General features: G+C 44.7%; 2 protein-coding genes across 2 annotated transcripts; both read right to left on the minus strand.

The window, feature by feature from the left end:
- Nucleotides 1-2,036: 2,036 nt before the first annotated feature.
- On the minus strand, nt 2,037-42,890 carry LOC139412764 (leucine-rich repeat flightless-interacting protein 2-like). The gene is made up of 19 exons (XM_071159452.1): nt 42,202-42,890; nt 27,198-27,284; nt 27,025-27,042; nt 26,645-26,692; nt 22,208-22,255; nt 20,108-20,158; nt 18,246-18,326; nt 16,213-16,257; nt 15,657-15,722; nt 13,880-13,957; nt 11,739-11,774; nt 11,499-11,624; nt 10,983-11,246; nt 10,178-10,273; nt 9,874-10,012; nt 4,238-4,402; nt 4,002-4,081; nt 3,655-3,759; nt 2,037-3,474 (listed from the first exon to the last, which is right to left on the minus strand). Exons 1-19 carry the CDS (start codon nt 42,295-42,297, stop codon nt 3,364-3,366), a joined length of 1,740 nt encoding a protein of 579 aa, XP_071015553.1. The 5' UTR covers nt 42,298-42,890; the 3' UTR covers nt 2,037-3,363.
- Nucleotides 42,891-47,818: 4,928 nt separating this feature from the next.
- On the minus strand, nt 47,819-71,086 carry LOC139414046 (melanophilin-like). The gene is made up of 15 exons (XM_071161923.1): nt 70,994-71,086; nt 70,297-70,443; nt 63,052-63,273; nt 60,830-60,942; nt 58,821-58,865; nt 58,565-58,626; nt 58,356-58,466; nt 58,138-58,258; nt 57,784-57,980; nt 53,944-54,030; nt 51,161-51,379; nt 49,121-49,282; nt 48,818-48,871; nt 48,662-48,710; nt 47,819-48,566 (listed from the first exon to the last, which is right to left on the minus strand). The coding sequence occupies exons 2-15, from the start codon at nt 70,392-70,394 to the stop codon at nt 48,520-48,522; spliced, it is 1,587 nt and encodes a 528-aa protein (XP_071018024.1). The 5' UTR covers nt 70,395-70,443; nt 70,994-71,086; the 3' UTR covers nt 47,819-48,519.
- Between the last annotated feature and the right edge of the window lie 1,003 nt (nt 71,087-72,089).

A 72,089-nucleotide genomic window follows, 5' to 3' on the forward strand; every position in this document is an offset into this window, starting at 1 on the left:
GAAAACAAAACAAATACGAGTCCCGCCGAGTGTTTTCTTAAATGGAGGAAAACAAAACAAATACGAGTCCCGCCGAGTGTTTTCTTAAATGGAGGAAAACAAAACAAATACGAGTCCCGCCGAGTGTTTTCTTAAATGGAGGAAAACAAAACAAATACGAGTCCCGCCGAGTGTTTTCTTAAATGGAGGAAAACAAAACAAATACGAGTCCCGCCGAGTGTTTTCTTAAATGGAGGAAAACAAAACAAATACGAGTCCCGCCGAGTGTTTTCTTAAATGGAGGAAAACAAAACAAATACGAGTCCCGCCGAGTGTTTTCTTAAATGGAGGAAAACAAAACAAATACGAGTCCCGCCGAGTATTCTCTTAAATGGAGGAAAACAAAACAAATACGAGTCCCGCCGAGTGTTTTCTTAAATGGAGGAAAACAAAACAAATACGAGTCCCGCCGAGTATTCTCTTAAATGGAGGAAAACAAAACAAATACGAGTCCCGCCGAGTGTTTTTTTAAATGGAGGAAAACAAAACAAATACGAGTCCCGCCGAGTGTTTTCTTAAATGGAGGAAAACAAAACAAATACGAGTCCCGCCGAGTGTTTTCTTAAATGGAGGAAAACAAAACAAATACGAGTCCCGCCGAGTGTTTTCTTAAATGGAGGAAAACAAAACAAATACGAGTCCCGCCGAGTATTCTCTTAAATGGAGGAAAACAAAACAAATACGAGTCCCGCCGAGTGTTTTCTTAAATGGAGGAAAACAAAACAAATACGAGTCCCGCCGAGTGTTTTCTTAAATGGAGAAAAACAAAACAAATACGAGTCCCGCCGAGTATTCTCTTAAATGGAGGAAAACAAAACAAATACGAGTCCCGCCGAGTGTTTTCTTAAATGGAGGAAAACAAAACAAATACGAGTCCCGCCGAGTATTCTCTTAAATGGAGGAAAACAAAACAAATACGAGTCCCGCCGAGTGTTTTCTTAAATGGAGGAAAACAAAACAAATACGAGTCCCGCCGAGTGTTTTCTTAAATGGAGGAAAACAAAACAAATACGAGTCCCGCCGAGTATTCTCTTAAATGGAGGAAAACAAAACAAATACGAGTCCCGCCGAGTATTCTCTTAAATGGAGGAAAACAAAACAAATACGAGTCCCGCCGAGTATTCTCTTAAATGGAGGAAAACAAAACAAATACGAGTCCCGCCGAGTATTCTCTTAAATGGAGGAAAACAAAACAAATACGAGTCCCGCCGAGTATTCTCTTAAATGGAGGAAAACGAAACTGATGGACCTACCTGAATTAACCCAACAGAATTAACGCAGCAGTTGAGAATAAGGTTTGGATAAGAAAATGGTAGTTTTCAATAACTGTGGTCCCCGACGCTGCCACTCGTTGGAGCTGAACCGTTCTAGGCACTACTTTAGAAACTATCAGTCCGAACAAACCATCAGTATTATAACACCGGTACTCAGTTCCGGTAAGCTCCTGCCGAAGTCATGCTCAGCACCACAACGGAGAAAGACCTGGCAGTGTAAACACTTTCCCCTGTCAAGTTCTGAATGTCCAAAGTGAAGGAAATTCTGCCTTACACGGACCGTGTTTCTCTTCAGCATCCCATAATGTGACACGGCATCAGGCTTCTTCCCTCTGCTGGTTGTCATAAATCATGAATGCGTTTGGCATCTTTTACCAAACTATTCACATATGGACAAATAACGTTTTAGCAGAGAGTTTGCATTAGTTTAATGTGGTGCTTGTCAATGCTACCTCAAACATAATTTACATTTCTCAAGGAAAGCAAGGACCATACAGCCTCACCTTCCCAAAGACATTTTCAATATTGCACAATGTTTACAATTAGCTTCATTCATGGACAAATAATAGTTTTAAAGCATGTAAACAGCTGGAACTTCCCCAAAAAGTAGATGTCCGAGCTTAACTAATGTATAGGGGTTAGGAAGGGAAACGTTATGTCCAAAGCACAAGTGAACAACAATGCTATACCCCCCCCCCCCCCCCCCCCCCCCCCCTCAATAAGGCATGACATGCTTGAGACTGAGGAACAGGATAATAAGGGAACCATTCCCGTTATGTCAGAATATAACTGATGTTTTGTTTTATCTGCATGAGATCTGGTTTGTCAGATTGTCGAACATTTACAGCAAGTGTTACTGCGACAGCCGATTTGAATGGTTCCAAAACTGTTGCAGTAGAAGTACATTATTCAACTGATTGTTCGAGTTGTCCTTCCCCAATGAGTCGTTTAAATTGCTCAAGGGAGGACATAGTATTTCAGACGTTAAGACCTGGTGATATTTTTCCTCAAGTACCATTATACTGTTCATCACGTGGCACAAACAATGAGATGTATAGGACAATCCTGATTATAACTGGTTGGTTCGAGCCCTGAAAGCTGATTGGCTGACAGCCGTTGTATATCACGGTTATGACAAAACATGTATTTTTACTGCTCTAATTACATTGGTAACCCGTTAATAATAACAATAAGGCACCTCGGGGGTTTGTGATATATGGCCAACAAATAGCTCTTAGCCGTGGTATGTTGGCCATATACCACACCTCCTCGGGCCTTATTGCTTAATTAATGTTGTGCCACGTGTATTTCCACCCATCTGATGTACTTGACATATACCTATGGAGACATGCACAACTAAAAATAAACATCACCTTACACATTAACATCAGAGTTTGGCTTGGGGGACAGGAGGGAGCAGATTGCATTTTCACTTCAAAATATATTGACAATAAAATAATATATATGAAACACACTCCTTTTGAGTCTTTCTTCCTCTCCGTGGATGGATAAACTCCGTGGATGGATAAACTCCGTGGATGGATAAACTTACTGGAGCAGACATGGAGCCCAAGTAGCACAGAGAGATAGTGCCATGTGTTACAGAGAACAGAGAGAGATGAATGATTGGGAAGAAATGCTTTAGGGGTAATCATGGCACAGGGCGACGTAAGAGCTATAGGAGGATAGGTCATCTTAAGAGCTATAGGAGGAGATAGGTCCTCTTTGCTGTTCGTTTGTGCAGAATATTCCCCCTTCACCAGTTAGTTGAGAAGTCCAGCCTCGGTCACAGTCAGTGAGGAGTGTTCTCAGGGTCAGTAACACGTTCCCTCTGTGTCTCTTGGTGAATCACTGGATATACTGTACAGATGGGCACAACACTGAATGAATCTGTGATTACAATATGTGTGGACATGTTTCATTGAAGCTTTTGCTCCAGCAAGTCCTCGCTTGGTTTGAATTTTATGGGTGTGTTTTAATAGAGTGCCTGATAGATCAAAGGTCATAGGGAGGTCATGGATGCAAATTGCCATGACAACCAATAAGTACATCACTGCTGGGCCAATAGGGCGCTCCGATTAGCCTTCATCTTCTCCAGGCGCTTGGCCAGGTGGCTGTTACTGGCCTCCAGCTCATCAATCCTGTCCAGGGCAGACCTCAGCTAGAGAGAACGGAGAGAAAAGGTTTAGAGTTTGAGACGGGAGAAGCAACCTGAAGGCAACAACGTATACCTGGTGTAGACTTGATACCAAAACATGTGGGCTTGACATACTAGATATGACCCAATGACTTGTGGGTTCTGTGATTCTGTTTTTGTAAACCTGACATTATAGTAGCCTACCTCTCTCTGTAGCTTGCGTTTCTCCACTTTGAGCTCGTCCTCTACTTTCTCTGCGCTCTCAGAGGCCGACTTGTAACGAGTCACCTGACCCTCCAACCGGATGATCTGGCCAAGAGAGAAATGAAGGGATGAATAAATGGATTGATGGATGAAATGTGATGTGCCTCATACTAGACTGAACACATTACTTACTTAATATTCCATGGAGCTCCTAGTGGAGAAAATGGTCAAAAGTCTCCAACCCAGACTGTACAAGATACTACTTATTATCTCACGTGATTGGTCAGGTGTTTCATGGATATAGTCATACATGTCTTCCTCTGTCTAGGAACTAAAACGGTACTTACATTCTGTTCCAGGGCTGTGACTTCCTGTTCTGATTTCACCAGTTTAAACTTGAGGTCACTGATTTGCCGGTTGGCATCCCCTGTAGAAGAAGAAATAAAGATAGAAGGATGTGAGTCAAATATTGTTGTATAGGTTTGCATAATGTATACTCCACTTACACACTTGACAAAGTACACTAGGGAGACAGCCAGGTAAAAGGCTAGATCTGTCTTAGTAAAGGTGAAATGTGACTCACTCTGTAAGTCGAGGATGTGGGGGTCCATGCCGTTCTCAAGTCTGTCCTCCTCAGGACTCAAACCCTCTGTCCCGTTCCTCTGTTTCCCCTCCAGCTGAGACTTCAGCCTCTTCACCTGATCAGCTAAACTCTCCCTCTCATCAACTATTTTCCTCAGTCTGACTTCTGCAATACAAACAGACAGCTGACTTTGAATCAACAGCATGAAATTCTAATAGTTGGTTAGTAAAAGGGTAGTTTGAGTAGTCGAGATCAGCAATAGAGTAGTTTGAGTAGTCGAGATCAGTAATAGGGTAGTTTGAGTAGTCGAGATCAGTAATAGAGTAGTTTGAGTAGTCGAGATCAGTAATAGAGTAGTTTGAGTAGTCGAGATCAGTAATAGAGTAGTTTGAGTAGTCGAGATCAGTAATAGAGTAGTTTGAGTAGTCGAGATCAGTAATAGAGTAGTTTGAGTAGTCGAGATCAGTAATAGGGTAGTTTGAGTAGTTGAGATCAGTAATAGAGTAGTTTGAGTAGTCGAGATCAGTAATAGGGTAGTTTGAGTAGTCGAGATCAGTAATAGGGTAGTTTGAGTAGTCGAGATCAGTAATAGGGTAGTTTGAGTAGTCGAGATCAGTAATAGGGTAGTTTGAGTAGTCGAGATCAGTAATAGAGTAGTTTGAGTAGTCGAGATCAGTAATAGAGTAGTTTTGTACGTCAACATTTACCACACAGTTCAATTAACAGCCTTGTTTTTCTAGTTTCTAATCTGTATAATTTTTTTATACATACAACACATTGTACTTAATTACTCAGATGTTTTTTATATATATATACACAGTACTAGTCAAACGTTTGGACACACCTACTCATTCAGGGGGTTTTCTTTATTTTTACTATTTTCTACACTGTAGAATAATAGTGAAGACATAAAAACTATGAAATAACACATATGGAATCATGTAGTGACCAAAAAAGTGTTAAACAAATCAAAATAGATTTTAGATTCTTCAAAGTAGCCACCCTTTGCCTTGATGAGAGCTTTGCACACTCTTGGCATTCTCTCAACCAGCTTCATGAGGAATGCTTTTCCAGCAGCCTTGAAGGAGTTCCCACATATGCTGGGCACTTGTTGCTGCTTTTCCTTCACTGCGGTCCAACTCATCCCAAACCATTTCAATTGAGTTGAGGTCGGGTGATGGTGGAGGCTAGGTCATCTGATGCACACTCCATCACTCTCCTTTGTAAAATAGCCCTTACACAGCCTGGAGGTGTGTATTAGGTCATTGTCCTTTTGAAAAACAAATGATAGTCCCACTAAGCGCAAGCCAGATGGGACGGCATATCGCTGCAGAATGCTGTGGTAGCCATGCTGGTTAAGTGTGCCTTTAATTATAAATAATTCACTGACAGTGTCACCAGCAAAGCACCATCACACCCCCTCTTCCATGCTTCATGGTGGGAACCACACATACGGAGATCATCCATTCACCTACTCTGTGTCTCACAAAGACACTGCTGTTGGAACAACAACAAAAAAAAATCACAAATTTGGACTCATCAGACCAAAGGACAGATTTCCACTGGTCTAATGTCCATTGCTCTTTTTTCTTGGCAGGTCTCTTCTTATTATTGGTGTCCTTTAGTAGTGGTTTCTTTGCAGCAATTCAACCATGAAGGCCTGATTCACGCAGTCTCCTCTGAACATTTGATGTTGAGGTGTGTCTGTTACTTGAAATCTGTGAAGAATCTATTTGGGCTGCAATTTCTGAGTCTGGTAACTCTAATGAGCTTACTCTTGGGGTGGCAGATAGCCTAGTGGTTAGAGTGTTGGACTTGTAACCAAAAGGTTGCAAGATCAAATCCCTGAGCTGACAAGGTAAAAATCTGTCATTCTGCCCCTGAACAAGGCAGTTAACCCACTATTCCTAGGCTGTCGTTGAAAATAAGAATTTGTTCATAGTTAGTTAAAGAAAGGTCAAATAAAAAAAATCCTCTGCGTCTGCCTTTCCTGTGGTGGTCCTCATGAGAGCCAGTTTCATCATAGAGCTTGATGGTTTTTGTGACTGCACTTGAGTAAATGTAAAACCTTCTTGAAATGTTATGGATTGACTGACCTTCATGTCCTAAAGTAATGATGGACTGTCATTTCTCTTTGCTTATTTGAACTGTTCTTGCCATAATATCGATTTGGTCTTTAACCAAATAGGACTATCTTCTGTACACCACCCCTACCTTGTCAAAACACAACTGATTAACTCAAACGCATTAAGAAGGAACGAAATTCCACAAATTAACTTTTAACAAGGCACACCTGTTCATTTAAATGCATTCCAGGTGACAACCTCATGAAGCTGGTTGAGAGAATGCCAAGAGTGTGCAAACCCGTCATCAATTCAAAGAGTGGCTACTTTGAAGAATCTCAAATATAAACAATATGTTGATTTGTTGAACACTTTTTTACGACACGATTCATACACGTGTTATTTCATAGTTGTGATGTCTTCACTATTATTTAAAAATGTAGGAAATAGTAGAAAGAAAACCCCTGGAATGAGTAGGTGTGTCCAAACTTTTGACTGGGACTGTATAAATAGACACTATATACTTCATTGCAATAATAAAACATTTCACCCAAATGATCACAATCTGCAGTTCATTGAAAACCTGAGAATATGGACACAGTCGCTTACCGCTGAAATACTGTACAGTGTGTTGGAGGGACTGTGAGTATGGATGAAAAGAGTTTTAAACAGCTGACACATACAAATGAGTGGAGATAACATGTCATGGGATTGATATATTCTCCCACTTATTACCTATTTAATCATGTAATTGTTATCTAGTATGTTGCATGTAAAAACCTGACAGATGAACAATACAGAATTGTTGTTGTGTAATATAATCCTACCCGCTGTGCATGAATGGAAGCTTGGTGAGGTTTTATGGAAGCCAGAAATCAGTATGCAATAGTGCAAAATAAAACAAAACCAATCGCTCTTCAACATGGTCCATTTATTCAAGGCACTAAATAAGTCATTAAATAAAACATGTAATTCCTTTGAGTAAAACAAAGAACCCCACAGAGACTGGCTGCAACCCCAGTCAGTGGTCTATTACACATCAAATAACACTTTGAGACTAGAGTGATCATCAACTAGTTTACTTTGCAAGGATCTTTGCCCTTGCCCTTCCTATTGCCCCTTTGTCCCTTTCTTACACCGCTCTCCTGTTTCTGGGCTTCTTCCACTGGGGGGCGCTCTCTCCCCTCCTCCACCGCCTCGGGTAATGGCTGTATCTCTTGGCCAAGTGCCGAGGGTCCGGGTGAGGAGCTGATGTGCTCTTCTTCTACAGGTAGATAGGTTTCCTCCTCTTTCACAAGTAGAACGGCTTCTTCACAACTGTCTATATGTCCAGCGGAGGCCCCATCGTTTAACTCATTGTCTCCCCCTGCTGGTGAACTTGTTGAAGCCTCCCCCTGTTCTGTCTGTTGCTCCTCCTGAATGGCTTCCTGCTGGAGATTCTCCTCATAGATGTTCTCCTCAATGATGCACCATTCTTCTCTCTCTACACGACTGGGTGGTTCTGATTGGATCCTGTCTGGGCTGGGCTCTACCTCCTCTGTCCTGTCTGAGATAACCTCTCCACTAGAGTCGCTGATCCTCTGAGTTAGAGCTACATCCAGTGAGTTCTCCGTCAGTACTTGATCACTCTGGGATTGTTTACATGTACATTTACAGGTACATCCTTGTTTCTCCCTTGATTCTGCTACATCCATCTTCTGATCACCTCGAACTCCTGGTAAGGTATTTTCTAAGCTGGTCTCTAGCCTCTCTGGTAAATCAGGGATCACCTGTTGGTCTAGTCTAGTCTTCCCCTCATCTGTTATGATAGGTGTAACCGTTTTGTAAAAGATAGTGGATGGGGGCTTCTTTGCCTGAAGCTCTTTAGTATTTGGTTCATCTTCCTTCATGCCACATGCAGATTCCTGCCAAATCTGATCTGGCTTGCTCTCCGCTGAACTCGACTCCAGCTCTTCAACCCTCTCAGATAATTTCTGTCCGTCAGAGTCTGTGATCTTTGGCACAGTTTCCACAGAGCTTTCTGTACTGAAATGATCATTCTTATGTTGCTGAAGTTCTAGATAATTCTGTGTATCTTTCTCAAATTCACTTAAAGTGTTTATTATGAGTGGATCTGTCTTGATTCCAACCTCGTCAGGACATTCAGAGATAAACAGTTCAATAGAGACTGTAGATGAGATAGCAGATGTTCCAGTAGATGTTACTTGGCCAGTCTCTGCCTGATGCTCTGCAGGATGCCCTGGATTATTCTTCATCTCCATCCCTATTGTTTCTGTTTTCTTTAATGATCCCTGAGAGATCTGATTTGGGCTGGTCTTTGCCTCCCCTAGACATACAGAAATCTTTAGAATCATCTTAATCATCTCAGATTCCGTGATCCTTGAGTTTTCTGGAATGACTTGACCTTTAGTCCCAGGATCATACTCCTGGGTGTTCTCTCCTTGCAGGTCACTTTGAGATTCACTTTGGATTTGACTAAGAGTTGCCTCTGTCTCATCGCAGAGAGTTGGACCAGAGATGTCCTGTTCTTCAGTAGACACAGCTGTGAGAAGCTCTGTGTTTTCCCGTCCTTTCTCAAGGTTTGTGATTTCCTCACATTGTCCGTCAGTGCCACCGCTTACTGGTACAGCTTCCTGGTTACTTTCTCCACTGTTTTCCTCATTCTCTGCCTGTTCCTGGGATTCTGGTTCAAATCCTCTTTGATTCAACCCCTCTCCATTGTCACTGCCACCATCTGTATATTCCTTTTGAACCAAAATGGCTCCTTCAAGTTCAGCAGGTTCCACCAGAGTTTCTGTGTCGCAGTATTGGGGTTTCTCTACTTCATATTCAATCTGAGTCTCTTTGTCACCAAAATGCACCAAAATGGCTTCTTCAGGTACAGCAACATCCACCTGGGTCTCTTGGTCACAGTACTTGGACTGCTCTGCTTCAGTGTCTGTTTGTTGCTGCAGGCTGTCACTCAACTTGTCTTGGTTCAACTTGTCCGAAGATTCTATCTCCAGTAGTGCCCTCTCCTGGTCATGTGAGTAGTTGTCAGCCTCATGTAGAAGTCTGCCTCCCCCTGGTGTCCTCACCTCGCCATGGTCCAACTGCATCTCTGGTGCTTTGCCTGGAAGATCACAGGGAATAGATTGGAGGGCCAGACACAGGTCATTCTTCAACGTCTGACAGTGCAAGCACGGAAATTCAATGATCGCTGGAGGGGAATTAATTTGGAGACATTTGTAGAGAATAGAATCAAGGCCTTGATCCCGGCTGAATTAGAATGCAGAATCAGCAACTGACTCAACAGGATGAATTAACATTATGATGATACTCCCACGGAGGACAATAGTACAAAACAATGACGTCAGAAAAAAAGAAAAAGAAAGTCAACCATTATCGTTTTGTATCCCATCATGCAACACAAACATAGCCCTGACATTTCTAACGGTGGTTCATCCGAATGACAGAAGACAAGTGAAATAAAACACATGACTGCACAATATCATTCAACATGATTCGAGTAGGATGGTGGTAAATAAGCAGAGATCAGATATGAGCAACTGCAACGGTGGGTTATTTTCTTACCAAGCATGCTCTCCCCACCATGAGATGGCTGGGACTCCTGAGCCAATCGGGAGGTAGAGTCTGCACTGCAAGGCTCATCAATCATCTGTCCTGCATCCCCATTGGTGGTTACTTCAGGTGACAGCACTATCCCATGTTTCTGATTTAGGAGAGAACGAGTCAAATAAAGCTGAATAATCTTTCAGAAAGTATTTTTCCCATTAGAACTTCCTATTGTTCTAGTGTTTGCTGACATGTGCACGGAGGCCCTCTTGGAAGTCATGATGAGGAAACCTTCCCTCGGCAGGACTTCAAGGTGCTGTACCTTCAGAGTGTCTTTGAGGTGGACCACCTGATCCCTGAGCTTATCCCGCTCATCCCGCACGCCGGCGTCTGAGAATTCCCTCTGCCTCTCTAAGGCCTGAGCCATACCCAAGCAGCAGCAGCAGGGGGAGGAGGAGGAGGAGGAAGAGGAGGAGGAGGAGTGGGAGGAGGAGGAGGAGGAATAGTGGGTAAAGAAGGGAAGGATAAACACAGTAAAGGAAGAGAGAAGCATTGAGGGGAAAAAAGAGATACAGTGAAAATGTCTTGGTTAGTTTGGAGCGTTAAACTTGAGTAGCTGACAGAGGAATGGAAGCGTTTTCTGTAGAACGTCCTGGAACAATGATCCGGCTAGCGGTTTGGGGTTCACCCCCTATTCCGCGAGCGTACCCCAATCTTTTTCTCCTTCCATCCGAGGGTCTCCTGCAGGTCGGAGATCTCCCTAACACAGCTGTCCCGTTTGAGACGGAGCTGGCCCACCTCCTGGCCACGGGACGAAAGCAAGATGGAGGAGAAGAAGGGACAGAGGAGAAGGGACAGAGGAGAAGGGACAGAGGAGAAGGGACAGAGGAGAAGGGAGGGACAATCAGCATGCAGAGAGTTTGCAGCAGGAAAAGAGACTACAGCAAGTTTAGCAAGAGACCTAAGTTAGATCTATGTTAGTGTGATGTTCTGAGTGGAAGTACTGTTTTTAGTTTAGCAAGAGACCTAAGTTAGATCTATGTTAGTGTGATGTTCTGAGTGGAAGTACTGTTTTTGTTACCGTATTGTTGTTAGCAGGAAGTCTTTGCGATGACCTGAGTACTCACGGTTAACAGTTCTTCACTCTGTTTCAGCGTCTCTCTCATCTCGTTAAACTGGCGCTGCAGAACACTGTGGGCGTGCCTCTCCCTCTCAAACTCCTTGGCCTTGTCATTGTACTCTCGTTTAGACTCGTACAGCTGCTCCTCCAGCTCAATGAGCGAGTCCTTCAGCGTGTCCACCTGGTACATGAGGTTGGACTTCTCGTTGTGTAGCTGGGCGTTGGACACCATGGCCTTACGGTACTTCTCCTCAGACTCCACCAGGGAGTCCTGTTGAGAGACAAAATGGAGGACAGTGGAGGGGTGAGAGGTCAGGGGAGAAACAAAGCAAAACAGTTAAGCAGTTAATATCTCAAAAACAACTACGCAGACGTTGTTCGTCTTCAACCGTGGAATAGTTACTGTAATAATCAGAAGTGTTTCTGGAGTCAACAAATGAATTGTAAAAACATGGACGTTAGACCATCTCTTTCCCAGATATACTGTATGGTCCTACTCACAGAAGTCTCTCTATGGTCCTACCTTTATCTCTCGAATGGAGGCCTCTGTCTCTACTGAGATAGAGGTGTCACAGCTGCCTCTGCGAGAGGAGGGACCTCCCAGCGATGCTAGAGTGGCTGCTGAGAGGGTAGAGGCAGTCCTGGAACCCTGGGAGGAAACAGGACAGGGCCGTCTTGAAGGCTGTTTCACAACAGTCATATTCCCTACTTCATCTTTAATAGATTAAAAGCTAGAGTTTCAGATCAGGTGTGTGACCCGTACCTTTTCCAGGAAGTCCCTGTCTGATCTCTCCTCCACCTGTAGAGGGTAAAACAACTTGGTTACTCTTAGGAGAGGATAAGGAGAGGAGATACACATATTTACAATGTCACAAATGTAGTTGATTGACACACCGTAAATCCAGGCCATGCCCATACTGTATCCGTCTGTCACGCCCTGGTCTTAGTATTTTGTGTTTTCTTTATTATTTTGGTCAGGCCAGGGTGTGACATGGGTATTTATGTGGTGTGGTTTGTCTAGGTTTTTTTTGTAGGTTATGGGATTGTGGTTTAGTGAAGTAGTCTAGGTAAGTCTATGGCTGCCTAAATATGGTTCCCAATCAGAGACAACGATAAACACCTGCCTCTGCTTGAGAACCACTCTAGGCAACCATATTCTTTGAGTGTTTCATGGGTGATTGTTCCTGTCTTTGTGTTTGTTGCACCAGATAGGGCTGTTTCGGTTTTTCACGTTTCTTGTTTTGTGTATTGTTCATTTTTCATCTTTTATTAAAGATGTATAAAGATAACAACGCTGCATTTTGGTCCTCCTCTCTTTCAACAGAAGAAAACCGTAACAGAATCACCCACCACAACAGGACCAAGCAGCGTGGTGACAGTGGCGGCAGCAGGAACAGTGAAGTCAGGACTATACGACTTGGGAGGAAATAGACAGGTGGGCGGTCGACCCAGGGAGAGTGCCATAAACTTACCTAGACTACTTCACTAAACCACAATCCCATTACCTACAACAAACCCATAGACAAAACACACCACATAAATACCCATGTCACACTCTGGCCTGACCAAAATAATAAAGAAAATACTAAGGCCAGGGCGTGACACCGTCTCTGTATATCCACACACTGCATCACAACAAGCATCATAGAGTCATGCTTAACCCTCTCTGGATCACCATCTGATTCTGAGCCACGGAACCACTGGACACTACAGACTTACTCATATTATATCTACTGGACACTACAGACTTAATCATATTATATCCACTGGACACTACAGACTTACTCATATTATATCTACTGGACACTACAGACTTACTCATATTATATCCACTGGACACTACAGACTTACTCATATTATATCCACTGGACACTACAGAGTTACTCATATTATATCTACTGGACACTACAGACTTAATCATATTATATCCACTGGACACTACAGACTTAATCATATTATATCCACTGGACACTACAGAGTTAGTCATATTATATCTACTGGACACTACAGACTTACTCATATTATATCTACTGGACACTACAGACTTAATCATATTATATCCACTGGACACTACAGACTTAATCATATTATATCTACTGGACACTACAGAGTTACTCATATCACTGGACACTACAGAGTTAGTCATATCATATCCACTGGACACTACAGAGTTAATCATATCACTGGACACTACAGTTAATCATATCACTGGACACTACAGTTAATCATATCACTGGACACTACAGAGTTAATCATATCACTGGACACTACAGTTAATCATATCACTGGACACTACAGAGTTAATCATATCACTGGACACTACAGAGTTAATCTTATCATATCACTGGACACTACAGAGTTAGTCATATCATATCCACTGGACACTACAGAGTTAGTCATATCACTGGACACTACAGTTAATCATATCACTGGACACTACAGAGTTAGTCATATCATATCCACTGGACACTACAGAGTTAGTCATATCACTGGACACTACAGTTAATCATATCACTGGACACTACAGAGTTAGTCATATCATATCCAGTCCAGGCTGCATGTTAGTTGTCAGTGTCACCCACACATCAATGCGTCCACACAGAGGCCCACCTCACATTGACCAGGTCGGGACCATATATTCTTTGCTTGTACCAAAGCTGCAGTCTTTGTAATGTCCACCAGGGGGCATAAGGGACCTGAGCACTGTCAGCTGTCTATGAGCATTACCTTGGTGCAGAGGACACACAGGACAGGACCATAGAGTTCAGTTCTCTGGACAATGCACTCTTCATTGGGATGATAATAAGTGGGCATTTAACAGAATAGAGAACAGAGAAAAGGATGTAAGGACTAGGCCTAAAGAAGGCTGCGCGTTAGAGGGAGTGACCAATGAAGAGAGCTCACCACTGGGCTGGCACGGGCAGAGCTGGCCCTGGACGAGGCCCGAGAGTTGGAGCCCAGAAAACCACTGTAGTCTGAAGGCTGGCACAAAAAGAAGATGGATAAAATAGGAAAAGAGAAGGAAATGAAAAAGAGAGAGAGAGATGTTAGTCACAGAGTTTGTCAGTCAGCAAGCAGGGACAGACAGAGCTGAAGCAGGGAGAGACAGAGCTGAAGCAGGGACAGACAGAGCTGAAGCAGGGACAGACAGAGCTGAAACAGGGACAGACAGAGCTGAAACAGGGACAGACAGAGCTGAAGCAGGGACAGACAGAGCTGAAGCAGGGACAGACAGAGCTGAAGCAGGGACAGACAGAGCTGAAGCAGGGACAGACAGAGCTGAAACAGGGACAGACAGAGCTGAAGCAGGGACAGACAGAGCTGAAGCAGGGACAGACAGAGCTGAAACAGGGACAGACAGAGCTGAAACAGGGACAGACAGAGCTGAAGCAGGGACAGAGCTGAAGCAGGGACAGACAGAGCTGAAGCAGGGACAGACAGAGCTGAAGCAGGGACAGACAGAGCTGAAACAGGGACAGACAGAGCTGAAACAGGGACAGACAGAGCTGAAGCAGGGACAGACAGAGCTGAAGCAGGGACAGAGCTGAAGCAGGGACAGACAGAGCTGAAGAGACAAGGGAATACATTGATAGACAAGTCAACCAGGCCCTGTTAGACCAAAGACAACCCTCCCACACATCAAAACCCAGACACATACAATTCCACGTGTACGCTACACTCTAGACTCCACCATTCTAGACATACTGCAAACCCCACGCAACAAAGTCACAATTAAACTGTGACTTGGCACAGTGTTTGTAAAGGTCATCGACACACAAGACGCACTGTAAGATAATTCAGGATGGTTATTGGTGGAATACAGCTAACTGAAAACATGGATTCCTTCTTCTGGAAGTCTGAAATCCACATGTGGGAAAGACACAAGAAACCTCAATAGAAAGAAGTAGTGGGGTGACGACACTGTCATGCAGACTTCTCCTGGGGTGGCCAACCCTCCCACTGGAGAGAATCAGGTGTGTTCGAGCAGGGCTGGAATAAAAGCCTGCACAACCAGCCTGCCGCTAGTATCGCTTCAAGAGGAGGGTGGGTCGACCCCACAATGCAATTCCACGTTGGCACATGGGGCTGGCCAAGCAAGTCCCCTCATCAGGGTAACACAGTGATACATTCCATGCATGCTGTCTATTCAAGCCTCTCTTTGGATTTGAAAATCGTCACAACAACCACAATTCTAGACATACTTGAAAACCCCACACAATCTCACTAGGACTTTGCACTGTGTTTCCAAAAGTCATCAACACACAAGACAGGGTGGGAATGAGTGGAATACAACAAATTAAAGAAGGGTTCCTTGTTTGGTGAGTCTGATAAAAACAGAAGACACCACTGACCCTGATAGAAGTAGAGACTGACAACACTGTCATGCAGACAGACTATGGCCAGGGGTGGCCGACTGTCTTCCCAGAAACCTATTGGATGTGCAGGCTTTTGCTCCAGACCTGCTCCAATACAACTGATTCTACTAATCAGCTGCTCACCTGGGTGTTGATTAGCTGAATCGTGTTAGAGCAGGGCTGGAATAAAAGCCTGCATACCCAGTAGCTCGTATCTCTCCAGGAGGAGGGTTGACCACCGCTGAACTATGCAATCCCATGTTGCCACAGGGGGCATGCCAAGCAACCTCTCTCAGGGTGAGAGAGGGGGCGTCAGGGCTTCTTACACCGCGAGAGATGGAGCCACTAAAGCGCCGTGTGCTACTCTGCATAGCCTCGTCACACACAGAGCCCTGTAGATAGGAGAGAGACACACACACACACGGCATCAGACTTCACCTCACACACACATACACAGTCTGGCTCAGACTTCAACTCACAATCACACACACACACACACACACACACACACACACACACTGCATCAGACTTCACCTCAGGAACGTATACAGACACATCTCAGTAATCATGCAGGAAAAGGAGCAGAAGGATCAGCTGTACATCCCAGAATGTCTTACAGCATGCCACCTTGAAGATACCACTGGGTTTCTGCAACTCAGCTTACTGTCTCACGTTCTCCTTAACACATCAAAGTGTTTTGGAAATGTAACTTTTAGGGCCAGGACTGTATGTGGGTCTTGACAACATCTAGCCCCTCTGCCAAATCATTCTCACATGCCTTATAATGACACTAGTAGTGACACATCACAGATCTATCTATCTATGTATCTACTGTCTAAACAAGCGGTGAAGGGTCAGAGGTCATAGGAAAGAGGAACCAACCCTGTGACTCTGGGTGCGTGGGCCATCAATAAAGAGCATGGAGGGCTGAAGATGGACAGAGAGGGAAACAATCCAACATTGCACTGTAAGTGATAAACAACAGTGATTCTATCTAGTATGTACAACTGGAAAAAGCTCTCTGTTTTGAGAATCTCATGTTCTGTCATTCTAAGAAACCAACAGGAGGGTGAAGTTGAGTGGGTAGGGAAGGGAAGGAGAGGGTGAGTGGATAGGGAAGGAGGGAGAAGTTGAGTGGGTAGTGAAGAAAGGAGAGTTTGAGTGGGTAGGGAAGGAGGGAAGGAGAGGGTGAGTGGGTAGGGAAGGAGGGAGAAGTTGAGTGGGTAGGGAAGAAAGGAGAGTTTGAGTGGGTAGGGAAGGAGGGAAGGAGAGGGTGAGTGGGTAGGGAAGGAGGGAGAGGTTGATTGGGAAGGGAAGGAGAGGGTGAGTGGGTAGGGAAGGAGGGAGAAGTTGAGTGGGTAGGGAGGGAAGGAGAGGGTGAGTGGGTAGGGAAGGAGGGAGAGGTTGAGTGGGTAGGGAAGGAGGGAGAAGTTGAGTGGGTAGGGAAGGAGAGGGTGAGTGGATAGGGAAGGAGGGAGAGGTTGAGTGGGTAGGGAAGGAAGGAGAGGGTGAGTGGGTAGGGAAGGAGGGAGAAGTTGAGTGGGTAGGGAAGGAGAGGGTGAGTGGATAGGGAAGGAGGGAGAGGTTGAGTGGGTAGGGAAGGAGGGGGTGAGTGGATAGGGAAGGAGGGAGAGGTTGAGTGGGTAGGGAAGGAGAGGGTGAGTGGATAGGGAAGGAGGGAGAGGTTGAGTGGGTATGGAAGGAGGGGGAGGTTGAGTGGGTAGGGAAGGAGAGGGTGAGTGGGTAGGGAAGGAGGGAGAAGTTGAGTGGGTAGGGAAGGAGAGGGTGAGTGGATAGGGAAGAAGGGAGAGGTTGAGTGGGTAGGGAAGGAGGGAAGGAGAGGTTGAGTGGGTAGGGAAGTAGAGTGAGGTTGAGTGGGTAAGGAAGGAGAGGGTGAGTGGGTAGGGAAGGAGGGAGAAATTGAGTGGGTAGGGAAGCAGAGGGAGAGTGGATAGGGAAGGAGGGAGAGGTTGAGTGGGTAGGGAAGAAAGGAGAGGGTGAGGGGGTAGGGAAGGAGGGAGAAGTTGAGTGGGTAGGGAAGGAGAGGGTGAGTGGATAGGGAAGGAGGGAGAGGTTGAGTGGGTAGGGAAGGAGGGAGAGGTTGAGTGGGTAGGGAAGGAGAGGGTGAGTGGGTAGGGAAGGAGGGAGAAGTTGAGTGGGTAGGGAAGGAGAGGGTGAGTGGATAGGGAAGGAGGGAGAGGTTGAGTGGGTAGGGAAGAAAGGAGAGGTTGAGTGGGTAGGGAAGGAGGGAGAGGTTGAGTGGGTAGGGAAGGAGGGAGAGGTTGAGTGGGTAGGGAAGGAGGGAGAGATTGAGTGGGTAGGGAAGAAAGGAGAGGTTGAGTGGGTAGGGAAGGAGGGAAGGAGAGGGTGAGTGGGTAGGGAAGGAGGGAAGGAGAGGTTGAATGGGTAGGGAAGGAGGGAAGGAGAGGGTGAGTGGGTAGGGAAGGAGGGAGAGGTTGAGTGGGTAGGGAAGGAGAGGGTGAGTGGATAGGGAAGAAAGGAGAGGTTGAGTGGGTAGGGAAGGAGGGAGAGGTTGAGTGGGTAGGGAAGGAGGGAGAGATTGAGTGGGTAGGGAAGAAAGGAGAGGTTGAGTGGGTAGGGAAGGAGGGAAGGAGAGGTTGAGTGGGTAGGGAAGGAGGGAAGGAGAGGGTGAGTGGGTAGGGAAGGAGGGAGAGGTTGAGTGGGTAGGGAAGGAGAGAGAGGTTGATTGGGTAGGGAAGGAGGGGGAGGCTGAGTGGGTAGGGAAGGAGGGAGAGGTTGAGTGGGTAGGGAAGGAGGGAGAGGTTGAGTGGGAAGGGAAGGAGGGAGAGGTTGAGTGGGTAGGGAAGGACGGGGGGGGAAAGGTGGAGCAGCATTGGGAAATGGAAAGAGGGATGAGACGTGAAGGAGAGAGGAATAAATGAGTGGGGACAGACCCGGCCATTTTGAGTGGAATTTTGATGTCTGAGTGAGGGGAGACTGTTGGAGCTGCAGTACAGATCAGATGAGAAGTTTCTCTACAATGCCACACCACAAAGAGAGAGAGAGAGAGAGAGAGAGAGAGACACACAAAGATGAGGGGAGAGTGAAAGAGAGAGAAACAAAATAAGAATAGAGAAACAGAGAGAGATAAAAATTTGGTCCCTTGTCAACTCCTTTGACAACGGACCAAAACAAAAAGGCATGTTGTTATGTCTAGAGGCATTTCAGACATTCATTAGTGACAGTTATTATGACAAGGGAAGTGCGGTGACAATACAGCCGACAACCAGACCGTCCTGTTAAACCACGTTCACTGTCTGGGGTGTGCTGATAACTAGTTGGGTTGTGAGCCATTTCAACCACGCATGCCTTCCCGGCCAAAAGACTACAGTATCATTACCATAACAACTGTCTGTGTACCAGTGTTAACTTAGTCCCACTAGCCTAGCTTAAAACCATGTCGTCTTGTGTGTTTGATAATGCCACATCTCTCAGTGTGTGAACCTTGTGTGTCTTCAAAACCCCTTTTGAATAGAACACCTTCACCGTCAGTGATTCCATCATCATCACCTCAGATTTAAATAGAGGTGTTTTTCACACGACAGGTGGTGTTCTCACATCAGGCGGGGGGTCCCATCGCCATGTTGGGACTGGGCATGGAGGAGAGCCTTTAAAAAGGTAGAGAACATCACCATGTTGGGACTGGGCATGGAGGAGTTCCTTTAAAAAGGTAGAGAACATCACCATGTTGGGACGAGGCATGGAGGAGTTCCTTTAAAAAGGTAGAGAACATCACCATGTTGGTACTGGGCATGGAGGAGTTCCTTTAAAAAGGTAGAGAACATCACCATGTTGGGACTGGGCATGGAGGAGTTCCTTTAAAAAGGTAGAGAACATCACCATGTTGGGACCGGGCATGGAGGAGTTCCTTTAAAAAGGTAGAGAACATCACCATGTTGGGACGAGGCATGGAGGAGTTCCTTTAAAAAGGTAGAGAACATCACCATGTTGGGACGGGGCATGGAGGAGTTCCTTTAAAAAGGTAGAGAACATCACCATGTTGGGACGGGGCATGGAGGAGTTCCTTTAAAAAGGTAGAGAACATCACCATGTTGGGACGGGGCATGGAGGAGTTCCTTTAAAAAGGTAGAGAACATCACCATGTTGGGACGGGGCATGGAGGAGTTCCTTTAAAAAGGTAGAGAACATCACCATGTTGGGACGGGGCATGGAGGAGTTCCTTTAAAAAGGTAGAGAACATCACCATGTTGGGACTGGGCATGGAGGAGTTCCTTTAAAAAGGTAGAGAACATCACCATGTTGGGACGGGGCATGGAGGAGTTCCTTTAAAAAGGTAGAGAACATCGCCCAGACTTTTGCAACGGTTAAACCAAGGCCCCATTCCAACTCTGATACCGGATACATGTACCGGAATGTTACCTCAGTCATGTGTAGTATCTCTGAGACGTCACGACACATGGAGGAAGAGACTTTTACATTGCTGACATTCTTGATGTCATATATGAACAGTGGGAGTTCAATGAGCTGTGTGTTAAGTCAGGGCTCCATTCAGCCTGGAGAGCTGAAGCGTTACAGATTGCGTGATGGAAATGTGTTGAGCTGACATATGCAGTGCTTACGGTGAATACAGTCTTCGCTAACGTGGGAACATTGCCTTTACTGCAGCGATACAGATTGAATGGAGCTCTTAGTCTGTCCTATATACAGTAGGCCTTATACTATGAGATGTTAGACAAGCAGGAAGTAGATATCATAGAACTAGTTATTTAATAGGATCTCTATGGTATATACTAACCCTAAGGCTTCCTCGGCTCCCCACCGACATCCGTTCCTCATCGTCTGAGATCTGGGAGGGAAAGGGACACATAAACACACAACATTCAATCAATAACACATCATTGTGTATCAGTGTGGGTTGTTCAGCTGTAGCAGTGGATTGAAGCTGCCCCTAGACACTGACCTAAGGACCAAAAGATCCCATTTGAATCCTAATCCATTTCTGGTTTGGATTTGGAGAGGGTGAGCTGATCCTAGAGCTGTGTATAGAGGCAGCCTCTACCTCGCGTTCCAGAATCATTAGTTATATACACAATAACATATAGAAAAGAAAGCACATGTTTGTCTGACAGGCTGTATAACGGTAGAGAGGAGAAGACGGGGAGTCAGGCCGTATAACGGTAGAGAGGAGAAGACGGGGAGTTAGGCTGTATAACGGTAGAGAGGAGAAGAGAGGGGGAGTCAGGCAGGCTGTATAACGGTAGTGAGGAGAAGACGGGGAGTCAGGCTGTATAACGGTAGAGAGGAGAAGACAGGGGGAGTCAGGCTGTATAATGGTAGAGAGGAGAAGACAGGGGGAGTCAGGCCGTATAACGGTAGAGAGGAGAAGACGGGGAGTCAGGCTGTATAACGGTAGAGAGGAGAAGACGGGGAGTCAGGCCGTATAACGGTAGAGAGGAGAAGACGGGGAGTTAGGCTGTATAACGGTAGAGAGGAGAAGAGAGGGGGAGTCAGGCAGGCTGTATAACGGTAGTGAGGAGAAGACGGGGAGTCAGGCTGTATAACGGTAGAGAGGAGAAGACAGGGGGAGTCAGGCTGTATAATGGTAGAGAGGAGAAGACAGGGGGAGTCAGGCCGTATAACGGTAGAGAGGAGAAGACAGGGAGTCAGGCCATATAACGGTAGAGAGGAGAAGACGGGGAGTCAGGCCGTATAACGGTAGAGAGGAGAAGACGGGGAGTCAGGCTGTATAACGGTAGAGAGGAGAAGACAGGGGGAGTCAGGCTGTATAACGGTAGAGAGGAGAAGACAGGGGAGTTAGGCTGTATAACGGTAGAGAGAAGAAGACAGGGGGAGTCAGGCTGTATAACGGTAGAGAGGAGAAGACAGGGGGAGTAATGCCGTATAACGGTAGAGAGGAGAAGACGGGGGGAGTCAGGCCGTATAACGGTAGAGAGGAGAAGACGGGGAGTCAGGCTGTATAGCGGTAGAGAGGAGAAGACAGGGGGAGTCAGGCTGTATAACGGTAGAGAGGAGAAGACAGGGGGAGTCAGGCCGTATAACGGTAGAGAGGAGAAGACGGGGAGTCAGGCTGTATAACGGTAGAGAGGAGAAGACGGGGAGTCAGGCCGTATAACGGTAGAGAGGAGAAGACAGGGGGAGTCAGGCTGTATAACGGTAGAGAGGAGAAGACGGGGAGTCAGGCCGTATAACGGTAGTGAGGAGAAGACAGGGGGAGTCAGGCTGTATAACGGTAGAGAGGAGAAGACAGGGGGAGTCAGGCTGTATAACGGTAGAGAGGAGAAGACAGGGGGAGTCAGGCTGTGTAACGGTAGAGAGGAGAAGACAGGGGGAGTCAGGCTGTATAACGGTAGAGAGGAGAAGACAGTGGGAGTCAGGCCGTATAACGGTAGAGAGGAGAAGACGGGGAGTCAGGCTGTATAACGGTAGAGAGGAGAAGACGGGGAGTCAGGCTGTATAACGGTAGAGAGGAGAAGACAGGGGGAGTCAGGCTGTATAACGGTAGAGAGGAGAAGACAGTGGGAGTCAGGCCGTATAACGGTAGAGAGGAGAAGACGGGGAGTCAGGCTGTATAACGGTAGAGAGGAGAAGACGGGGAGTCAGGCTGTATAACGGTAGAGAGGAGAAGACAGGGGGAGTCAGGCTGTATAACGGTAGAGAGGAGAAGACAGTGGGAGTCAGGCCGTATAACGGTAGAGAGGAGAAGACAGTGGGAGTCAGGCCGTATAACGGTAGAGAGGAGAAGACGGGGAGTCAGGCCGTATAACGGTAGAGAGGAGAAGACGGGGAGTCAGGCTGTATAACGGTAGAGAGGAGAAGACAGGGGGAGTCAGGCTGTATAACGGTAGAGAGGAGAAGACAGGGTGAGGATACAGACCGACGTGTGTCTCCGTGAAGGACGGGAGGAGTACCTCTCACTCTCCTCCTGGAAGGCCCGGAAGGAAAGAGGAAAAGAAAGTACCCGGTTAAAGGTTAGAGGTCAGGAGGAAAGGTCAAGAAGGAAGTGGTTCTGGTTCTGCCACCAGATGTGGATTTTATAGACAAAGACCAAACAAAAACACATTCTGCACAGGGTAAAACTGGATTGGTTTTGGGACCACTGGGGCTGGGCTGGGGTTATTTCCATTTCCATTCCTGTCAGTCGACCTGGATATAGAACATCTCCAATTGACTGAAATTGAAATGGAATCAAACCCATGTCTGGACATGACAAGACACTGCATGCGTTTATTTACAGTACACTACTTATGCATTCCCTGGCCTCTCTACTCTGATGCAGGCAGACAGCCACTGGTTAGACAAGCCCAGAGAGAGGTGGGGGTGGGGTGAGGGTTTAATCCTCCCGGTGGGTTGTCATGGCGATCCCAGTACCGTGAAAAGGGTTTAACCCCTGTCAGATGGCATGGGAGACCCCCGTAGCGGTACAGGATCTAGTGAAATGAGGATCAGCTCTGTCCCTGTCTGGCCTGGTTCACGACAGACCTTTAAAAGCACACATGCTTCCCTTGTGTTGACTGAGAGTACATACACATGCCAAGCTACTAGGTCCAGCTGTATCCAGGACAACTGTGATATTATCAACAGGATGGGACATTGAAATAGAGAATACTAAACACATATATTGCACAACACAGGCGGTGTTGTGTTCAACACTGTGCATGCCTCACATTTACTAAACACTTCCTCGATGCAGGCGATGCAGGCAATGCACTGTACACAGTGCAAACACTACTACTACCTAGGGTTTGCAGTGCGCTGTTTCAATAGACAGTATATATTATATTATCAGTGTGCAGTGAGCTGTTTCAACAGACAGTATATATTATATTATCAGTGTGCAGTGAGCTGTTTCAACAGACAGTATATATTATATTATCAGTGTGCAGTGAGCTGTTTCAACAGACAGTATATATTATATTATCAGTGTGCAGTGAGCTGTTTCAATAGACAGTATATATTATATTATCAGTGTGCAGTGAGCTGTTTCAACAGACAGTATATATTATATTATCAGTGTGCAGTGAGCTGTTTCAACAGACAGTATATATTATATTATCAGTGTGCAGTGAGCTGTTTCAACAGACAGTATATATTATATTATCAGTGTGCAGTGAGCTGTTTCAACAGACAGTATATATTATATTATCAGTGTGCAGTGAGCTGTTTCAACAGACAGTATATATTATATTATCAGTGTGCAGTGAGCTGTTTCAACAGACAGTATATATTATATTATCAGTGTGCAGTGAGCTGTTTCAATAGACAGTATATATTATATTATCAGTGTGCAGTGAGCTGTTTCAACAGACAGTATATATTATATTATCAGTGTGCAGTAAGCTGTTTCAACAGACAGTATATATTATATTACCAGTGTGCAGTGAGCTGTATTATATTATCAGTGTGCAGTGAGCTGTTTCAACAGACAGTATATATTATATTATCAGTGTGCAGTGAGCTGTTTCAACAGACAGTATGTATTATATTATCAGTGTGCAGTGAGCTGTTTCAATAGACAGTATATATTATATTATCAGTGTGCAGTGAGCTGTTTCAATAGACAGTATATATTATATTACCAGTGTGCAGTGAGCTGTATTATATTATCAGTGTGCAGTGAGCTGTTTCAACAGACAGTATATATTATATTATCAGTGTGCAGTGAGCTGTTTCAACAGACAGTATATATTATATTATCAGTGTGCAGTGAGCTGTTTCAACAGACAGTATATATTATATTACCAGTGTGCAGTGAGCTGTATTATATTATCAGTGTGCAGTGAGCTGTTTCAACAGACAGTATATATTATATTACCAGTGTGCAGTGAGCTGTATTATATTATCAGTGTGCAGTAAGCTGTTTCAACAGACAGTATATATTATATTATCAGTGTGCAGTAAGCTGTTTCAACAGACAGTATGTATTATATTATCAGTGTGCAGTAAGCTGTTTCAACAGACAGTATATATTATATTATCAGTGTGCAGTGAGCTGTTTCAACAGACAGTATATATTATATTATCAGTGTGCAGTGAGCTGTATTATATTATCAGTGTGCAGTGAGCTGTTTCAACAGACAGTATATATTATATTACCAGTGTGCAGTGAGCTGTATTATATTATCAGTGTGCAGTGAGCTGTTTCAACAGACAGTATATATTATATTACCAGTGTGCAGTAAGCTGTTTCAACAGACAGTATGTATTATATTATCAGTGTGCAGTAAGCTGTTTCAACAGACAGTATATATTATATTACCAGTGTGCAGTGAGCTGTATTATATTATCAGTGTGCAGTGAGCTGTTTCAACAGACAGTATATATTATATTACCAGTGTGCAGTGAGCTGTATTATATTATCAGTGTGCAGTAAGCTGTTTCAACAGACAGTATATATTATATTATCAGTGTGCAGTAAGCTGTTTCAACAGACAGTATATATTATATTATCAGTGTGCAGTGAGCTGTTTCAACAGACAGTATATATTATATTATCAGTGTGCAGTAAGCTGTTTCAACAGACAGTATATATTATATTACCAGTGTGCAGTGAGCTGTATTATATTATCAGTGTGCAGTAAGCTGTTTCAACAGACAGTATATATTATATTATCAGTGTGCAGTAAGCTGTTTCAACAGACAGTATATATTATATTATCAGTGTGCAGTGAGCTGTATTATATTATCAGTGTGCAGTAAGCTGTTTCAATAGACAGTATATATTATATTATCAGTGTGCAGTAATCTGTTTCAACAGACAGTATATATTATATTATCAGTGTGCAGTGAGCTGTTTCAACAGACAGTATATATTATATTATCAGTGTGCAGTGAGCTGTTTCAACAGACAGTATATATTATATTATCAGTGTGCAGTAAGCTGTTTCAACAGACAGTATATATTATATTATCAGTGTGCAGTAAGCTGTTTCAACAGACAGTATATATTATATTATCAGTGTGCAGTAAGCTGTTTCAACAGACAGTATATATTATATTACCAGTGTGCAGTGAGCTGTATTATATTATCAGTGTGCAGTAAGCTGTTTCAACAGACAGTATATATTATATTATCAGTGTGCAGTGAGCTGTTTCAACAGACAGTATATATTATATTACCAGTGTGCAGTGAGCTGTTTCAACAGACAGTATATATTATATTATCAGTTTGCAGTGAGCTGTTTCAACAGACAGTATATATTATATTATCAGTGTGCAGTGAGCTGTTTCAACAGACAGTATATATTATATTATCAGTGTGCAGTGAGCTGTATTATATTACCAGTGTGCAGTAAGCTGTTTCAACAGACAGTATATATTATATTATCAGTGTGCAGTGAGCTGTATTATATTATCAGTGTGCAGTGAGCTGTTTCAACAGACAGTATATATTATATTATCAGTGTGCAGTAAGCTGTTTCAACAGACAGTATATATTATATTACCAGTGTGCAGTGAGCTGTATTATATTATCAGTGTGCAGTAAGCTGTTTCAACAGACAGTATATATTATATTATCAGTGTGCAGTGAGCTGTTTCAACAGACAGTATATATTATATTATCAGTGTGCAGTGAGCTGTTTCAACAGACAGTATATATTATATTACCAGTGTGCAGTGAGCTGTATTATATTATCAGTGTGCAGTAAGCTGTTTCAACAGACAGTATATATTATATTATCAGTGTGCAGTGAGCTGTATTATATTATCAGTGTGCAGTGAGCTGTTTCAACAGACAGTATATATTATATTATCAGTGTGCAGTAAGCTGTTTCAACAGACAGTATATATTATATTACCAGTGTGCAGTGAGCTGTATTATATTATCAGTGTGCAGTAAGCTGTTTCAACAGACAGTATATATTATATTATCAGTGTGCAGTGAGCTGTTTCAACAGACAGTATATATTATATTATCAGTGTGCAGTGAGCTGTTTCAACAGACAGTATATATTATATTACCAGTGTGCAGTGAGCTGTATTATATTATCAGTGTGCAGTAAGCTGTTTCAACAGACAGTATATATTATATTACCAGTGTGCAGTGAGCTGTATTATATTATCAGTGTGCAGTGAGCTGTTTCAACAGACAGTATATATTATATTATCAGTGTGCAGTAAGCTGTTTCAACAGACAGTATATATTATATTATCAGTGTGCAGTAAGCTGTTTCAACAGACAGTATATATTATATTATCAGTGTGCAGTGAGCTGTTTCAACAGACAGTATGTATTATATTATCAGAGTCATCATGCAATCACAGCAGTCTAACAGAAACGAGCAGGGATCTTATACTGCAGTACACGTCCTACCATCCACTGCTCAATGTGGCCCCATTTGTTGTCCAGACCATAGTATTTCTGGGGGCGGAGAGGAGAGGGCAGGAAGAGGAAACCAGAGGAAGGAAGACATTAGAAAGGAGAGACAAGGAAATGGAGAGAGGTAAAAGCGACTTGTTTTTTAACAGTGCTGAACCCAAATAACCGTACATGTTTGACAAAAGATACACACAGCGAGTGATTTGATTTAGGTCAAGGGATTTGAAAGATACATTCATTGATCTTTGATCTGACAACGACAGTTAGCATTCAGATGCCAATAGGAGTGTAACGTGAACAGGAAAGAGAGAACATTTGAAGCAAGGAGGCCTACCTTCTGGCTTTGATACACCTAAAACAAAATGGAGGCCTACCTTCTGGCTTTGATACATCTAAAACAACATGGTGGACAGAAGGAGCAGGACACCACGGAGAAGAGAAGGCAGGACAATAGAAAGACAGTAGGTTAGGACATGTTGTTAGTATGGAAGACGAACAGGTTTTTGGTCAAGTATATTACCACCGTGCAGAGGTGTGTGTGTGTCACCTCTTTCTGCTGTCTCTCCAGTTCCTTCATGCGTATCTCCCGTGCCTCTGCTCTGGCCGCCCGCTTCGCTGCCAGTCTCGCCTCAGCCTGAAGAAGACACCGACAGAGAAAGACAATAAACATTCAACAGGGTGTATAACAGTCAAATCAAAGCAGACCATACAATATTCCATGGTCTCTAATCATTATCTCTGCAATGACTGCCATTACTGCTAGCGTTAGCGTGAGCAAGCTGAGCAGAAAGTTCAACATAAAACTCAGTGAGCCCATTAGGTAAAGATGACACATTGAGCCGTGCTGCCATCAAATAAGTAGTAATTGACATGGAACCAGTTAATGAAATAATAGTTCATTATTAAGTTCCAAATGAGAGGGAAGCGTTACCATAGCAGTTAAGAGTGAGGGACTGGGAGCTTGGTGTTGAGGCTGTGGTTCCTGTCTTTCTGTTAGTGTTTACTATGCAGCTAGCTGGCTAATATAGCTTGAAACAAGCCTTTGAAGTTAAATTAGATCAGAGTGCTTTTAGGTCTGCCCGTCCTCAATAACCTTTAGCATTTGGTTATCAATGCTGCTGTGATCTCGTCACTCATTTCATTGTTTAAGAGAATACCATGGTGACCAATAGCCATGCTTAACACACACACACACACACACACACACACACACACACACACACACACACACAGCTGATTGCTGTATGTAATGTAGGTAATCCACTTATTCTAATACGCTGTATGGTATTATTTTTGTAAAAAAAAAAAAAAAAACATTTATTTAACTAAGCAAGTCAGTTAACAACAAATTCTTATTTACAATGACAGCCTACCGGGGAACAGTGGGTTAACTGCCTTGTTCAGGGGTAGAACGACAGATTTTTACCTCGTCAGCTTGGGAATTAGATTCAGTAACCTCTCGGTCACCTGCCCAAGACTATAACCATTAGGCTACCTGCCGCCCAATATTATTGTTATTATATTATTCTAAACAAAGAACAAAAATGATTTGATACCAATGATCAGTCTATTCTAGTTCTGCTTCAGTCGTTTCTAGTTTCGCTTCAGTCATTTCTAGCTTTGCTTCAGTCATTTCACACACTACTCCACTCACTCTCACTCACTCACTCACTCACTCACTCACTCACTCACTCACTCACTCAACTCACTCAACTCACTCAACTCACTCACTCACTCACTCACTCACTCACACACTCACACACTCACACACTCACTCACTCACACACTCACACACTCACACACTCACTCACACACACACACACTCACACACTCACACACTCACTCACACACACACACACACACACACACACACACACACACACACACACACACACACACACACACACACACACACACACACACACCCGTTTTAATGGCATCAGCTGATTACTGGTCTGGTGACACAGAGCTTCCAGACCAGCTATCAGAGGTCATGATTGCATCGCCAAAAATGAATAAGGTCCCGAGTCGTTCAGTGAAAGCTGAGATCAGGGCCCCAAAATAAAATACTAAACAGATCACTGGCTGTCTTACCTTCAACTGAGAAACTGCAGACAGAAAATCCATTCAGGACAGAAACCCACTACTTTAAGATTGTCTCTCTATTCCACAACCAAACCATATGAGAACGGCTTTCACTTTCTAGTTCACCACTGAAGTGGCCTTTAGGAAACATATGCATCCCGTTTACAGCTTCTCCCACAATCTTCAATCACAAGAATTAAAGTGATTCTGAAAAACGCAGGACTAGCAGCAGCCACAAGAGGGGAGTGTTCCCTATGTCGTTTTATTACTGAGAGAGGCTGTGGATGAGCCAGCATTTCTGTCTGGGCACTGGTGAGGACACACCCACCCTCACTCTGACCATAACAACACTGCTTCCCCATAGCAACAGCCCAGCCTACAACCAAGCACATCTGATTCCCTGTAAAACATATTCAAATACCCAGATTCCCCTTGTTGATGTCCATGTCATCTGTAATGCTTGTTTCGTTGTCTATTTGCAGACTAGATCAAATCCATAAGATCCTTGAGGATTCAATGGCACCATTCCAGTTCATCCTCCACTGTCATACTCTCAATCTGAATGTGTATAAGTACTGTGAAGAGAGGAGGGCAGTGGCATAGGGCAAGGCAGTGCTGGCAATGTGTGTGCACTGGGGCCCTTGGCTATGGGGGGCCTGCAAACTCTCACTATCAAGTGTTGCATTGGCCTTCTAGGTATCTGCATAGCAGGCCCTAGAATTTGTACACTATACACCATTGCAAAAGTCATTACATTGTTTAACTGAAAGATGGGCCTACATGTCATTTGCACAGCAACACATCCCAGTCATGGTAATTTGTAACTTAAAAAAAAAAAAATGCCACTACATGCCACTAAATATTTGAATGTATTGATGACTAGTACATCTATTTGGTCCACAAAACAAACCTCAATGAACAGTTCCAATGTTATTTGTTACTGTTGTGCAAAGACTGCTGGCAAATATGCAAATACTGTTCAATAATATTGTAGAGGAGATTCAGAGGCATGCCTTATTGAGGGCGTGGCTTTCAATTAGTTATTTTTGGCCACCCGGAAGGGTGAGTGTCTTTCCAGTTCATCTGGTCTGTTCACTTTCAATTACTGTTGTGAATTGTGATGGGAGGCCAAGTGATCATTTTGTTCACACAAGCCTGGGAAGATTTAGTCAGAGCCAATGGAAGAGGGTGTAACTATAGAGATCATCAGGCTACTGAAGGGCTCACTTCTGCCTAACTACAACACAGACAAAGGTAAATGGAATACCAGTCTGCTAGTTGAGGCTGGTGCTTTATGTTAGCCTGGAAAGGCCTTGATCCAGTCAGGCCTGTTTCCCCATTGTGTTTGTTTCACAGCTCGTTGAGAGGACGGAGATAGCAGTCAGCACACAGGAAACCGTTTGAACAGCAATACTGCACAACTATTTGTAAATGAACACAGGCTGTTAAAGGCCCAGTGCCATCAAAAACATTATTCATTTCCTGTGTTTTATATCTATTGGAATAATACTGTGAAATTGTGAACATTATGATAATGCCCTTTTAGTGTAAGAGCTGTTTGAAAAGACCTCCTGAAATCACAGCCCGTTGTGGTGGGATGGAGTTTTGGCCTGCCTCGGGCAGTAAATTAGTTAATAGACCAATAAGAAAGAGGGTTCCAAACCTCCCTGCCAATAACAGCTAAAAAAAGCTTATTTTTTATTTATTTTTTGACCATTTTGATTGAAAACAATGACAGGAAGGTACTTAATTGTTACCCAGAAATGATTTAATATTGAGATATAAATGGCTGCATTGGACCTTTAACATGAATTGAACAGGATGAAATGTAACTGAATTATCAACCTTTATTTAACTAGGCAAGTCAGTTAAGAACAAATTGTTATTTACAATGACGGCCGACCCCATTGTGCACCGCCCTATGGGACTCCCAATCACAGCTGGATGTGATGCAGCCTGGATTTGAACCAGGGACTGCAGTGACACCTGTTGCACTGAGATGCAGTGTCTTAGACCGCAGTGCCACTCAGGAGCAATCTTAATGTTCTCACTCCAAAAGAGCTAGTGGTGCCAAGCATTCAACGCCATCACGGTAACGATACAAAACAAAACAGAAAATAGAACCTGGTAAACAAACCAAACTCAAGAAACGAAGGAAAATGCAATAACCACTAAAGGTATTTATCTTCACTAAAATGTGAAGCAAAGAGCTATTACTAACTAATTACAACCACATGTGATTGCACTGCTGTGTGCCTATTGCCTCAAGCAGTCAAGGACCTGCAGAGAGAGAACTGAGAGACTGAGGCAAGGATTCAATCTGGCTTGGCTGTTGGAGAGAAGTGAAATAGCTTGGATGCTGCCTTGAGACTGAGACACATGGGTTATTCATTAGTAACAAGCAGCATTCCACGCTGTGAGTCTCCGGCTCATAGTCTCACATTGAGCGTCATTGGTACAGTACGGTGGCCTCATTAGGTCAAAAGACTGCAGCACTATTCAGGAGATTTAGGATACAGGATTATGTCAGGGTAGATTAGGCTGGTGAGACTCAGTCCGGTTCATGGGCCTTCACTGTGAAGAAATCATATGGCAGCCTGCCTAGCCCAACCTGCCTTACAGCTTGCCTGGTCTGCCTGTCAACAGAGACCGATGAGGAGGATGGAGGTCGGGGGCTGCCTGTTAACAGAGACTGATGAGGAGGGTGTTCTGGGGCTGCCTGTCAACAGAGACCGATGAGGAGGGTGTTCTGGGGCTGGCTGTCAACAGAGACCAATGAGGAGGGTGGTCTGGGGCTGCCTGTCAACAGAGACCAATGAGGAGGGTGGAGGTCTGGGGCTGCCTGTCAACAGAGACCAATGAGGAGGGTGGTCTGGGGCTGCCTGTCAACAGAGACCGATGAGGAGGGTGGAGGTCTGGGGCTGCCTGTCAACAGAGACCAATGAGGAGGGTGGAGGTCTGGGGCTGCCTGTCAACAGAAACCAATGAGGAGGGTGGTCTGGGGCTGCCTGTCAACAGAGACCAATGAGGAGGGTGGTCTGGGGCTGCCTGTCAACAGAGACCGATGAGGAGGGTGTTCTGGGGCTGCCTGTCAACAGAGACCAATGAGGAGGGTGGTCTGGGGCTGCCTGTCAACAGAGACCGATGAGGAGGGTGTTCGGGGGCTGCCTGTCAACAGAGACTGATGAGGAGGGTGGTCTGGGGCTGCCTGTCAACAGAGACCGATGAGGAGGGTGTTCTGGGGCTGGCTGTCAACAGAGACCGATGAGGAGGGTGTTCGGGGGCTGCCTGTCAACAGAGACCAATGAGGAGGGTGGTCTGGGGCTGCCTGTCAACAGAGACCAATGAGGAGGGTGGTCTGGGGCTGCCTGTCAACAGAGACCGATGAGGAGGGTGTTCGGGGGCTGCCTGTCAACAGAGACTGATGAGGAGGGTGGAGGTCTGGGGCTGCCTGTCAACAGAGACCGATGAGGAGGGTGGTCTGGGGCTGCCTAGACAAGTGTAGACCATATCAGATTAATCATTGTGGATCATTGCAGACACTCATTCACATCCTGCCTTAAAGCTGTGATATGTCACTTGTTGGGTGACAACCAAATCCACAGAGGAATGTGAGTTATAGATCTGTCATTTCCATTAAAAGCAATATACAGGGGGTACCGGTACCGAGTCAATGTGCGGGGGTACAAGTTAGTAGAGGTAATTGAGGTAATATGTACATGTAGGTAGGGGTAAAGTGACTGTGCATCGATAATAAACAGAGAGTAGCAGCAGCATAAAGAAAGGGGGGAGGTGGGGGTCAATGTAAATAGTTGGGGTAGCCCATTTTCTTACTGTTCAGCAGTCTTATGGCTTGGGGGAAGAAGCTGTTTAGAAGCCTCTTGGACCTAGACTTGGTGCTCTGGTGCCGCTTGCTATGCGGTAGCAGAGAGAACAGTCTATGACTATAGGGTGGCTGGAGTCTTTGGCTATTTTTAGGGTCATCCTTTGACACCGCCTGGTATAGAGGTCCTGGAAGGCAGGAAGCTTGGCCCCAGTGATGTACTGGGCTGTATACACTACCCTCCATAGTGTCATTTTAACCACTAGGGTTGTGAAACTAAGTGGATCTTTGGAAATATCGCCACTAAATCAAATTCAAGTTTAGGGACATGTGACAATAAAGTGAATGACTAAATTAACAGAATTTATACAATTTCATTGGGGAAAAAGTAATGAAAGGTGAACCTGTGAAAATGGTGTCTATGCTTCAAGCCATAACTGTATATCTCTGGTCACACAAAAAAGTAACGTTGGATCGCGTATTGTGGGCCTATATACAGGACAGAAATACCAGAAATATAATCCAGGATTTTTACAACTGGCTGCATCCATCCCTTTCCACACAAAACACTCCCCTGGTTTCTTTTAACCTTTATTTAACTAGGCAAGTCAGTTAAGAACAAATTCTTATGTACAATGACGGCCTACCCCAGACGACACTGGGCCAATGGTGCGCCGCCCTATGGGACTCCCAATCACAGCTGGATGTGATACAGCCTGGATTCAAACCAGGGACTGTAGTGACACCTCTTGCACTGAGATGCAGTGCGTTAGACCAATGAGTCAATCGCGAGTCCAGTTCTTAAAGACTGCTCTGATAAAACTAGCAACTGGTCAGTACTATTAGAGGCCTGGAAGCTTTACACTAGTCGGGTTGGACAGCAGCAGCACTGGTCAGTACTATTAGAGGTCTGGAAGCTTTGCACTAGTCGGGTTGGAAAGCAGCAGCACTGGTCAGTACTATTAGAGGCCTGGAAGCTTTGCACTAGTCGGGTTGGAAAGCAGCAGCACTGGTCAGTACTATTAGAGACCTGGAAGCTTTACACTAGTCGGCCTGGACAGCAGTAGCACTGGTCAGTACTATTAGAGACCTGGAAGCTTTACACTAGTCGGGTTGGAAAGCAGCAGCACTGGTCAGTACTATTAGAGGCCTGGAAGCTTTACACTAGTCGGCCTGGACAGCAGTAGCACTGGTCAGTACTATTAGAGACCTGGAAGCTTTACACTAGTCGGCCTGGACAGCAGCAGCTCTGGTCAGTACTATTAGAGGCCTGGAAGCTTTACACTAGTCGGCCTGGACAGCAGCAGCACTGGTCAGTACTATTAGAGGCCTGGAAGCTTTACACTAGTCGGCTTGGACAGCAGCAGCACTGGTCAGTACTATTAGAGGCCTGGAAGCTTTACACTAGTCGGCTTGGACAGCAGCAGCACTGGTCAGTACTATTAGAGACCTGGAAGCTTTGCACTAGTCGGCCTGGACAGCAGCAGCTCTGGTCAGTACTATTAGAGGCCTGGAAGCTTTACACTAGTCGGCCTGGACAGCAGCAGCACTGGTCAGTACTATTAGAGACCTGGAAGCTTTGCACTAGTCGGCCTGGACAGCAGCAGCACTGGTCAGTACTATTAGAGACCTGGAAGCTTTGCACTAGTCGGCTTGGACAGCAGCAGCACTGGTCAGTACTATTAGAGGCCTGGAAGCTTTGCACTAGTCGGCCTGGACAGCAGCAGCACTGGTCAGTACTATTAGAGGCCTGGAAGCTTTGCACTAGTCGGCCTGGACAGCAGCAGCACTGGTCAGTACTATTAGAGACCTGGAAGCTTTGCACTAGTCGGCCTGGACAGCAGCAGCACTGGTCAGTACTATTAGAGACCTGGAAGCTTTGCACTAGTCGGCTTGGACAGCAGCAGCACTGGTCAGTACTATTAGAGGCCTGGAAGCTTTACACTAGTCGGCCTGGACAGCAGCAGCACTGGTCAGTACTATTAGAGACCTGGAAGCTTTACACTAGTCGGCTTGGACAGCAGCAGCACTGGTCAGTACTATTAGAGACCTGGAAGCTTTACACTAGTCGGCTTGGACAGCAGCAGCACTGGTCAGTACTATTAGAGGCCTGGAAGCTTTACACTAGTCGGGTTGGACAGCAGCAGCTCTGGTCAGTACTATTAGAGGCCTGGAAGCTTTACACTAGTCAGCCTGGACAGCAGCAGCACTGGTCAGTACTATTAGAGGCCTGGAAGCTTTACACTAGTCGGCCTGGACAGCAGCAGCACTGGTCAGTACTATTAGAGACCTGGAAGCTTTACACTAGTCGGCCTGGACAGCAGCAGCACTGGTCAGTACTATTAGAGGCCTGGAAGCTTTACACTAGTCGGCCTGGACAGCAGCAGCACTGGTCAGTACTATTAGAGGCCTGGAAGCTTTACACTAGTCGGCTTGGACAGCAGCAGCACTGGTCAGTACTATTAGAGGCCTGGAAGTTTGTACTAGTCGGCCTGGACAGCAGCAGCACTGGTCAGTACTATTAGAGACCTGGAAGCTTTACACTAGTCGGCCTGGACAGCAGCAGCACTGGTCAGTACTATTAGAGGCCTGGAAGCTTGCACTAGTCGGCCTGGACAGCAGCAGCACTGGTCAGTACTATTAGAGGCCTGGAAGCTTTACACTAGTCGGCCTGGACAGCAGCAGCTCCCATCCAGAACAGACCTCATGGAGGCTTAAAAGCAGAACAGCTTTGTAACTCCAGATGTTTTCCTTTACCAGTGTCAAGACCTTCACAGGCATGATGCATCCCTACGGATCTATTCCTAGCCAGGCTCTCTGAGTGAGAGCAGAGGGAAGGGCCACCTCAACACTTACTGGAAAATAAAGTCTCTTGGAAGTTATTCAGTGCACTCCTCTCATAGGGGCAAATCCTAACTTCCCGTTAGGACGAAATCCTCTGTTCTGCCGTTGACCTCAATGAAAGTTAGGCTTCGCCCCATCGTGAACACATAAGTGCAGGAAAATGTGATCATTATAAACGGTTGATCACTTTAACCTAAATAGTTTAGTAAAAGCGTAATGCACTGTACTTTATAGTACATTCTAGTCTCATGCTGTGCTCATGAGGCCTTGTTGGGGGGCAGAGTAGAGTTTCCCATTCAGGTGTGTTGTGACAACCCCATAATACTATAACAGTACATTCTAGTCTCATGCTGTGCTCATGAGGCCTTGTTGGGGGGCAGAGTAGAGTTTCCCATTCAGGTGTGTTGTGACAACCCCATAATACTATAACAGTACATTCTAGTCTCATGATGTGTTGAAGCAGTAGTGGGGGTTGAGCACTTAGCTTGGAGTTTTCTGGGATGTTTGAGACTAATGTACATGCAGAGAACACATGGTGTCTGTCTGTCTGATACATCCCCGTACAGGCCAGAGCCCTGATATATACATAGCAGCATTTTACTGTGGTAATCTTCTTAGGAGGAGCCTCATGCAGAGATTTATGCACTTTGAAGAGCAGCAGACTTCTGCTGTGTGTGTGTGTGTGTGTGTGTGTGTGTGTGTGTGTGTGTGTGTGTGTGTGTGTGTGTGTGTGTGTGTGTGTGTGTGTGTGTGTGTGTGTGTGTGTGTGTGTGTGTGTGTGTGTGTGTGTGTGTGTGTGTGTGTGTGTGTGTGTTAGGCTCTTTAGACCATATTATAAAGACACTTAATGGACAAAATTGCTCTGCCGTGATGCCCAACATGCTGATGGAAGTGAGGGGAGGGAGAGGGGTGGCAGTACAGTCACATCCCCTAATGTCAACACAGTCAGTGAGGACAAGTTAAGAGAGCCGGTACATGTAGCAATGACTCCATGTTTCAGATATCTGGCATGCCTGTGTCGCTGTAAGCTATGCAGTCAAACCTTTACATTCACCTGTCCGATCATTTCAGACAACAGTGACTACAGCACTTCAAGGAAGGAAGGTTAGGCCTCTGACTCAGTAGATGTATTGAATCATGATCGCTGATGGGAGGTCAAAGGTAGCTGGAAGTCTAGACCAATCGCCTGTTCATCACACTTCACTAATCGCATGCCACCTCAACCAACCTCACTCGTTGAGAATCCCTTTTAGATTAAATGGGTCAAATATTGTTTTGAGACATGATTAATGATTTAGCCAGAATACAGTAAAAGCTGGTTACTGTTGCCATGACACTACTCCAGCAGTGATTAAAGTGCAGGTTCACGTTTTTCTTCATGAATCTTGTTCTGGAGGCAGCTCTGCAGAGTGCTAGCTGGCACAGCCACAAAGTCATAGGAGGGGGATTTTAAACCTTATCACCCTAACCTTAACCAGACTGCTAACCCTAATACCTAACCCTAACCTTAACCCTAACCTTAACCAGACTGCTAACCCTAATGCCTAACCCTAACCTTATCCCTAACCTTAACCAGACTGCTAACCCTAATGCCTAACCCTAACCTTAACCAGACTGCTAACCCTAATGCCTAACCATAACCTTAACCAGACTGCTAACTTTAATGCCTAACCCTAACCTTATCCCTAACCTTAACCAGACTGCTAACCCTAATGCCTAACCCTAACCTTATCCCTAACCTTAACCAGACTGCTAACCCTAATGCCCAACCCTAACCTTATCCCTAACCTTAACCAGACTGCTAACCCTAATGCTTAACCCTAACCTTATCCCTAACCTTAACCAGACTGCTAACCCTAATGCCTAACCCTAACCTTATCCCTAACCTTAACCAGACTGCTAACCCTAATGCCTAACCCTAACCTTAACCAGACTGCTAACCCTAATGCCTATCCCTAACCTTAACCAGACTGCTAACCCTAATGCCTAACCCTAACCTTATCCCTAACCTTAACCAGACTGCTAACCCTAATGCCTAACCCTAACCTTAACCCTAACCTTAACCAGACTGCTAACCCTAATGCCTAACCCTAACATTAACCAGACTGCTAACCCTAATGCCTATCCCTAACCTTAACCAGACTGTTAACTCTAATGCCTAACCCTAACCTTATCCCTAACCTTAACCAGACTGCTAACCCTAATGCCTAACCCTAACCTTATCCCTAACCTTAACCAGACTGCTAACCCTAATGCCTAACCCTAACCTTAACCCTAACCTTAACCAGACTGCTAACCCTAATGCCTAACCCTAACATTAACCAGACTGCTAACCCTAATGCCTATCCCTAACCTTAACCAGACTGTTAACTCTAATGCCTAACCCTAACCTTATCCCTAACCTTAACCAGACTGCTAACCCTAATGCCTAACCCTAACCTTATCCCTAACCTTAACCAGACTGCTAACCCTAATGCCTAACCCTAATGCCTAACCCTAACCTTAAAGTAAGATCAAAAAGCACATTTTTGTTTTCAGTAATTTTTACAATATAGCCAATTTTGACTTTCCAGCTGGTCTATCTGAGGGGAAATCGCGCCGTTCTGCCTTCAGGACAAGACTCGTGACAATAAATGTCAACCTGCGATTAAAGCAGGATGTGGATGATGCTGAGAGGCTTAAGAGATGCAGGTCACTGGCATAGACACAGTCCAATCCCCTGGTGCAGAGTGGCTGCTGAGTGCTTTTACACACAAACACACACGTGCACAGATCACATGCACACATATACACAAACACACCCGCACACACAAAAGTGGACACACACACATGAACATGTACATACACCAATACACACATAAATGTGCACCCAAGGGAACAGCTGTCAGCTTGCCCAGTAGGTCAGACTTCACCAGCTAGAACATGAAAGTCAGCCAAAAGCCCATCTCTTCCCCCTCACATACCCCCGACCCAAGCCCACCATGGACCCCTGTACTGCCCCCCCCCCCCCCCTCCTTTTAATACTGGAGCTGTCTATCTGTTAATTCCTCCTAATTCCACAGGGACACACCCCCTAACACCATTGACTAAGGATTCTGAATCTGGCCTGTCTGTTATTTGTCAAACAGCACCCTGGCACTAATGATATGACTAGCAGGTACCTGTTTATATCACTGTCAAACAACACTCTGGCACTAATGATATGACTAGCAGGTACCTGTTTATATCACAGTCAAACAACACTCTGGCACTAATGATATGACTAGCAGGTACCTGTTTATATCACAGTCAAACAACACTCTGGCACTAATGATATGACTAGCAGGTACCTGTTTATATCACTGTCAAACAACACCCTGGCACTAATGATATGACTAGCAGGTACCTGTTTATATCACTGTCAAACAACACCCTGGCACTAATGATATGACTAGCAGGTACCTGCTGAATATCACTGGCATGACAGCAGAATGAGTTGATGACAACATCGTGCTCTGGGCCCTGGATTAATGATGTCTGTCTGTCATCTGCAGCTCTCAACGGTTTGTTATCACATGACTGGGGGCTTCAGGCCTCACTGCACTTGGTTTGGTTTGAGAGACACTTGATGTCTCATTGAGAACCATTTCCAACAGACTGGATGGAGTATTATGGATTCTTATCAGTGCCATAGATTATAGTGTGTAGAGATGGGAGAGAGACAGGACTGGAGTATTATGGAGTCTTATCAGTGCCATAGATTATAGTGTGTAGAGATGGGAGAGAGGCAGGACTGGAGTATTATGGAGTCTTATCAGTGCCATAGATTATAGTGTGTAGAGATGGGAGAGAGACAGGACTGGAGTATTATGGAGTCTTATCAGTGCCATAGATTATAGTGTGTAGAGATGGGAGAGAGACAGGACTGGAGGAAGACTGGAGGAAGTAGTAGTTGCATTTGAAAATTCCTCTGTGTGTGTGTGTGTGTGTGTGTGTGTGTGTGTGTGTGTGTGTGTGTGTGTGTGTGTGTGTGTGTGTGTGTGTGTGTGTGTGTGTGTCTGTGTGTCTGTGTGTGTGTGTGTTCAAAACAACCCCATATTCTGCTTAAGAACAGCTGTATAGCTTTGTCAACACTGTTATGAGGCACACAGTGTGTTATTATATTCCAGGATGACAACATCCCATTTCAGACCGTATTCTCATTAGCATGCGGGTGGGAGTGTCTTCTGAAGGGCCTTCACATCATGTTGTCACTCATATGGTGACAAAGCCCTCTGATGTCAGCACTAAACAAAATACTGCCTTCCTGGTTGCTTAGCTCCCACCACACCCATGACAATTAGGGACGTTTATGTGTTCAAGGATCTGACTAGTGGTTCTGACTAATAGAACCTTTCTGTGTTTTTGTACCAACACATGATTCTTACTGCACATTGACATATTACCCTGTATACTTCTTTATTTAGAAGAATGGCAGGGGAGCAGGAGAGCATAACAAGCCCTTTGATATCTAGTGAGGACATTTAGAACCTTTCAGGGGGAATATTATGGTCCACATAGTGAGGCTTTTCCTTCAGTTTACAGTCATGGCTGGTCAGAAAACCTACAGCACAGCATTACACTGGTGAGTTGTTTTAACATCATCAAGGACCGGGATTACATGTTGATAAAATCAACCAGATGAAAATGGAAAAGCTGGGCTCTAGTGACAGTTTGGAGGCCATTTGCAATGGGCACCGGGCAATGGGCACCGGGCAATGGGCAATGGGCACCGGGCAATGGGCACCGGGCAATGGGCACCGGGCAATGGGCAATGGGCACCGGGCAATGGGCACCGGGCAATGGGCACCGGGCAATGGGCACCGGGCACCGGGCAATGGGCACCGGGCAATGGGCACCGGGCAATGGGCACCGGGCACCGGGCAATGGGCACCGGGCAATGGGCACCGGGCAATGGGCACCGGGCGCAGCAAGTCAATATTTTCAAGATGTTGTGGTCACTGGTCAACAGACTTCAGTCTAAAGTTGGTCAGAAGCCTGTCCTTACAAATACTAGCCAGAGTCTCACTAGAGTCCTGGACTTTTTTATTTTAACTAGGCAAGAACAAATTCTTATTTACAATGACAGCCTAACAGGGAACAGTGGGTTAACTACCTTATTCAGGGGGGGGACAACAGATTTTTACCTTGTCAGCTCAGGGATTTGATCCAGTAACCTTTTGGCCCAAAGTTCTAACTACTAGGCTACCTGGCGCCAGACTTCAATATAGTATGATGACAATCTTTGACAATGTCTGTCAATCTCCCTATGATTGTATCCCCATCAACTTCTGATTGTGTTTCCTACACCCAAAAAAACATAATCTCACATCACATGTGGTCCTCTGTGGCTCAGTAAGTGTGGCGTGGCGCTTACAATGCTAGGGTTGTGGGTTCAATTCCTGCTGAGATTGCCACATGAAAAGTGTTTAAAAGCATCTGCTGGATATGATGTGGTTTACTTTATCTTCTGTCTGCACTGATTTGTTTTCACCTATCGTGTGACCTCAAATTGTTGTAAAGAGAGGAGTAGACAAGGGGAGGAAGCCAGTTCAGACTCCCTCTCATATTGAGATGCACCCCTCATTGCAGTATGACCTACATCTATCTTTTTCTCTCTCTCACTCGCTCTTTCCTGCTTCTTTAATAAGCGTCATGGATAGATGATAGATGAATAGGTGATAGATGATAGATGAATAGGTGATAGATGATAGATGATATATGATAGAATGATATATGATAGGTGATGTATGACATATGATAGGTGACAGATGACAGGTGATAGGTGATAAATGACAGGTGATAGATGATATATGATAGGTGATATATGACTTTGATAGGTGACAGATGACAGGTGATAGGTGATATATGATATATGATATGTGATATATGATTTGTGATAGATGATAGATGATATATGATAGATGATATGTGATAGATGATATATGATAGGTGATATATGACATATGATAGGTGACAGATGACAGGTGATAGGTGATAAATGACAGGTGATAGATGATAGGTGACAGATGAATAGGACATGGATCAATAGCTAGGAAGTCTAACATTACAGTTGGTACCCATTTCAACGTGTAAACGTGTCCTTGCCACGAAGGTCATCCCCAGTTGTCTTTATCAAGCAATTTACCCCTCAACAATTCCCCCATTCATTGTGTCACTTTGATCCACTGTCCAGCCACATTTTTATGTAGGCCAAGCAAACAATGTCCGTGTTTCCTTTTACAAATAATGCGTCTGTTAGTCCAGGGAATGCCTTGCATACAGCATCGGAGAGGCAGCACGATACACATCCATTACCCCCAGTGAATAATAATTACCACGCTGTGTTCGTCAGTTGAGGAGGGTGTGGGGCTGCAGCAACTGATACATGGTTTTTGAATAGTCCTAGTGTAGCCTAGGCTAGTGGTTCCCAACCTTTTTCGGTTACTATACCACCAACTAAATTTAGCTCTGTCCGGAGTACCCCTGAAGTACCCCCTCGTGTGCATTTTACCAGTAAGGTTATAGTCTCAAGAGTCTTCTTAAATACCCCCTGTGGATAGGCCCCCAGGGGTCCTACTACCCCAGGTTGGGAACGTCTGGTTTAGGCTATACTTTACAAGTATGATAGACATGCTCGTGTCTTTATGTTGGCATAATATATATATATATATATGTATAAAATAGGCTTAAATTGAAGGCACTCCGTGGAATAGGTTTGGCGCAGTATGACGAGCATTGCCTCCCAAAATAAGAAGGAAAATCATATCCCAAAACTTACCTCTCGAGCGATTTGATTGAGGGCATCGTCCTCTGCGGTCAGTCTCTCCCTGTTGGGGATTCTTTTTCTTCCAGTGCCAGTAATCTGAGTTCCCATGTTTGTGTATTCTGTGATAAAGTCCTTACTGTAGCATACGTGTCAGCCTCGAAGAAATTCAAAAATGGAACACAGGAGCCGAATGATGACGATGAAGGGCACGCTGGAAAAATATAATCACCATCTCCACGTAATGGAAAAATAGCTCACCAATAACACGCAAAAAAAGAAGTCAACTATTTACAATCGGGTAGCTACAATGTAACAACAATCCATCATCAATTCGCTTCCCAGGCACGAGACGTGATGCCATTATGATACATTGTTTCAATGTAACCGCCTTCAAACGTAACAAACTGCATTACGAATATCCTTGAATCCTGTTGCTGATAAACAACTAACATCACACGCGTCACTTTGATGTGTCAAAACACCCTCATAGCATCAGGCTTCCCTCTTTGGGTACATTGGAAAACGAATTGTCATCTAGCTAATCCTAGGCAATTGTCATCATTTAGATACGTTTCGGTATGGAACACCAAAACAAGAACCCACGCGAGCCTGATAAATAATCGTTCTGTAGGTAGACCTAATAGCGATTGAATTAATGTCCTCGTTCTTTGCTTTAGCAGAGAACGCGGGAGTCGCCGAGATGTCAAAGCAGATGGACGAAAGTTTTATTGCAGCGCAATCCCGGATGATAACCACAGTGGGATGAATACACGTTCCGGGGCAGAGCCTCGAGCCTGCTGGAGATAGATAGTGGCCGCAGTATGGCCGGGATGGGTGTCCTCCAAACAGTCGAATTTTACTGGTCATACAATATTCAAAGCAGATCCTTTGTGGTGTTTTCGTTCAGAATGTATCGTATAGCTTGAGAATGGTGTGATGCCTTAACAAATATTCTGTAGCCTAATGACCCGAATGGAATTACCCTGGAATGCACGAAGCAGGCCGTTCAGTTGACACGGTCTTTAGACGTCTCCAATAGTCTCGAAGCGAACAGAAAGGCTATTATCCTACTGTTATTTTAGAAGGAAGGTCAGCACTGAGTTAAACCAAATAAATCTCACTTGCCATGTCAAAATTGTGGCATAGGACTGTATGGCAATTCTCTGAATAGCTGTGTGTTCATCGAATAAGATGAACACACAGCTATTCAGAGAATTGCCATACAGTTTGTTTATATGCATTTCTGATTCAAGCCTAAATTATAATATCAGACTATTTTAATCTGTAACGTTAACTCTGACCTCATGTCTAGTCAGTAAACTAGATGAACGCCTTCTGTTTATGCCGGAGAGCTCAGTGCCAATCCATAGGAACTGGTGGGAAATTACTCCCTCTAGTGGAGAAAGATAAGGCCTGAGAGCTCAGTGCCAATACATAGCTACTGCGGGGAAATCACTTCCTATATTTTATTTAACTACGATGACAGCCTAGGAACAGTTCACGACAGATTTTACCTGGTCAGCTCAGGGTTTTTATCTAGCAACCTTTCAGTTACTGGCCTAATGCTCTAACCCCTAGGCTACCTTTTCATTACCAGGTAAATTGACTGAGAACACGTTCTCATTTACAGAAACGACCTGGGGAATAGTTACAGGGGAGAGGGGGGGATGAATGAGCCAATTGTAAGCTGGGGATGATTAAGTGACCGTGATGGTATGAGGGACAGCTTGGGAATTTAACCAGGACACCAGGGTTAACACTCCCACGATAAGTGCCATGGGATCTTTAATGACCTCAGAGAGTCAGGACACCCGTTTAACGTCCCATCCAAAAGACAGCACCCTACACAGGGCAGCACCCCCAATCAGTCTCCTGCGGGGGGATTTGGGATATTTTTTTGGACCAGAAGAAAGAATGCCTCCTACTGGCCCTCCAACACCACTTCCAGCACCATCTGGTCTCCCATCCAGGAACTGACCAGGACCAACCCTGCTTAGCTTCAGAAGCAAGCCAGCAGTGGGATGCAGGGTGGTATGTTGCTGGCTTGCCACACCTGTAGTGGGGACAGATAACAGATTTGCCCTGAACGATTGTTTGTTTAGTGTAATTCATATGTTATTGCAGTTGAATTGATGTTTTCTAGTGTCATTCAAATCAAATGAAATGTACCTTACAGGGAAGTGCTTACTTACAAGCCCTTAACCAACAATGAAGTTTTAAAGAAAATACAACACCTTACAGTGAAATGCTTACTTACAAGCCCTTAACCAACAATGCAGTTTTAAAGAAAATACCTATAAAAAAGGTAAGAGATAAAAATAACAAATTATTAAAGAGCAGCAGGAAATAACAATAGTGGGGTTATATACAGGGGGTACCGGTACAGAGTCAATGTGGAGGCTATATACAGGGGGTACCAGTACAGAGTCAATGTGGAGGCTATATACAGGGGGTACCAGTACAGAGTCAATGTGGAGGTTATATACAGGGGGTACCGGTACAGAGTCAATGTGGAGGCTGTATACAGGGGGTACCGGCACAGAGTCAATGTGGAGGCTATATACAGGGGGTACCAGTACAGAGTCAATGTGGAGGCTATATACAGGGGGTACCGGCACAGAGTCAATGTGGAGGCTATATACAGGGGGTACCAGTACAGAGTCAATGTGGAGGCTATATACAGGGGGTACCGGCACAGAGTCAATGTGGAGGCTATATACAGGGGGTACCAGTACAGAGTCAATGTGGAGGCTATATACAGGGGGTACCGGCACACAGTCAATGGGGAGGCTATATACAGGGGGTACCGGTACAGAGTCAATGTGGAGGCTATATACAGGGGGTACCGGTACAGAGTCAATGTGGAGGCTATATACAGGGGGTACCGGTACAGAGTCAATGTGGAGGCTATATACAGGGGGTACCGGTACAGAGTCAATGTGGAGGCTATATACAGGGTATTACGGTACAGAGTCAATGTGGAGGCTATATACAGGGGGTACCGGTACAGAGTCAATGTGGAGGCTATATACAGGGGGTACCGGTACAGAGTCAATGTGGAGGCTATATACAGGGGGTACCGGTACAGAGTCAATGTGGAGGCTATATACAGGGGGTACCGATACAGAGTCAATGTGGAGGCTATATACTTGGGTACCGGTACAGAGTCAATGTGGAGGCTATATACAGGGGGTACCGGCACAGAGTCAATGTGGAGGCTATATACAGGGGGTACCAGTACAGAGTCAATGTGGAGGCTATATACAGGGGGTACCGGCACACAGTCAATGGGGAGGCTATATACAGGTGGTACCGGTACAGAGTCAATGTGGAGGCTATATACAGGGGGTACCGGCACAGAGTCAATGTGGAGGCTATATACAGGTGGTACCGGTACACAGTCAATGTGGAGGCTATATACAGGGGGTACCGGTACACAGTCAATGTGGAGGCTATATACAGGTGGTACCGGTACAGAGTCAATGTGGAGGCTATATACAGGGGGTACCGGTACAGAGTCAATGTGGAGGCTATATACAGGGGGTACCGGTACAGAGTCAATGTGGAGGCTATATACAGGGGGTACCGGTACAGAGTCAATGTGGAGGCTATATACAGGGGGTACCGGTACAGAGTCAATGTGGAGGCTATATACAGGGGGTACCGGTACAGAGTCAATGTGGAGGCTTTATACAGGGGGTACCGGTACAGAGTCAATGTGGAGGCTATATACAGGGGGTACCGGTACAGAGTCAATGTGGAGGCTATATACAGGGTATTACGGCACAGAGTCAACGTGGAGGCTATATACAGGGTATTACGGTACAGAGTCAATGTGGAGGCTATATACAGGGGGTACCGGTACAGAGTCAATGTGGAGGCTATATACAGGGGGTACCGGTACAGAGTCAATGTGGAGGCTATATACAGGGGGTACCGGTACACAGTCAATGTGGAGGCTATATACAGGGGGTACCGGCACAGAGTCAATGTGGAGGCTATATACAGGGGGTACCGGTACACAGTCAATGTGGAGGCTATATACAGGGGGTACCGGTACAGAGTCAATGTGGAAGCTATATACAGGGGGTACCGGTACAGAGTCAATGTGCGGGGCACCGGTGTCGAGGTAATTGAGGTAATATGTACATGTCGGTAGAGTTATTAAGGTGACTATACATAGATAATAACAGAGAGTAGCAGCAGCGTTCTGGGGGAGGGGGAGGGGGGCAATGTAAATAGTCTGGGTAGCCATTTGATTAGCTGTTCAGGAGTCTTATGGCTTTGGGGTAGCAATTACTTAGGAGCCTCTTGAACCTAGACTTTGTGCTCCAGTACTGCTTGCCATGCGGTAGCAGAGAGAACAGTCTATGACTGGGGTGGCTGGAGTCTTTGACCATTTTTAGGGCCTTCCTCTGACATTGCCTGGTATAGAGAGGAGGTTCTGGATGGCAGGAAGCTTGGTCCCAGTGATGTACTGGGCCGTACGCACTACCCTCTGTAGTGCCTTGCGGTCGGAGGCTGAGCAGTTGCCATACCAGGCAGTGATGCAACCAGTCAGGATGCTCTCGAGGGTGCAGCTGTAGGACCCATGCCAAATCTTTTCAGTCTCCTGAGGGGGAATAGGTTTTGTCGTGTCCTCTTCACGACTGTCTTGGTGTGCTTGGACCATGTTAGTTTGTTGGTGATGTGGACGCCAAGGAACTTGAAGCTCTCAACCTGCTCCACTGCAGCCCCGTCGATGAGAATGGGGGCGTGCTCGGTCCTTCTTTTCCTGTAGTCCACAATCATCTCCTTTATCTTGCTCACATTGAGGGAGAGGTTGTTTTCCTGGTACCACACTGCCAGGTCTCTGACCTCCTCCCTATAGGCTGTCTCATCGTTGTCGTTGATCAGGCCTACCACTGTTGTGTCATCAGCAAACTTAATGATGGTGTTGGAGTCGTGCCTGGCCGTGCAGTCATGAGTGAACAGGGAGTACAGGAGGGGACTGAGCATGCACCCCTGAGGGGACCCCGTGTTGAGGATCAGCGTGGCGGATGTGTTGTTACCTACCCTTACCACCTGGGGGCGTGTTTAGTCCAAGGGCCCTTAGCTTAGTGATGAGCTTTGAGGGCACTATGGTGTTGAACGCTGAGTTGTAGTCAATGAATAGCATTCTCTCCTATTGTCCAGGTGGGAAAGGGCAGTGTGGAGTGCATTGATATGGTATTACAGTTTAATTTATGTTTTTAGTGTCATTGATATGTTATTACAGTCTAATCGAAATCTTTGTTTGTTTAAAAAGCAATCATGTATGAATGTGAAAACGCTGTGTCACTAGGTGGCAGCACATGTCTGCCTGCAATCACTATACCAATATGGGCATGGCAGAGCGGGCCTTCTTACCGGTAGTGTATGTTAAGATCCCCTCAGAATAGAAACACTCAAACACTCAACAGTTGATGTGATACAATTTATTAGATGCAGAAGCCCAGTGACAGCACAACGCACTGCAGCTTTTCAAATGATACAGTATATATATATATTCATCCTACTGCAATATTTATAATTGTCTTGAAAACGGTTTCAGACATATTTTTGATATGAATTGAGAGAAAACAGAGATCATTATCCAGACCTGATAACTTGTTATTTCATATCATATTTGTCTGGTCAGTGTCAAGACAACATTTCACTTTTTCAGAAAGATATGTACTACGACAATATGTAACAGACACTCTGTTATTGGAATGTAACACAGTTGGTGATGTAAGATAGTAAGTCGTGTTGCTTGTTTCCCAGAATCCCATGCAACCCAAAAGGTCATTATTAGACGAGGTCATGATAGTGTACAGAAACTACCAGTGTTCACTAATCAAACTCCATTTTAACACAGAAAGTCACATTTGGCCTCTGCTGGAATGTTGGTAGCCTATATGGCACAGATTCATCTTTTAAATCAGGAAACTTAGACTGTTTTGCAGCAGGAAGCCCAATTCTGATATTTTTTCCCCACACATTGCCCTTTTGACCAATCACATCAGAGCATTTCATGAGTTTAGACATCAGATACATTGAGACTGAGAGGATACTTTAGAATGCGTATGACTTTCAGGCAGTAAACCAGGGTTGTTTTTGCATTGAACATAGCAATGGTGTAGCCTGCTTTTACAGCACATAACTGCTGTGCATTGTGGGTGAGGATATACCATTAACATACTGTAACAATGTGGATATGAGATTGACATCAGATACACAGTGGATCAGTGACAGATAAGGTTGAAGGTATATTTCAGTAACTAAGATAATACAGACAGTTTCATTGGGCTTATTCGTCGTACAGTCCTTTTACATGTGATTGGATTTCCGTAGGGATCCTGAGCCGTTGCTGGGTTCTGATGGTGGAAACAAGAGGAGATGGTCATAAGCACAGTTGGTCAGGACTGAAAGACAACATATTAGGAGCATCACAATATGCTTTGGGCCTTACTTGTGGGGAAGTCTTGGGGAAACCTTTTCCTGTTCTGTGAACCTGATATCTGTCAGATAGAATAGTTGTTTTAGACAACAGCATGCGACAACAATACGCATCAAAGCAAGCCCAAGAGGGACTGAAGAGAATTATTGAATTGCACAACATACTCACCTTTTTCTTCCCTGAGGCACTTAGAGCAGCAAGTTTGTTCTCCAAATCAGACACCTAAGAGAGAAGGAAAAGACAGAAAGTACAAATTATACCCCTTCTGAAGGAAAACAAGTTATCTGAAAATAATAAATATATCAACTAAACGAGCTCTTGTGTTTTATTGTTATTTCTTCATGCGTCTCTGTAGGCCACAATGGTTCTTGGAAATCTACAGTTCACAGTGTGCTTTTCAGTCCATACAGCACATCTCTGTTGAGTAGAAAGCCTGCTCAGTAGAACCCGCAGTAGAGCCTCGTCACCTACCTCACTCTCAGTGCTCTGGACCCGATGTGCAGTCAGAGCCACCACGTCCTCCAGGTCAGACAGCTCCGAGTCTGTGGCCCCTCCGAAGCGGTTCTTGGCACTCTGCTCCAGATGCCTCAGCTTCTTCTCCAGATCAAAGGACTTCCCTGAGGTCATGTACACCTGGAACAGGGCACAGGACAACCACCACAAATGTACCCTTACAGACGAGCTGCTAACCACACACCATTAGCAGGCTAACAGTTTCCAGACTAGACTGCTTGGAATACAAAGCGAATCTCTGCTTTAAGACATCACAAGACGTCTCTTCATGCTTTAAACAAAAGGCTCCAGACCTACACTTGACACACAGCTATTTTGATTGGATTAGGATTGCTTGGGAGGAAAAGAGGAGTGTGATTTTGAATCTTACATTTTCCTCAAGTTCCCTGTAAGACTCAGCTGCTTTCCTTACGTCAGCCACGACAGTTATCATAGGGCTGTCATTAGACGTTATTGAGGGGAAGTACTCGTTCATCGCGCTTTCAGCGGCATTAATGGTTCTGAGAAACTCTTTGGTGATGTCACAGAGGGCCGCCGCAGTGGATCTCTGAAAGCCATGTAAGGGAACAGAAATTAGCCGTTGGGAAAGTACCTACGTCTCCTATATGTAGCGGAGGTGATTTGGAATCACACTTTCGTGATCAGGTAGCCCTGCCTGAGACTTGCTAGCCCAAATGTCACCCTGAGACCACACGGATTTTGTCTTGGTCTAATGGTGAAGACATTTACATTGACATTGCGGTCATTTAGCAAGAGACTCTTATCCACAGTTGGTGCAACCACATATCACAGTCATAGTAAGTCCAACTTTTCCTCAGTAAAGCAGCTATCAGCAAAGTGCTGAAGTGCGAGTGAGAAAAGACAAGTGTGAGTATTAGTGCTAGAAAGAGTGTTAGGGATTGTTTTAAGATGTTAACTCTGCGTGCGAGAGGTCCCTGGTTGGAGCCAATGATGTAAACCCTAGATGACTGACAGGGGGTGTTGTTTTGAAGCCACCATACGGCCATTTTGGTACTCCCCCTGCATTTATTAATGTCTACATTGGTTTTTGACAAGTATATTATATTACAGACACTTTAATGCATACGTTTAAATGACATTATGTGGGGCCTCCCAAGTGTCGCAGCTGTCTAAGGAACTGCATCACAATGCTGGCGGCGTCACTACAGACCCGGGATCAATCCCAGGCTGTGTTGCAGCCGGCCGTGACCGGGAGACCCATGAGGCGGGGCACAATTGTCTCAGCGTCGTCCGGGTTAGGGGAGGGTTTGGCCGGCCGGGACGTCATTGTCCCGTTGCGATCTAGTAACTCATTGTGGCGGGTTAAGCGAGCAGTGTGTCAAGAGAAGCAGTGCAGCTTGGCAGGGTCGTGTTTCGGAGGACGCATGGCTCTCGACCTTCACCTCTCTCAAGTCCGTAGGGGAGGTGCAACGATGGGACAAGACTTACCACCAATTGGGGAGAAAAAGGGGTAGAAAAATACAAAAAAACAAAAACACATTTATATTATGTGAACTGAACATAAAAATACAAAATATATTCCTTAAAATATGTGTTGTTGTTGTTGTTGTTGTACTAATGATACTGTCCCCACTACAATAAATAAATACCTAAATACATGTTCTTTTGTTCTTGAAACATTTTATTGAAATACTGTAGAATTCCATTCATTCCTATGGAAGAGGAAGCCACCCCTATGTAGTTCTCCTATGTGGTTCTCCTATGTTGTTCTCCTATGTGGTTCTTCTATGTGGTTCTCCTATGTAGTTCTCCTATGTAGTTCTCCTATGTAGTTCTCCTATGTAGTTCTCCTATGTAGTTCTCCTATGGAAGAGTACCAATATGGAGGCAGGTGGCTTCAAAACATCTCATTGGCCATTACATAGCATCAGCAATCCAGGGTTTATACACATCATTGGTTGGATCCTATCACCTCCGCTACAGCTTTTTGGTGTATGTCTGAGATGTAACAGGGTAACAGGACCCCCAAAAATTCACCTGCTGAGCCTCGGTGGGCCCCTCGTCGCTGGAAGAACTGAGGGGCTCTAGGGGGAGGACTGGGAGGTTACTCTTCACAGCGGCCCTCTTTAATAAAGGGGTTTTCTTCCCCCCTCCTGCTTCCTCGTCGGAGGACGGAACACTGATGTTCCCCGCCAGCTCGCTCAGCTTCCTCCTCAGCTTCTCCTCCTCTATCTGTGCAGCGGTTGGGGACGTCGCCTGTGGATAGAAACAGGATTGACTTACTAGACTTTTTTCTTTTTTGCTGCTAGTGGAACCTCGAGCCTCAACAGTGCATCTCCAGTGAACTCTGTTCTGGGCAGTTTTCATGACTTTATTCCAGGTTGACAGAAACAGGGTTGGGGTCAGTTCCATCTAGATTCTCGTCAGTTTAAGACTTGAATGTTTAGGAGTTGAATTGCTTATGTCTTAAGGAGAAATTCAACAAGGAGGAGTTGTAATGGAAACGAGCCCAACTCAAGTTGGGCAACAACAGGTTAAGGCCAGAGTTAGCTAACAAGTTACCCTTTGATGAACAGCTGTGATTCTCTCTAATATGATTATTCCAAGAAAGATAATGCTCTGTTAGGAGAGCAGTAGGATGCTCTGTTAGGAGAGCAGTAGGATTCTCTGTTAGGAGAGCAGTAGGATGCTCTGTTAGGAGAGCAGTAGGAAGCTCTGTTAGGAGAGCAGTAGGAAGCTCTGTTAGGAGAGCAGTAGGATGCTCTGTTAGGAGAGCAGTAGGATTCTCTGTTAGGAGAGCAGTAGGATGCTCTGTTAGGAGAGCAGTAGGAAGCTCTGTTAGGAGAGCAGTAGGAAGCTCTGTTAGGAGAGCAATAAGAAGCTCTGTTAGGAGAGCAGTAGGATGCTCTGTTAGGAGAGCAATAAGAAGCTCTGTTAGGAGAGCAATAAGAAGCTCTGTTAGGAGAGCAATAAGAAGCTCTGTTAGGAGAGCAATAGGAAGCTCTGTTAGGAGAGCAATAGGAAGCTCTGTTAGGGGAGCAGTAGGATGCTCTGTTAGGAGAGCAGTAGGAAGCTCTGTTAGGAGAGCAGTAGGAAGCTCTGTTAGGAGAGCAGTATGAAGCTATGTTAGGAGAGCCGTAGGAAGCTCTGTTAGGAGAGCAGTAGGAAGCTCTGTTAGGGGAGCAGTAGGAAGCTCTGTTAGGAGAGCAATAAGAAGCTCTGTTAGGAGAGCAATAAGAAGCTCTGTTAGGAGAGCAATAAGAAGCTATGTTAGGAGAGCAATAAGAAGCTCTGTTAGGAGAGCAATAAGAAGCTCTGTTAGGAGAGCAATAAGAAGCTATGTTAGGAGAGCAGTAGGATGCTCTGTTAGGAGAGCAATAAGAAGCTCTGTTAGGAGAGCAGTAGGAAGCTCTGTTAGGAGAGCAATAAGAAGCTCTGTTAGGAGAGCAATAAGAAGCTCTGTTAGGAGAGCAATAAGAAGCTCTGTTAGGAGAGCAATAAGAAGCTCTGTTAGGAGAGCAATAAGAAGCTCTGTTAGGAGAGCAATAAGAAGCTCTGTTAGGAGAGCAATAAGAAGCTCTGTTAGGAGAGCAGTAGGAAGCTCTGTTAGGAGAGCAGTAGGAAGCTCTGTTAGGGGAGCAGTAGGATGCTCTGTTAGGAGAGCAGTAGGAAGCTCTGTTAGGGGAGCAGTAGGATGCTCTGTTAGGAGACCAATAAGAAGCTCTGTTAGGAGAGCAATAATAAGCTCTGTTAGGAGCTCTGTTAGAAGAGCAATAAGAAGCTATGTTAGGAGAGCAATAAGAAGCTCTGTTAGGAGAGCAATAAGAAGCTCTGTTAGGAGAGCAATAAGAAGCTCTGTTAGGAGAGCAATAAGAAGCTATGTTAGGAGAGCAATAAGAAGCTCTGTTAGGAGAGCAATAAGAAGCTCTGTTAGGAGAGCAATAGGAAGCTCTGTTAGGAGAGCAGTAGGAAGCTCTGTTAGGAGAGCAGTAGGAAGCTCTGTTAGGGGAGCAGTAGGATGCTCTGTTAGGAGAGCAGTAGGAAGCTCTGTTAGGGGAGCAGTAGGATGCTCTGTTAGGAGACCAATAAGAAGCTCTGTTAGGAGAGCAATAATAAGCTCTGTTAGGAGCTCTGTTAGAAGAGCAATAAGAAGCTATGTTAGGAGAGCAATAAGAAGCTCTGTTAGAAGAGCAATAAGAAGCTCTGTTAGAAGCTCTGTTAGAAGAGCAATAAGAAGCTATGTTAGGAGAGCAATACGAAGCTCTGTTAGGAGAGCAGTAGGAAGCTCTGTTAGGAGAGCAGTAGGAAGCTCTGTTAGGAGAGCAGTAGGAAGCTCTGTTAGGAGAGCAGTAGGAAGCTCTGTTAGGAGAGCAATAAGAAGCTCTGTTAGGAGAGCAGTAGGAAGCTCTGTTAGGAGAGCAGTAGGAAGCTCTGTTAGGAGAGCAGTAGGAAGCTCTGTTAGGAGAGCAGTAGGAAGCTCTTTTAGGAGAGCAGTAGGATGCTCTGTTAGGAGAGCAATAAGAAGCTCTGTTAGGAGAGCAGTAGGAAGCTCTGTTAGGAGCTCTGTTAGAAGAGCAATAAGAAGCTATGTTAGGAGAGCAATACGAAGCTCTGTTAGGAGAGCAGTAGGAAGCTCTGTTAGGAGAGCAGTAGGAAGCTCTGTTAGGAGAGCAGTAGGAAGCTCTGTTAGGAGAGCAGTAGGAAGCTATGTTAGGAGAGCAGTAGGATGCTCTGTTAGGAGAGCAGTAGGAAGCTCTGTTAGGAGACCAATAAGAAGCTCTGTTAGGAGAGCAGTAGTAAGGTTTTTAACCCTTTCTTACTTCATCGTCGGGGGGTAGAGTCATCTTGGACTCCAGCCGGTTCAGGAGACTCTCTATGGCTGACATACGCTTGTTTAGCGCATTGACCTGTATCACAATGACAGGAGAGGAGTGAGGTGAGACCAAGTGAGGTGAGACCAATACGAAATGACAGGAGAGGAGTGAGGTGAGACCAATACAAATGACAGGAGAGGAGTGAGGTGAGACCAATACAAAATGACAGGAGAGGAGTGAGGTGAGACCAATACAAATGACAGGGGATGAATGAGGTGAGACCAATACAAAATGACAGGAGAGGAATGAGGTGAGACCAAGTGAGGTGAGACCAATACAAAATTACAGGAGAGGAGTGAGGTGAGACCAAGTGAGGTGAGACCAATACAAAATGACAGGAGAGGAGTGAGGTGAGACCAAGTGAAGTGAGACCAATACAAAATGACAGGAGAGGAATGAGGTGAGACCAATACAAAATTACAGGAGAGGAGTGAGGTGAGACCAATACAAAATTACAGGAGAGGAGTGAGGTGAGACCAAGTGAAGTGAGACCAAGTGACGCTTGTTTAGCGCATTGACCTGTATCACAATGACAGGAGAGGAGTGAGGTGAGACCAAGTGAGGTGAGACCAATACGAAATGACAGGAGAGGAGTGAGGTGAGACCAATACAAATGACAGGAGAGGAGTGAGGTGAGACCAATACAAAATGACAGGAGAGGAGTGAGGTGAGACCAATACAAATGACAGGGGATGAATGAGGTGAGACCAATACAAAATGACAGGAGAGGAATGAGGTGAGACCAAGTGAGGTGAGACCAATACAAAATTACAGGAGAGGAGTGAGGTGAGACCAAGTGAGGTGAGACCAATACAAAATGACAGGAGAGGAGTGAGGTGAGACCAAGTGAAGTGAGACCAATACAAAATGACAGGAGAGGAGTGAGGTGAGACCAAGTGAAAATTACAGGAGAGGAGTGAGGTGAGACCAATACAACATTACAGGAGAGGAGTGAGGTGAGACCAAGTGAAGTGAGACCAATACAAAATGACAGGAGAGGAATGAGGTGAGACCAATACAAAATTACAGGAGAGGAGTGAGGTGAGACCAAGTGAGGTGAGACCAATACAAAATGACAGGAGAGGAATGAGGTGAGACCAATACAAAATGACAGGAGAGGAATGAGGTGAGACCAAGTGAAGTGAGACCAATACAAAATGACAGGAGAGGAATGAGGTGAGACCAATACAAAATGACAGGAGAGGAATGAGGTGAGACCAATACAAAATGACAGGAGAGGAATGAGGTGAGACCAATACAAAATGACAGGAGAGGAATGAGGTGAGACCAATACAAAATGTACATTGTGCATGAATCGAGACGCAAACCTGACACAAGGTTGGATATTGTATTACACCAGACTCGCATGGAGTAATCAATCAAAATAGACCTTCTAATCATTGGCTGAGCAGAGCAGCTGATTACTCCCTATTCCACATCCTACAATCTAAGCTTGTTGCCATCAATCTCACACAAATGATCAATGAACCTACCAGGTACAACCCCAAAGCCATAAACACGGGCACCCTCATAGATATCATCCTAACCAACTTGCCCTCCAAAGACACCTCTGCTCTTTTCAACCAGGATATCAGCGATCACTGCCTCATTGCCTGTATCCGTAATGGGTCAGTGGTCAAACGACCTTCACTCATCACTGTCAAATGCTCCCTAAAACACTTCAGCAAGCATGCCTTTCTAATCGACCTGGCCGGGGTATCCTGGAAGGATATTGACCTCATCCCTTCAGTAGAGGATGCCTGGTTATTCTTTAAAATTCCTTCCTCCCCATCTTAAATAAACATGCCCCATTCAAAAAATTTAGAACCAGGAACAGATATAGCCCTTGGTTCTCTCCAGACCTGACTGCCCTTAACCAGCACAAAAACATCCCGTGGCGTTCTGCATTAGCATCGAACAGCCCCCGTGATATGCAACTTTTTGGTGAAGAAAGAAACCAATAGACACAGGCATAGAAAAGCCAAGGCTAGCTTTTTCAAGCAGAAATTTGCTTCCTGCAACACAAACTCCAAAAAGTTCTGGGACACTGTAAAGTCCATGGAGAATAAGAGCACCTCCTCCCAGCTGCCCACTGCACTGAGGATAGAAAACTCTGTCACCACTGATAAATCCACTATAATTGAGAATTTCAATAAGCATTTTTCTACGGCTGGCCATGCTTTGCACCAGGCTACTCCTACCCCGGTCAACAGCGCTGCACCACCATTCCCAAAGATTGGAAAGCAGCTGCGGTCATCCCCCTATTCAAAGGGGGGGACACTCTTGATCCAAACTGCTACAGACCTATATCTATCCTACCCTGCCTTTCTAAGGTCTTCGAAAGCCAAGTTAACAAACAGATTACCGACCATTTTGAATCCCACCGTACCTTCTCCCCAATGCAATCTGGTTTCAGAGCTGGTCATGGGTGCACCTCAGCCACGCTCAAGGTCCTAAACAATATCTTAACCACCATCGATAAGAAACAATACTGTGCAGCCGTAATCATTGACCTGGCCAAGGCTTTCGACTCTGTCAATCACCACATCCTCATCAGCAGACTCAACAGCCTCAGTTTCTCAAATGATTGCCTCGCCTGGTTCACCAACTACTTTTCTGATAGAGTTCAGTGTGTCAAATCAGAGGGCCTGTTGTCCGGGCCTCTGGCAGTCTCTATGCTCTGTGCCACAAGGTTCAATCTTGGGCCAACTCTTTTCTCTGTATACATCAATGATATTGCTCTTGCTGCTGGTGAGTCTCTGATCCACCTCTACGCAGACTACACCATTCTGTATACTTCGGACTTTGGACACTGTGTTAACTACCCTCCAGATGAGCTTCAATGCCATACAACTCTCCTTCCGTAGCCTCTAACTGCTCTTAAATACAAGTAAAAATAAATGCATGCTCTTCAACCGATCGCTGCCTACATCTGCCCGCCCGCCCAGCATCACTACTCTGGACGGTACTGACTTAGAATATGTGGACAACTACAAATACCTAGGTGTCCGGTTAGACTGTAAACTCTCCTTCCAGAGTCACATCAAACATCTCCAATCCAAAGTTAAATCTAGAATTGGCTTCCTATTTTGCAACAAAGCATCCTTCACTCATGCTGCCAAACATACCCTCGTAAAACTGACCATCCTACCGATCCTCGACTTCGGCGATGTAATTTACAAAATAGCCTCCAACACCCTACTCAACAAATTGGATGCAGTCTATCACAGTGCCATCCGTTTTGTCACCAAAGCCCCATACACTACCCACCACTGCGACCTGTAACTCTCGTTGGCTGGCCCTCGCTTCATACTCGTCGCCAAACCCACTGGTTCCAGGTCATCTACAAGACCCTGCTAGGTAAAGTCCCGCCTTATCTCAGCTCGCTGGTCACCATAGCAGCACCCACCCGTAGCACGCGCTCCAGCAGGTATATCTCACTGGTCACCCCCAGGGCCAATTCCTCCTTTTCCCGCCAAAACCCCAGCATGCATCACTTGAGACACACAACTTCCAATAAATACATGTACAATGTAAATCAGCCCAACAGTGTTTGAAATCCATCTTCCCAGGCTTGAGTGGAAGGACAAGTCCACCCTTGTTTGCCAGTTAATGTGGGTCATTTTCTATGGTCAGGGTAGTTTAATAGTGGAGAGAGACGTCATCTGTCTCATGTCAGGGTAGTTTAATAGTGGAGAGAGACGTCATCTGTCTCATCTCTGTTTCAGCTCTATTTCACTCTCTCCTTCTCACACACACACACACACACACCAACACACATCCTACCGGTTGCTGTGTTGGGGCCTGCAGGTTCTCGTGAGAGCCAACTCGGCTGTAGGAAGGGCGTCGGCGATAGGGGGTCTGGTACATGGTGTTGCGCCCTCCCTCCTCCTCTTCTGACGTATCCACATAGTGCTGGCGGTTCATAGAGGAGCTGATCTTGGATAGGGAGCGGGCACGCACCATCCCATACTGCCCATCGTCTGAGGACCATCGCTTTAGCTCAGGTTATATTACAAAATGTCAGTTTGGCGTGAGATTACTGTTGTTGTAGTATTGTAATGCCATTACACTGCAAACTAACCAGCTCTGATTGAATGTCTGTGTGTGTGTGGGAGTGTGTGTGTGCTTGTTGCTTACCAGGGCGCATGTTGTACCTATCCAGGCTCTTCCTACGGTTCATGCGGTGTTGTTGTTGCTGCATGGAATCCATGAACTCCATGTCACCCCGGTGACCACCACCTCGCTCCTCCTGGATCTGCTGTAGGTGACACAACCATCACAACCTTAAATAACCCCCTATTCCCACAATGCACTACTTTTGGCTAGTAGAAACCAGGACTGTTTTGTCCGTCTACCTGGTAGGATTGTCGACGAGAGTGAGTGCGAGAGTGGGGTGGAAAATACTCTTCTATATCCACATCCAAGTCCATGGGATGAACAGAGAGCAGGCGCTTGTTCTTTCGCATCTGACAGAACAACAGGATGGAGACATAAAGAGAAGTAGTGAGTCTGGGATATGATATCCAGTTTCTCAGGAACGATATTGAGAGGAGAAACTGTTTACCATTTTGTATCGCTGAGCTTCTGCATCTGCATAGTCCTCATCATGACCATTGTACCTGTCGTCTACAGGGGAGAGAGGGACAAGAAGGGGTGACTTTGTTTCTTGTCAAATTGTGTAACCCCGTGTTACGTTTGCATATCATAGTGCTTATGCTGGTGTTGTCAACTCCACTATGATATGGGGTTCAGCAGTTTTCAGGTACAGTATGTTGAAATATTGATATGTTTTTCCCATTGCCTTCCTCTATTCTACTTACTGCGGAAATCAGGCATGCTTTGTGTGTCACTGTCACGCCGGGCGCCTGTGAAGACAGAGAGAAGTGATATTCTGTTATTAATAGTTATATAGACAGTACCAGTCACCTGATCATTCCAAGATCTTTATTTTTACTATTTTATACATTGTACAATAATAGTGAAGACATCAAAACTATAAAATAACACAAATGGAATCCAAATATATTTTATATTTGAGATTCTTCAAAGTTGCCACCCTTTGATTTGATGACAGCTTTGCACACTCTTGGCATTCTCTCAACCAGCTTCATGAGGTAGTAACCTGGAATGAACAGGCATTCCTTGTTATAAGTTCATTTGTGGAATCAGCCAATCAGTTGTGTTCTGACAAGGTAGGGGTGGTATACAGAAGATAGCCCTATTTGGTAAAAGACCAAGTCCATATTATGGAAAGAACAGCTTAAATTAGCAACGAGAAACGACAGGACATCATTACTTTAGGACATGAAGGTCAGTCAACCCGGAAAACTTCAAGAACTTTGAAAGTTTCTTCAAGTGCAGTCGCAGAAACCATTAAGCGCTATGATGAAACTGGCTCTCATGAGGACCGCCACAGGAAAGGAAGATCCAGAGTTACCTCTGCTGCAGAGGATAAGTTCATCAGAGTTACCAGCCTCAGAAATTGCAGCCCAAATAAATGCTTCACAGAGTTCAAGTAACAGACACATCTCAACATCAACTGTTCAGAGGAGACTGCGTGAATCAGGTCTTCATGGTTGAATTGCTGCAAAGAAACCACTACTAAAAGACACCAATAATAAGAAGAGACTTGCTTGGGCCAAGAAACATGAGCAATGAACATTAGACCGTTGTAAATCTGTCCTTTGGTCTGTTGAGTCCAAATTTGAGATTTTTGGTTCCAATCGCCGCGTCTTTATTAGACGCAGAGTAGGTGAATGGATGATCTGGATGATCTGGATGAATGGATGATCAAGGCACACTTAACCAGCATGGCTACCACAGCAGTCTGCAGCAATACGCCATCCCATCTGGTTTGCCCTTAGTGGGACCATCATTTGTTTTTCAACAGGACAATGACCCAAAACACACCTCCGTTTGACCAAGAAGGAGAGTGATGGAGTGCTGCATCAGATGACCTAGCCTCCACAATCACCTGACCTCAACCGAATTGAAATGGTTTGGGATGAGTTGGACCGCAGAGTGAAGGAAAAGCAGCCAACAAGTGCTCAGCATATGTGGGAACTCCTTCAAGACTGTTGGAAAATCATTCCAGGTTAAGCTGGTTGAGAGTGTGCAAAGCTGCCAAGAGTGTGCAAAGCTGTCATCAAGGCAAGAATCGAAAATATATTTTGATTTGTTTAACACTTTTTTGGTTACTACATGATTCCAGATTATTTCATAGTTTTGATGTCTTCGCTATTCTACAATGTAGAAAATAGTAAAAATAAAGAAAAACCCTTGAATGAGTAGGTGTGTCCAAACTTTTGACTGGTACTGTACTTCAAATCATCTCTTTGTCCTATGTGAGGTCTGGGTCAAGAGGACTGTTAGAATACAGAACAGACAACAGTCACTCAGTTCTAGAACACTGTTCCCAGTTCTAGAACGCTACATGTGACCATTAGTGGAGGCTGGTGGGAGGAGCTATAGGAGGACAGGCTCATTGTAATGGCTGGAATGGAATCAATGGAACGGAGTCAAACATGTGGTTTCCATATGTTTAATGTGTTTGATACCATTCCGTTTACAATGAGCCCGTCCTCCTATAGCTCCTCCCACCAGCTGCCAGTGGTGACCATATGTCATCATAGCATGGCTATGTCACCCCGGTGTCATGTACAGGCCCTACCATGTGACTCTTCATTACAGCCAGCCATGTGTCACACTCCTGATCATTTGGTGACCAAAATGTGACACTTGGACACTCTCAACAACAACCACAACTGTAACATGTGATTACATTTAGAAGTATGCACAATTAATCAATAATCAAACAAAAAGAACCCACCCTCTCCGTTGAGTCGCTTGTAAAGAGACTTCATCACCTTGGCACTGCCGAAGCGCTTGAAACGGGTGCGCACATTGTCATGGTACCATCCCACTGTTCCAATTTTCAGGACCCTGCAAGGTAAACACAAGAGTCATTCCAGTCTCAATATGAACCCCATAGAGCTAGGAGAGTCACTCCAGTCTCAATATGAATCCCATAGAGCTTGGAGAGCCACTCCAGTCTCAATATGAACCCCATAGAGCTTGGAGAGCCACTCCAGTCTCAATATGAACCCCACAGAGCTTGAAGAGTCACTCCAGTCTCAATATGAACCCCACAGAGCTTGGAGAGACACTCCAGTCTTAATATGAACCCCATAGAGCTAGGAGAGTTACTCCAGTCTCAATATGAACCCCATAGAGCTTGGAGAGCCACTCCAGTCTTAATATGAACCCCATAGAGCTTGGAGAGCCACTCCAGTCTTATTATGAACCCCACAGAGCTTGGAGAGTCACTCCAGTCTCAATATGAACCCCACAGAGCTTGGAGAGCCACTCCAGTCTTAATATGAACCCCACAGAGCTTGGAGAGTCACTCCAGTCTCAATATGAACCCCATAGAGCTAGGAGAGTCACTCCAGTCTCAATATGAACCCCATAGAGCTAGGAGAGTTACTCCAGTCTCAATATGAACACCATAGAGCTAGGAGAGTCATTCCAGTCTCAATATGAACCCCATAGAGCTAGGAGAGTCACTTCAGTCTCAATATGAACACCATAGAGCTAGGAGAGTCACTTCAGTCTCAATATGAACCCCATAGAGCTAGGAGAGTCGCTCCAGTCTCAATATGAACCCCATAGAGCTAGGAGAGTCACTCCAATCTCAATATGAACCCCATCATCAATGGAATGTATATGAACCCCATAGAGCTAGAATAGTTTTCTGACCATGTCACCTGAACAGGACTCTTGGCCCTATTCTCTATAACTATATATTATTACTAGCCTTCTAAGAGTTGTCCCTCTTCTCTAACTATATATTATTACTATCCTTCTAAGAGTTGGCCCTACTTTAACTATATATTATTACTATCCTTCTAAGAGTTGTTCCTCTTCTCTAACTATATATTATTACTATCCTTCTAAGAGTTGGCCCTCTTCTCTAACTATATATTGTTACTATCCTTCTAAGAGTTGGCCCTCTTCTCTAACTATATATTATTACTATCCTTCTAAGAGTTGGTCCTACTATAACTATATATTATTTCTATCCTTCTAAGAGTTGTTCCTACTATAACTATATATTATTACTATCCTTCTAAGAGTTGGCCCTCTTCTCTAACTATATATTGTTACTATCCTTCTAAGAGTTGTTCCTACTATAACTATATATTATTTCTATCCTTCTAAGAGTTGTTCCTACTATAACTATATATTATTACTATCCTTCTAAGAGTTGGTCCTACTATAACTATATATTATTACTATCCTTCTAAGAGTTGGCCCTCTTCTCTAACTATATATTATTACTATCCTTCTAAGAGTTGTTCCTACTATAACTATATATTATTTCTATCCTTCTAAGAGTTGGTCCTACTATAACTATATATTATTACTATCCTTCTAAGAGTTGGTCCTACTATAACTATATATTATTACTATCCTTCTAAGAGTTGGCCCTCTTCTCTAACTATATATTATTACTATCCTTCTAAGAGTTGTTCCTACTATAACTATATATTATTACTATCCTTCTAAGAGTTGGCCCTCTTCTCTAACTATATATTATTTCTATCCTTCTAAGAGTTGTTCCTACTATAACTATATATTATTACTATCCTTCTAAGAGTTGTCCCTCTTCTCTAACTATATATTATTACTATCCTTCTAAGAGTTGGTCCTACTATAACTATATATTATTACTATCCTTCTAAGAGTTGGTCCTACTATAACTATATATTATTACTATCCTTCTAAGAGTTGGTCCTACTATAACTATATATTATTACTATCCTTCTAAGAGTTGGTTCTACTATAACTATATATTATTACTAGCCTTCTAAGAGTTGGCCCTCTTCTCTGACTGCCTGAAGCTTCATAATGATACAGACGATCTGGGTTCAAGACCTGGTCAGTCAAACACGATTGTAAATGTTTCCAAACCCATCTCTTATTACTATGTGTTCAGGAGAATCTCTTAATGCTGTGTGTTCAGGATGCCTTGACACCCACGGCCCCCACCTTGTCATACGACAGGGGTCGCACACCCAGCCGTGATCCTTCTTGTTGTAGCGGCTGCATGCCTTGCAGGTGTACATCTTACAGTCTATGCACTGACGCTTACTGTTGACCAGGAACTTGAAGGGCTGCAGACAGCGGATACAGTGAGAGTCTACCAGGGTGGTCTGAGTACCCAGCAGCTCAATCTTAGTGTCCTCCTTCTCTATCTTAGTCTTTAGGTCCCTAGAGGAGAGGGGGGGATAGGAGAGGACGGGAGGGGAGGAGGAGAAGAGCGGAGAAGAGGGGAGAGGAGGGGAAGAAGAGGAGAGGAGAAGGAGGGGAGGGGAGGGGAGGGGAGGGGAGGGGAGGGGGAGAAGAGCAGAGAAGGGGGAGGGGAGGGCATAGAGAAGTGATGAAATCATTATACAGTATATTAGTATATATCAATTCAAATAAAATTGTATTAGTCACTTGCGCCAAATACAACATGTGTAATAGAGCTTACAGTGAAATGCTTACTTACGAGCACCTAACCAACAATGCAGTTTCAAAAAAATACAGATAAAAATAAGAGTTAAAGTAACAAGTCATTAAAGAGTAAGTAAATTAACAAAAGCAGCAGTAAAATAACAATAGCGAGACAATACAAGGAGGTACCGATACAGAGTCAATGTGCCGGGGTACCCGTTTTGTTGAGGTAGTATGTACATGTAGGTAGAGTTATTAAAGGGACTATGCATAGATGACAACAGAGAGTAGCAGTGGTGTAAAGGGGGGGGGGGGGGGGGGGGTAATGCAAATAGCCATTTGACTAGATGTTCAGGAGTCTCCAGGATCCAGTTACAGAGGTGGTGTTTAGGTGTTTAGTCCCAGGGTCCTTAACTTAGTGATGAGCTTCGTGGGCACTACGGTGTTGAGTGCTGAGCTGTAGTCAATGAATAACATTCTCACATTTTTATTTTATTTTATTTACTTCATCTTTATTTAACCAGATATGCTAGTTGAGAACAATTTCTCATTTACAACTGCGACCTGGCCAAGATAAAGCAAAGTAGTTTGACACATACAACAACACAGAGTTACACTGAAAAACATTCAGTCAATAATACAGTAGAAAAAGTATATATACAGTGTGTGCAAATGAGGTAAGTTAAGGCAATAAATAGGCCATAGTGGCGAAGTAATTACAATTTAGCAATGAAACTCTGGAGTGACAGATGTGCAGAAGATGAATGTGCAAGAGGCGATACTGGGGTGCAAGGAGCAAGATAAATAAATAAATACAGTAAGGGGATGAGGTAGTTGGATGGGTTATTTACAGATGGGCTATGTACAGGTGCAGTGATCTGTGAGCTGCTCTGACAGCTGGTGCTTAAAACTAGTGAGGGAGATATGAGTCTCTTTCAGTTATTACCTTCAGTTATTTTTGCAGTTCGTTCCAGTCATTGGCAGCAGAGAACTGGAAGGAAAGGCGGCCAAAGGGGGTGACCAGTGAGATATACCTGTTGGAGCGCGTGCTACGGGTGGGTGACCAGTGAGCTGAGATAAGGTGGGGCTTTACCTAGCAAAGACTTGTAGATGACCTGGAGCCAGTGGGTTAGGCGACGAGTATGAAGCGAGGGCCAGCCAACGAGAGCGTACAGGTCGCAGTGGTAGGTAATACAGTGCCTTGCGAAAGTATTCGGCCCCCTTGAACTTTGCGACCTTTTGCCACATTTCAGGCTTCAAACATAAAGATATAAAACTGTATTTTTTTGTGAAGAATCAACAACAAGTGGGACACAATCATGAAGTGAAACGACATTTATTGGATATTTCAAACTTTTTTTACAAATCAAAAACTGAAGAATTGGGCGTGCAAAATTATTCAGCCCCCTTAAGTTAATACTTTGTAGCGCCACCTTTTGCTGCGATTACAGCTGTAAGTCACTTGGGGTATGATTTTACAAGGGTATGTTTGGCAGCAGGATGCTTTCTTGCAAAATAGGAAGCCTATTATAGATTTAATTTTGGATTGGAGATGCTTGTGAGTCTGGAAGGAGAGTTTACAGTCTAGCCAGAAACCTAGGTATTTGTATTTGTCCACATATTCTAAGTCAGAACCGTCCAGAGTAGTGATGCTGGGCGGGCGGACAGATGTAGGCAGCGATCGGTTGAAGATCATGCATTTAGTTTTACTTGCATTTAAGAGTAGTTGGAGGCCACGGAAGGAGAGTTGTATGGCATTGAAGCTCGTCTGGAGGTTAGTTAACACAGTGTCCAAAGAAGGGCCAGAAGTATACAGAATGATGTAGTCTGCATAGAGGTGGATCAGAGACTCACCAGCAGCCAGAGCAATATCATGGATGTATACAGAGAAGAGAGTCGGCCTGAGAATTGAACCCTGTGGCACCCCATAGAGACTGCCAGAGGTCCGGACAACAGGCCCTCCGATGTGACACACTGAATTATATCAGAGAAGTAGTTGGTGAACCAGGCAAGGCAGTCATTTGAGAAATCAAGTCAGTCTGCCGATAAGAATGTGGTGATTGACAGAGTCAAAAGCCTTGGCCAGGTCGATGAATAAGGCTGCACAGTAATGTAATTTATCGATGGCGGTTATGATATAATTTAGGACCTTGAGCGTGGCTGAGGTGCAACCATGACCAGCTCTGAAACCAGATTGCAGAGTGGAGAAGGTGCGGTGAGATTCAAAATGATCAGTAATCTGTTTGTTAACTTGGCTTTCGAAGACCTTAGAAAGGCAGGGTAGGATAGATATATTGTAGGTCTGTAGCAGTTTGGGTCTAGAGTGTCTCCCCCTTTAAAGAGGGGGATGATCGCGGGAGCTTTCCAATCTTTGGGAATCTCAGACGATACGAAAGAGAGGTTGAACAGGCTAGTAATAGAGGTTGCAATAATTTTGGCAGATAATTTTACAAAGAGAGGATCCAGATTGTCTAGCCCGGCGCGTAGCCGAGTGATCATAGGGGTTCAGTGAGTAGTTAGGCTGGCTGGAGACATGGCAATTCAGACAGCTAGCAGGCCGAGGCTAGCAAGCTTGCAGAAGGCCTTAGAGGTACGGAGGAAGTCTGTTATAGCCTCCTCGTGCAGTTACGTCGATAGACCAGTCGTGATGGATTAGTAGAGTTCCGTGTAGCAAAGGGGTTCAGTCCAATTGGCAAAATCGGTATAGTGGCCCAAGAAATTGGCCTATGGATCTCCTCAGCTAACAGTCCAATTTGCTCAAGACAGCTAGTGGATCGTGGCGAGCAGGCTAGCAGATGGGCATTCAGGGGACCTCATGACGGAGGGGCCTGTTGGGAAAAAAATAAAACCCTCGGGTAGATTATGTCGGTAGTCCAGTCGTGATTGATAAGCAGGGCTTCGTGTAGTAAAATGGGTCCAAGCTAATTGGCAAAATAGGTATAGTGGCCAAAGATAGGGGACGTCGCGACGTAGGAATTGATTTGATTAACCCCCTCGGGCAGATTAAGTCGTTAGTCCAGTCGTGAAGGAGCTCAGTACCGGCAGTAAAAGGGGTCCGGGCCAATTGGCAAAATAGGTATTGTAGCCCCGGAGTGACTGATGGACCTCTTCAGCTAGCCGGGAGATATGCCTAGCATGGGCTAGCTCCAGGCTAATTGGTGCTTGCTTCGGGACAGAGACGTTAGCGAGATTGCATCTAGCTAGCTGTGATGATCCAGGTGAAAAGGTTCAGAGCTTGCGATAGGAATCCGGGGATATGGAGAGAAAATAGGTCGGTTATGCTCTGGTTTGAATCGAGTTGTGCAAACTGGCGAGAGTTTTCCGAGCTATAGGTTAGCTGATGACCGCTAGCAGTGGTTAGCTGACTACTAGCTAGTAGTTAGTTAGCTGGCTAGCTTCTGTTGGGGGATTCCGGTTCAGAAGTAAAGAAAAATACGTTAGAAACAAAGCAGATCCACACCACATTGGGTGAGGCGTGTTGCAGGAGAGCATTTTGAAGCAGATCCACACCACATTGGGTGAGGCGTGTTGCAGGAGAGCATTTTGAAGCAGATCCACACCACATTGGGTGAGTCGTGTTGCAGGAGAGCATTTTGAAGCAGATCCACACCACATTGGGTGAGGCGTGTTGCAGGAGAGCATTTTGAAGCAGATCCACACCACATTGGGTGAGTCGTGTTGCAGGAGAGCATTTTGAACCAGATCCACACCACATTGGGTGAGTCGTGTTGCAGGAGAGCATTTTGAAGCAGATCCACACCACATTGGGTGAGTCGTGTTGCAGGAGAGCATTTTGAAGCAGATCCACACCACATTGGGTGAGTCGTGTTGCAGGAGAGCATTTTGAAGCAGATCCACACCACATTGGGTGAGGCGTGTTGCAGGAGAGCATTTTGAAGCAGATCCACACCACATTGGGTGAGTCGTGTTGCAGGAGAGCATTTTGAAGCAGATCCACACCACATTGGGTGAGTCGTGTTGCAGGAGAGCATTTTGAACTTGAGGTTTAGAAAAAAAAGAAAATATATGCAAAGAATAATATATAAAAAGATACATACATGGGACATGACAAGACGAGGACAAAGACATCTGACTGCTACGCCATCTTGGAAACACATAGGTGTTCCTTTTGTCCAGGTGGGAAAGGGCATTGTGGAGTGCAATAGAGATTGCATCATCTGTGGATCCGTTGGGGCGGTATGCAAATTGTAGTGGGTCTAGGGTTTCTGGGATGATGGCATTGATGTGAGCCATGACCAGCCTTTCAAAGCACTTCATGGCTTCAAAAGTGAGTGTTACGGGTTGGTAGTCATTTAGGCAGGTTACCTTAGTGTTCTTGGGCACAGGCACTATGGTGGTCTGCTTAAAACATGTTGGTATTACAGACTCAGACAGAGAGGTTGAAAATGTCAGTGAAGACACTTGCCAGTTGGTCAGCGCATGCTTGCAGTACACGTCCTGGTAATCTGTCTGGCCCTCCGGCCTTGTGAATGTTGATCTGTTTAAAGGTTTTACTCACGTCGGCTGCGGAGTGCGTGATCACACAGTCTTCAGGAACAGCTGGTACTCTCATGCATGTTTCAGTGTTATTTGCCTAAATCGAGCATAGAAGTAGTTTAGCTCGTCTGGTAGGCTTGTGCCATTGGGCAGCTCTTGGCTGTGCTTCCCTTTGTAGTCTGTAATGGTTTGCAAGCCCTGCCACATCCGACGAGCGACAAGCCGGTGTAGTACGATTTGATCTCAGTCCTGTATTGACGCTTTTCCTGTTTGATGGTTTGTCAGAGGCCATAGTAGGATTTCTTATAAGCTTCAAGGTTAGAGTCCCGCTCCTTGAAAGCGATTCAGCTCTAGCCTTTAGCTTAGTGCGGATGCTGCCTGAAATCCATGGCTTCTGGTTGGCGTATGTACGTACGGTCGCTGTGGGGACGAATTCATCAATGCACTTATTGATGAAGCCATTGACTGATGTGGTGTACTCCTCAATTCCCTCAGGGGAATCCCGGAACATGTTCCAGTCTGTGAAAGCAAAACAGTGCTGTAGCTTAGCATCTGCTTCTTCTGACCACTTTTTTGTTATTTTTCCTCTGGTTGCACATTTAACATGCTGATACAAATTTGGTAAAACGGATTTAAGTTTCCCTGCATTAAAGTCCCCGGTTACTAGGAGCGCCGCCTCTGTGTGAGCGTTTTCTTGTTTGCTTATGACGGAATACAGCTCATTCACTGCTGTCTTAGTGCCAGCCTCTGACTGTGGTGGTATGTAAACAACTGCAACGAATACAGATGAAATCTCTCTCGGTAGGTAGTGTGGTCTACAGCGTATCATGAGATACTCTACCTCAGGAAAGCAATAGCTCAAGACTTCCTTAGATATCGTGCGCCAGCTGTTATTTACAAAAATAAGTAGTCCGCCGCCCCTTGTCTTACCAGACGCCACTGTTCTATCCTGCCGGTACATCGTATAACCAGCCAGCTGTATTTTAATATTGTCATCATTCAGCCACGACTCCGTGAAGCATAAGATGTTTTTAATGTCCTGTTGGTAGTTTAATCTTCCGCGTAACTCGTCGATTTTATTCTCCAAGGACTGCACGCTTGCTAGCAGAATGGAGGGAAGTGGGAGTTTATTCGATCGCCTGCGAAATCTTAGCCCTTCGGCCCCTCTTTCTCTGCCTCCTCTTCACACATATCACAGGGATCGGGGCCTGTTCCTTGAGGAAGCAGGATATCCTTCGCGTCGTGTTCGTCAGAGTCATGAAAGGGAAAAAAGGATTCTGCCAGTCCGTGGTGAGTAATTGCAGTCCTGATGTCCAGAAGTTATTTTCGGTCATAAGACATGGTAGCAGCAACATTATGCATAAAATAAGTCAAGAAATAAGTTACAAACAATGCAAATAAACTAACAATAAAAAGCAGTAAATCATTATACAGTAGATTAGTAAATAGCATGAAATCATTATACAGTAGATTAGTATATAGCATTAAATCAGTACACAGTAGATTAGTATATAGCATTAAGAAGATAACATTAAGTCCCTGTTAACTCCATGGATTATAATAAATCAGTTTAAAATTGGCTCTGTGGAATCATGCATGCAGAATCACACTTATAATGTACCATTCTGTTCTGTTCTGGTCAGTTTCAGCAGGGACTACATTACATAACTTATCGAGAACATTTAACACAATGTCCTTCTGACAGTTTGTGAATAAAATAAAGTGATGTCTGACAGGAAGTCTATTTTCCTTTAAGAGTATGACAAGATGAGGAAGACAGACAGAGGAGTCTTTGTGTCCCAGAGAGAATAGGCCTCTTGGCAACTTATTTTTCCTAGGACACAGTACAGGCAGAACGGGCCTTGTGACTAAGCCATGATCACTGTGATGAGCTGACTCACAACAGCAGGCCTGTTTCACACTTACATTCCTGAAGCCTGAACACACTTACACACACACACACACACACACACACACACACGCACGCACACACACACAGTGGAAAACATATGGCTAATATATAGATCGCTGAGGACCTCAGTGTGATCGACTCGTATGGAATCTATAGTGTTGGCATTCAGAGAGAGACAGACAATAAGTATCCAATGTTGTAGAGTCCTAAATGCTGTCAGCGTAAGACTTCATGATTTTATATGTCACATACAGACAAGGAGTTTGTTATGTCAGATATGCTATTGAAAAACGCATCCAAGCCTTCCACCCTTCAACATTGATTCAATTTAATATTTTCTCACTAAACCTCTGAAATATGATATTGAACCTTTTTTAAAAGTGACCTACCCCAGTCTCTCTTCTTCTATCTTCCTGAGGGTGAAGTCTCTCTGTATGACCTCCCAGACGTGCTTGGCCTCGTCGTCTGACAGCGCGGTCAGGTCCATGGTTATGGAGAATATGAACCAGTACTCTACAGCAACACAGAGATGGTCCCTGTAAAGTAACCAAAACTAGTGAGAATATGGTCCCTGTAAAGTAACCAAACTAGTGAGAATATGGTCACTGTAAAGTAACCAAAACTAGTGAGAATATGGTCCCTGTAAAGTAACCAAAACTAGTGAGAATATGTTCCCTGTAAAGTAACCAAAACTAGTGAGAATATGGCTTCTGTAAAGTAACCAAAACTAGTGAGAATCCTGAAGGTTTATCACCCATGTACCCAAGCCAACACAACATAAGGATACATTGACACCCCTGATAAATGTCCACTTACTCCACAGGGTGGACCAGATTAGCCCGGTTGACTAGACTGACCACTCATCTTAACATCGTTTTACTGTGAGTGCAGCCAGCTGTCAGTCTAGTCAACCAGAATATATCACCAGATTGATTTAAAAAGCAGCTTCTGAGTAGATTTTCTAATTCGTGGTTATACATTTTCTTGTACTTCCTTTTCTAAAGAAAAATACGCTGCATGGAAATGAAATCACGTGTGCTACAAAAACCATCATCTTTGATTTAGCACATTAATATCATGAATTACCTTTACGCCCGGCGCAGAGCAGACAGCTGTGAGGTCAGTTGTTAATTCCCTGGAGTTGAGGCAACACATTTGCGAACGGCCTGAAGAAGTCGGTTGTTCATCACATGCTCTGAGTCTCACAGAGGAGAGAGGATGAACGAGCTTCTCACCCCTCCTCCAACTCCAAGTAGTTTTAACAACTAAATAACAGGTCTAAATGGCCTGTATTTTTGCCAAATTTGAATTCAGTCATAATATACTGATGTAAGGGCCTCGGATGGCAGTAACCCCCAAAAGATGCCAAAATAACATCATATCAGTAAGTATGTTTTCCCCAACAGAGTAAATATGAGTGCAGCTATTAGTAAACAAAATATTTTCCTGATAAATGAATAAGGACACTGAAGAGTTGTGTAATAGGCATTCCATAAGCTATTTTAAATAGCATGTGTTAGAATTATGTGAATATGAATAAATTCATCAGAATATTTTTTATGAAAATATGTCAATCATTATTTGAATATGTTCTTTAACCCGTTGTATATTTAATTAAGTGATAATGCCCTCGAAGCCGGTGTTTGGAGGATATATTAGCACGGTTTGCCAACTTTGCCCATGCCAATATATCCTCCAAACACCGACTTCTCGGGCTTTATCACTTCATTAAATGTCTGCATTATTCTACCTTTTTCAACACAGACCACTGACACCTTGTGTTGCTATAATACTCACTAAATGTCTAGGCTTGAGCGTCCTATTTTTACCTCTCACTGCACATTGGTGACTGCACTCTCACTGCACTCTTGGTGTGAAAAGCTATTTTGAACAGTGATAAGTTTCAACCATCAAATAGAGCATCAACAACATGAAGGCCTCTATTGTTGACAGTGTGCTGGAGAAAGGTGCCCTTAGCAGCATAAAGATAGCACTGGCTGTCCACACAGAGGGAAGAGGGTGCATTAGCCCAGTCAGGAAGACTTCGTTTCTGGAAACTTGATTCCTTTCCCCTGTATTTGATGGCAACTTATTGTGGAGGACAGGATACAGATGTAAGATCTTAATCTGATCACCCTGTTGCAAGAGGACTTTCCTGCAATGCAGGAAATATACAACTTGT

This window comes from Oncorhynchus clarkii, chromosome 7 (assembly GCF_045791955.1).
Source record: "Oncorhynchus clarkii lewisi isolate Uvic-CL-2024 chromosome 7, UVic_Ocla_1.0, whole genome shotgun sequence".
Taxonomy (NCBI): Eukaryota; Metazoa; Chordata; class Actinopteri; order Salmoniformes; family Salmonidae; genus Oncorhynchus; species Oncorhynchus clarkii.

Bases quoted from the DNA above. Each gene is read 5' to 3' on its own strand.
- LOC139412764 (XM_071159452.1), bottom strand. From the start codon at position 42,297: ATGGGAACTCAGATTACTGGCACTGGAAGAAAAAGAATCCCCAACAGG. The intron at 20,159-22,207 runs GTCTGTATCCTC...TTTCCCTCCCAG, and splicing joins CTTCACGGAGACACACGTCG to ATCTCAGACGATGAGGAACG. The intron at 11,247-11,498 runs GTAGGACCATAG...GTCTCTCAACAG, and splicing joins CCTCCATTCGAGAGATAAAG to GACTCCCTGGTGGAGTCTGA.
- LOC139414046 (XM_071161923.1), bottom strand. From the start codon at position 70,394: ATGGACCTGACCGCGCTGTCAGACGACGAGGCCAAGCACGTCTGGGAG. The intron at 60,943-63,051 runs GTGGGGGCCGTG...TTTACCTTGCAG, and splicing joins GACCCCTGTCGTATGACAAG to GGTCCTGAAAATTGGAACAG. The intron at 48,872-49,120 runs GTAGGTGACGAG...CTTCTCTCTTAG, and splicing joins TCCAGAGCACTGAGAGTGAG to GTGTCTGATTTGGAGAACAA.